Genomic DNA, 72,089 nt, shown 5'->3' on the forward strand with positions numbered 1-72,089 from the left:
AGGAGAGATGCAGGCATGTATTATATATCCATGGCCTTCTTGGATCTTCATCTCTGGAGAAACATCAATATATGAAAAGCTAGCTTCACCATTTTTAAGAGAGAAATAGGAAAAATAAAAGTAACAATTGAGGTTCTTTTTGTCTTCCCATTTCTCTTTGACTTGTCAAGATATAGAGTTATCTTTTTGTAGTGTAAGAAATACGTCTCTGCAAATTAATGATTTCCAAGGGAAGGGGAGTAGGCTCTTTAGCTTTGTGTGATGATTTTTATTGTTTTTCCTTGATAAATTTGTTTTTGAATACTTATTCGTCTAAACTCAGCAGCAAAAAATTCTGTAAGATGAAATTTAATGACATTACAATCCTTCGTATTACAAGCTTCATTAGAATGGTTTTGTGGAAAATTCACCATTACCACGTAATTCTTGGAGTTGCTCAATTGGTGAGAAAATGGTCAGGGTTTTGGCCTTAAGTTGCATTTGGTATGCATTCTTGTAGTAGCTTCTAGGTTTATTGACATTATCACGAGGATGATAGTATTGTAATGGGTTTATTGACTATTTTCTTAGCTCATAATAGGGGTGTCAGTTTAGCCCTACTGGCCCTAACGGAGTCTAAATAGGGCCTAGGATCAAGATTCTGTGAGGGTGAATCAAAGTCAAAATATTCTAGTCTCGTCCTTGATAATACGAAATCAACTTGCAATGAGAACGGAATCATAGCTAAAATGTTCCCTTGTATTAGGGTTAAAGGCTTAAAGCTTATCTAAATTTTTATCTTTTTCTAGATTCAGATAAATAAATTTTTTATTAGATTTATTAGGGATAGGACCCGCCTAATCTAGTCCAATCAGGGACAAGTAGGACATAATGGACTTGGCTTGGTCCGTTAAGACTTAGGATGAAGGAGCAAAATTGCAGGTTGTGGATTAAGGTCAGCATAAAAATGGGTATTTAAGAGCATTAAGGGTCTGTTTGGTTACATGAATCCACAGATTTCAAATCTCTGGATTCATGAATCTGAGAATTATACCCGTTTGGTTGTAAAAATCTCTAGATTCATGAAATCTAGAGATTCACATTTTTACACTAAAAACGTGAATTTGTAAATTTATGGGTAATGGGTGAAATCCAGAGATTTCAAAAAAGCTATACATTTGCACATTCACAAAAATCACATCGATCAAATAGTTTTTTAGGATGAATCCACATATTTCATTCCACAACCAAACATCTAATTTTATAAATTATAACTCCATAGATTTGAAATCTCTAGATTTTTGAAATCTCCAGACTCATGTAACCAATCAGGCCCTAAGGCTAGAATTGGGATTCGAAAACTCACCCATTCAATCCCTATTGCAACCCTAATTTATGAAGATTGGAGTTATCATGAATTCCCTCAATTTGTTACATGTTTTCAGATTAGGTGATTGTGAGAGATAACACATTTCTTAAGTGTCTGTTTGGTTACATGAGTCTGAAGATTTCAAATCTATGGAGTCATAATTCATAAAATTAACTGTTTGGTTAACTTAACATGTGGAATGAAATATGTGGATTCATCTGTAATTTTTGTGAATACAAAAATATTTAGCGTTTTTATAGTAGGGATGAAATCTCTGGATTTCACCTCATACCCATAAATCTAAAGATTCACGTTTTTAGTGTAAAAATATGAATCTCTAGATTTCGTGAATCCAGGGACTTTCACAACCAAACGGGTATAAATTTCCATTCATAAATCTGGAGATTTCAAATCTTTGAATTCATGTAAACAAATAGGCCCTAAGTTAACAAAGGCAATAACAATCTTAAGTTCTTTATTCTTTTCATTTTTAATAGATTTTTTTTTATTTGTTTTGAAATAGCTGAACTTTTATTAAGAAATGAAAATAGAGGAAATATCCGTACAGATTTGTAGAAGCATTAGTAGAAAAGGAAAATTCTTCTTCTCCAGATTTTGAAATTGAACTTATACTACAAGACATTTTTTGGCAAAGGGGACATTATCAGTGGTTCTTCCAACAATGTGGTCTTCTACTAATCTTGGGCTCAATCATATACACAGCATTGATGCCAATACTTGTAAAACCTCTTTGACACAATAAATTTATTTTCTAACAAAAAAAAAAAAAAAAATTCCCTGCCAAAAACGAGAGATTTTAAATTTCAATACTCTTCTTCCTATGCGATCTAGAAACAAACATAAAAGAAACATTAATAAAGCTTGACAGAAAAACATTAATATCCCCAACAACCAAGTTTGCTGTCCAGTCTACACTTTAAAGAAGAATGTTTCAAAACATTAACAATACCTAAGCAATCTTAGTAGAACTAATAATGACAAATTCTTGGTATTCCCTTGGGGGATGTTAGAAAATTTTTATGGGTTTTTACCCCAATGCCTTGTTTGTTTGCAAAGGTGGAGTGGGAAAAAAAAAGAATTGAAGAAAATAAATAACATGTGGGTCCAAAATATAATGGGTGAGAGTAGGGGTGTAAACACATTAGATTCGGATTGGATAGTGGTAATACGATATTCGCATTCTATTATATTCAGACGGATTTGGATAATAATTTGTTGGTTTTCGGATGGATTCAGATGATAATCGGATAGTTATTTTCTTAAGTAGATTCTTCTAATTTGTCGGTTTTCGGATGGATTCAGTTGGATTCAGATGATAATCGGATAGTTATTTTCTTAAGTAGATTCTTCTAAATAGGCATGAATACAGATTGAATACAAGTTTTCGACTACCTGTTTACATCTTTACCATTTTATTTGTGAGGGCTAAGTTTGAAATTTAAGGCAGGCCACAGATACCAAAAACTCACACCATTAAATGGTTTATATTTTTGGTACTAAAATCGCTAATTAATTTTAAAAAAGATGAAAAGACCGCTACTCAAAAGTATTTGTAGCAATGAATACAATGATTTGATGATTCACACAATCAATATGAAATACGCCTAAGGTTGATGAAGAAAACTTCGTGATAGGAAGAAAATTGAAATAAATATGTCAAACCAATCACTAAAATGAAGTATAAAAAACTTACTCCAAAAAACCTTCCAGTGAAAATCCTAAATTCTCTTAACTATAAATCTTACAAATTGGATCATATGACAGCCCTTGAAAAGGAATGGTGCATATCATTCTTTTCTTCTTTTTTTTTTTTTTTTTGGGATAATCTAAAGATAAAGAAAATATTTCATTCCTCATAGAAAAATGGAATTGAATACACGAGCAAAAAGATCCTAGTGGATAATAATTCACATTGTCCACCTATCCACAAAGACAAGGCTTCCTGTAATTTGAGCGCTAAGCCATTAGCCTTCTGAGGAACAAAAAGTAAAATTACAAAGAAACACAGAAGTAAAATATCAAGGTTTCTTGTAAGTGAGTGCCACAACAACAGACACAAGAGAGAACATCTAGAAGAAGCTCATGGAGTCCTAGGCAATTTATATGAACAAATGTAAATGGTCCCAAACCAACCTGGCCCATCCCCCTCTTACTAAGTTTTACCAACCAAAATTGTTCAAAATCTCGTTAAACAGTAAAATCAGCGTCGTTCATCGTTCATTAGTCGTAACTAATGCCTCTGGTGTTAGAACTGTTTATGACAACTCTGAATCTTTTTTAATTTCTTGAAGGAATTTTTTTTAATTATACTTTATTGTAACTCAGATGATATATGGGTTTTTTGTTAAATAGTGTCTTTATTATTTCAGCGTTTGTAATCAATAAATTTTACGATACATGCAGACATATAATCATTCTTGTAATGACTACATAGTTCAAAGGTAACGTCACAATGTTTATCTCATATTCTTTCCATCCTTATTAAAGCCTGGTTCGTGCAAGTTTGAAGCTGGTCTATACGTTTAACTGAAAACACTCTCAAAACTTTTTTTTATGATCATATAATGCTGGATAATTGTTGTCAAGATGTTTGTTTGAAACTGCTTATTAGTTGTATGTTATGACGCGAAAGAATCATAAAACCGCCATCAGCTCAACATCAAAATGGGAAAAAAGTGATCGCGCGTGACTTAAAACCGCCACCTTTTTTGTTTTTGGTCTTTTTAGTATGAAAAACCGCCTTACCAGTGTTTTTTTTATGATTAATACAATGATTCTGACGTGATCTCACACACCAATATGGTGAGCTACATGAAGAAAAACTTCTCATAGGAAGAAAATTGAAATAAATATGTCAAACCTAATCACTAAATGAAGTTACAAAACTTTCGTGTTTTTTATGAACCGCCACCAAAAGGCTCTAATTCTGAATTCAAGAACGATACAATTAGTGTGCGTTGATTCATCTACCGCCACTAAATAGGCTTAACTCATATCTAGGCATACTCTTATTATTAGTGGTTGCTTTTTAAACCGCAATTATTTGCGAGAATAGCAGCACGCGAGGTACCAAAAACCGCCACCATTAAATGGTTGCGGTGCTTTTTGGTGGCGGATTTGTGGCAATTTAAAAACTGCCACCAATTAAATGGCGGCTTTTTGCCATTTCTCTTTTAGTGAGCTGAAACCGCCACTAAAAGTGATTTTTTTTTTTTTAGTGAATTAATACAATTATCTGACGTGGATTCACACACCAATATGGTGAGCCACGCCTTAGGGCTGATGAAGAAAACTTTCAGTACATAGGAAGAAATTGAAATAAATATGTCAAACCCAATCACAAAATGAAGTTACAAAATCTTTCACCCAAAAACCTTAGGACAAACCTAAATCTCTAACCATAAATCTCACTCAATTGATCTCATATGTGGCCCTCCAAAATGAATGGTGCATTCATCTTGTTTTTTTTTGGTTTTTCAAGCTAAAGATAAAGAAAATATGTCATTCCTCAGCAAAAAATGTTGGAAATTCAACACACTAGATCAAAAGATCTAGGAAATGGATAATGACTCCAATTGCTCTAGCCATCCACTTTACAAGGCCTCCTGCCAGAGAGTGGCGCCATTGCCCTCTAGAACAAAAAGAATTTACAAAGTTAGAAACATAGGAAGAAATATCATGTTTTCTGTATGGGAGCGCTTAGGGCAGCCAACGGTGCACAAGAGAGAACGATCCAGAAGAAGCTCATGGAGTCCCGTAATTTGTATGAACAACAATGGTCTTAAAACCTTGAATCTGGCCCATAATTTAACCACCACCTCCCACAGCCCAAGTTTCCACCAACAAAATTCAAGCTCAAATCATCGTTCGGAACAGGTAAATGGAACGCTCCCATCTTCCCTGCTGCAAATCCATGCCCAAGTCAGAATCCATTAGACAGCAACATCGCACTAAATCTTCTTGACCTTTGGCGACCTGAGCTTCCTCCCCAAAATCGTGTTGCCCTACTTTCCCACTCAGATTTACTAGTGAAGATCGATATCACCCTCCTCTCTGGCCTTCCCAAAACTCCTTGAAGCTGTTTAGCATCCCAAGCTACCTCGAGGGTTCTTTTATAGTATTATTTCTGAATATATTGTCGTTCCCTAGCCAACAAAATATGCCAACACATGAAGTAGTCATAGTCATCACTCAACGCTCAGCCTTCCTAGTCCCGAGATGTCTTGGAATTGCTCTCAAGTTCTTATCATCATTTTTTTTTGTGACATGTTCTTATCATCTTTAGCAGATATAGAATTTGAAGTCACCTCAGCATAACACTATTTATGATAATAGACTATCTTCCTTCTCCCAAGATAAATCTATTGACCCAAAAAAGGATAGCAAATCTGACTCATTCACCTCTCAATAAAAGCTTTTCCACATGCCCCCACTTTGAAAATGTTTCCATCACCAATTAAACATCACTAGCTAGACCACAAAAAGAGTTAGCAGGCAATAAGGTACATGGCCCATTGGTCCCAAGGCTTGTAAAAGTATTAAAGAATGACGACAAGACCAAAAATTTGTAGGACCTCTTTGCAAAAACAGAGGATAGACAAGTTTGAATATCTTCTAGGGCTATTTGGTCAAGTAACCAAGAAGATAATGAGAAATTACTTCTCCTAAGGAAGTTGAAAGAGAATCCCAATCTGAAAGAGAAAAGATAATAGATGAGTAGGGATAAGGTGAAGCTGGAAGGGAGTTTACAGTTGGAAATTTATGTTAGAATTTAGAGGTCGGCCTTCTAATATGTGAGAGGCATGAAGGGAGTACAAACCTCTACCTTGACACGCAAAGGATCCCAATTCATGATTATACCATTTTTCTTTGGAAGTCTGAATCACATTGATAGTCTCTCAATCCCACCTCTCATGGAAGTGACATGAATGAAGCCAATCAATGACATTTAGACTGCATGATCTAATAGTCATTTATCCGGAAATTTAGTTTACAAATATCTCGTTGCAAATTAGATATCTTCAATCAAAGAAGATTTTTAGATATCATAAATTTCCGATTGTAATGAACCATAAATAATTTTGTGGGAGAGTTCTAGGAACTTTGGACAAGAAAGTTATACCATGCATTCTTAGAAATTGAGTGAAACCTACATGATATATTTCTTGAATATAAGGAATGTATCTGATTTGCAATGAAAAAAATATCCATAGATAAATATACTATATAGAGTCCACAAATAAACCCACTTGTTCTGGGAATTACAAGAATATCAGGTCAAGGATACCACCACGGAAAAACATTAGGTTGACTGTTGTCCGAAAGAATATGATTGAGGGCCTTGACAATTTCGTTATTTTGCTTTAGTTGTAAAATAATAATAGTAATTTACGTTCAAAGTTCTAGAGAGTTAGAACCTCAAGAGATAATTTTATTTAATGGTTGGGTCAGGGTATATTTGGAACACGTGTTGAATTAATGCGTCAAACGTTTATCTTTTGATTTTCCGTTGAAATTTCTGTTACACCGACAATTTATTCTATTGACTCCCACCATTTCTTTCTTGAATGGATGTAGTTTTTTTTTTTCTATGATAAATAAATCTTGTTCCACTAAATAAAAATTAGTTTAATATTATTTTGTATGGCTGTAAATGGCTTATTAAACACGTGTTGGATTTTTTGAAAAAAAAAAAAATAATCAGGTGTTGGATTTATGTTGGCCGAAAAGGTTCCTTTGATTTCAAATTATTTTTATACAATATATATTGATCACAAGGAAATCATTACGAGATATGTACTTCTCTTTGACTCTTATTGTATGCCCTCCATCACTTTTGTAATAAAATATAAAGAACAAAATTCTTTCCTCTGAAATTTATCCAAATCCATTTGTGGAAAGATAATAATATAAAAAAAAAAAATAAAAGAAAAGAAAGAAAGAAGTAAGTTGTAGAATTTGTTTAATAATTAATATATTGATGGATAAGTATCACTTACTTTCCTTCCGAGTTGACCAATTAATACTTGAACCCCCTTAATTGGATGATATTACTTACGAAGTCCGGATCAGCTCTCCCGACAAGTGCTCCTCCACGGACTGACCACAAAAACAAGCCCGCTGTGAAAAACATTTTTGAAAATATTAAAAATTTCATCCGTAGGCCCCATTGTTTTGTGGTGTGGAGAACCTGCCCCGAGAGCACACCGTGCTACCCGCGGGGTGAGGTTCCGGATTCATTACTTACCTCCTCTTTTACCTTATCAAATGTATCAAACATTTCTTTATTGTTAATTTTTATTTTCAAGGTAAATTCAACTTTATTGTTAAATTTATTTTTTAAAACTCGAACTATCTTTTTTCAAAACATTTTTTCGAAAAGGAAAAAAAACAACCTTATATTACCATCAATTAAAATTATTATTAAAATCTAAAATACACCTCAATTGTCCGAGAAACATCCTCAAGGTAAATGCCAAATAATTGGGTGAAAATCAAAAAAAAATAAAAAATAAAAGAATATTTTGAACATTTTAAATTTGAAATCAAACTTTAAATCTTAGCTTGTTATTTGACATATAGGTGGTTGTTACAGTACAGAGGATTTTCCCCCTCAATTGCCACGTACTTAAAGCCCAAATTATTTTCAATTAATTTTATTTTTAAAATCCCAAAATATCTATTTTTTTCTTTTGATTTTGTGAAACAATTAAAAAAACACGTTAATTAATATTAAAATACAATTCAAGTTGAGAGTTGAGACATGGTTTGTCAGCGCAGCTCTTGTTTGGAGAAATCCTCCCAATTGTATCCACTTAGTGGGTGGATTCACATCCTCTGTAATTCCTTCCCCTGCATTCCCTCGTAATTGCCTCTTAAGATTATGCCACATGGCATTATGTAATCCAATCGGTCGCCAATTCTAAACCGATCGTTGTATTCCTCTCTCCTCTCTCTTCCCCAAATTCCGGAATTTTCTGCTATTTTTCCTTCCCCGTCTCTCAGCGACTCAGTGTCTCCTCCGTGCGAAACTCTGAAAAAGACCCCTTTCACCGTCTCTCAAACCATCGGCTGTCGACCTCTCCTCTTCTTCACAACATTGAGAAAAGCCCCGAACTACTAAACTGGGCATAAAGAATATTATAGGGATGCATAATCCATCATCGGTGACTTCAACAGAAGGGCTTGGGAGTTCTATTGTAACTTGGTGTTAATTTACTAGGCACCATTGTGGGATCAATAATCTTATGAGATTCTGAAAGTATTCATGGAGTTGAATGAGATTCAACAGTTGTTATCTCCATTATCATGCAAAAATCATGGGTTCAAATTCTGCCGGCATTTCATTTTTATTTCTTTTTCCTTTCATGTTCCAGAAATTGAATCATTATCCTTAACTAATAATATCCTGCAAGGTTACAAAGGATTATCATCTGTGCGTCCAAAGTGCATCAAAAATACCAGAACATTTGGATAAATTTGTTTGCAGGAAGGCAACTGCTGCCCAGAAATGGGAGTGTAAGGGTCAGAAAGGAAGAAATGTAGTCAAATCTGCAAGAATTCTATAAGCTTTAATGAATAGAAACAACAACAAAATTGAAAATAACAACAATTAACTCTCATTTACAACTATGGAAAACTATACTTGAAGGCGATCACATTTTCCACCTCAAATTCATCCAACAGTATTTCAGTCGTGAATATCCATTAGTAAGATTAAACCAGCGCAATTAAGTACACTAGCACAAAACTATATACCAGAGATCTCTCTTCACAAAATTCAGAGAGTGGAGAGAGCCGTGAGCAGAGGATTAGAAAATCGCTGTAGTTCGGGGCTTTTCTCAATTTCGTGAAGAAGAGGAGAGATTGACAGCCGATGGTGAGAGAGAGAGTGACGGAGAAATTGTGGGCTTTTTCAGAGTTTTCACGGAGGAACACTGAGCTAAGAGATGGGGAAGGAAAAATCGCAGAGAAAACTTATTCAGCTTCTCGGGGGGGGGGGGGAATTTGGGGAAGAGAGAGGAGAGAGGAATACAAGGATGGGTTTAGAATTGGGGACCGCTGGATTGCATAATGCCGCGTGGCATAATCTTAAGAGGGAATTACAGGGAATTGTAGGGGAAGGAATTACAGAGGATGTGAATCCTTTAGTTGTTTCGGAGGTTTGGAACCCCGGGAACTCATATCATGGATCGTCTTCCCTTCAGATGGACATACCAATTCCTTCATAGGTCATAAGGGTGTGAAGCTGGAAATTTAGTTGTTCTCTCCTTTGACTAATCTTGGGTGATAAATGCTTTCCTACCCTACTCATTTCTTTGGCTTATTCCTTTGGTATGACATAGTGTTTGGCTTGAGTTTAGAAAAATAAGAAAGGATATTATACAGAGACTGAAAGAGAGAGAAGGTGGTTGAGTGTTTGGGCTGTGTAAAGGTATCTATAAGTCCGTTTCTTCACAAACGTAGGTGGACGGTTGAAGAAGAGAGATAAAAGTCACGGGTTCTTATAATGGTACTAAAAGCAAAGATCGGGAGGAGAAGTCACATACCCACAAAATTGTTGCAAGTTTACATGAAAATCATTCTTTATTTTGTAGAGAAGCTAACCACTTTCTAAATCTCTTCTAATTTTGATATGATTTTTGGAGCTTGTTGAGGTAAAAATATTCTCCTTAATGCTCCGGTTCACTTTCAACTGTTCCCCTGAAACCAAAATAAAGGTGAGAGTGGACTGCCTCTCAGAACGGTAAGCCACCTCCAATGATTAAGTTAGTCATTTTAGGAGAGTTGAGGATTTCCCCTTGAGAAGTAAATGCTCAAGAAGGATTCAGGAGAATGAAGAAGAGAATGTTTTTCGTGAATTAATGAAGGAGTGTAAATGGCCGAGAGCCCTTTTTTATCTCGCAGTAGCCGCCCTTCATTTATACAGCAAACCCTTACCTTCGGAGGTCACATGATCTGTTCTGGCCCTTCGATTGGGATGATTTTGATGGGCATTTGAGATGGCTTCGGGATGTGACTGACACTACTGGTTGGTAAGCGTTGTCCTAGGATAGTTGGTGGTTCTGCAGGTGAATCAAGAAGTCAGCGTGAGTATGATCTTGATGTGACGTTTTTACTCAGTTGATGGAACAAAAGGGAAGCTCACAGTACTCGAGACGGCCTTGGAGCGATTGACAAGCTTCCAGCTTGTCCCTAGATTAATATTTGATCGATTGAAGTACAAACTGTCAAACTTATCACAAAATTCAGATAATTCAGGTTCATGGAAGGTTCAAAAGAAACATTTGAAGGACAAGAAAGGAATGAATAGCTGATCATGATGGGCAAGAAACTTGATGACAGTGCAAGCATGTATCCTCCTGTTCAGTTTGAACTACGTTTTTTTTACGTGAAATGCAGTGACACATACTCACCTGTCCAGATGTAAAGTGGAAAAAAACCTCTCTAATAGTGTAATTTTTTTTACGAGGTTAGAATGCTTATTCTGTCAATCGTTCTCTTCATTCCTTCAAATTTTTTTATTTTAAAAAAAATGCATCTAATTATGTTTGTAGATTGCTATAAAAGAAGATGAGAATAATTTATTTTCTTAAATCATCTAATCAATTTATTTAGTCCTTATAAAACAGGAAAAAAATAAAAAAGTAGACCACTATATTGGATTCTTATAAAAGATAAAAAGAGGTTAATAATGGAAGAAAAAAAGAAAATTTTGAGTGTGAGTTCTCTAAGGCCGGCCTTGTGGTGGTTTTGTCTCGTTCCCCCCCCCTCCGTTCTTCTCTTTTTCCGGTCCGTTCCGTGCCCGTTCCCTTAATAAAGCATAAATTAATGTGGAGTCTCTTTAATGCAATAAATTACATATAGGTCCCAAAGTAATTAAGACAATCTCCTACCGATAAACATAATTCAAATTTCAAACTTGGAGTTGATACATATAATATGACTAAAATACTCGCATACCCTATTTTTACCAATCATACAGTCCCCTTTACATTGCTAGATGCACCATTGGAATCAATGCCTGAAATCATCCCCACAAAAGAAAAGAGAAAAGCCACCGCTGCAGTCCTACCCTCCATAATCAAATTCTAGATTATCAGGTTCTCGAACTCCAAACCTCTATACATCGATCCAAAGAGATGTGAAGCAGGTTGTCGGACTCCAAACCTTAACCGACTCACCCAGCTCCAAACCCAAGCTCTTCAAAATAACATCCTTGAAGGTCCATTACCCATCCTTGCAAACCTCACAAATCTCATATATTCCTTCTACTTTCTTCACAGGGCTGATACATTTGCAAAATATGAGTATCAGTCAAAATGTCAACTTGGAACCATGAACAATATTCCTTGCAAGTCTCACTGGTTCGTCGATTTTCATCTCTTTCAATGCTGTGGGTACTATAGCAGTTATTTTGACTGCAAAAGGCTTTTCTCCAACAACCTCACAGGTTTCCTACGGATTTGCTGGAAGTCGAATTCAAAAACTTTGGCAAGTAATATTAAAGAACGAGGACAAGATGGCCAAAATTTGTTAGTGTGGTGTAGTTGTCTGAGATTTTCAGGCTAACAAAGTAGAAGAAAGTAGATATTCATCATAGAACGTTTATTCTTTTAGAGCTTGAATCACGTTGTTAGTTTTTACCCCCCAAAAAATCATGTAGTTATTCTCTCAGTCTCAATTCTCATAGAAGTGACTCGCATGAAACCGATCAATTGTCATTTAATCCAAATGTTTTTAATAGTCATTCTTTTCACATGATAGTTTACAAATGTTAACCACACAGACATCTATATATCCTTCTATTAGAGAAGAAGATTTCAAGATGCTTATTAAATTTTATCCAAATGAGTAATAAACAATTTTGTGAGAAAGTTCTATTGATTATGGACAACAATGTTATACCATTCTTAGGGATTGGAGGAAACCAACATGATATATCTCCTGAGTATAAGGTATGTTTCTAATTTGTGATTAAAAAATTCTTAAGATAAATAGTATTTTATGTAGTGCACCAATAAAATGGGTTGTAGGCATTTTACAAACAAATTACCTAAGTATATGAAGCAAAAAACAGTCGGGTTGATAGTTGGCCAGTGAGAATATGACTGAAGGTCTGGCGTCCAGTTAAAACTCATTTTGATTAAATAATAAAATGTAAATATCATTACCTCCCTTGGAAACCTTCCCTGTTGTATTCCTCCCTCTTCCTATTCTCCCTCTTTTTTCTTTTTTTCTCCCCCTCCTTGTTTTTTATTTTCTTTACCGTTCACCCTAACTTTTTTTCCCTCTTTTTATCTCCCCCTGTTTCTTTCTTTTTTTGCCCAACTCTTTTTTTTTTTTTAATTTGTGTTCCGTCTCTATCAAGTAAATTTATGCATTAGGTAGTTGGCTTTTAATAATTAAGATTTTGGGTTTTTTTGTTATTTTGGTTTTTTAACATTATTTTATTGATGGTATTTAGTATTTTAACTGTTAGGATGATTCGATTTCGGGTTTAAATAAAATATTTTTGGGGGTAGTTTGGGGTTTTTGATTTTACGTAAGTTAATTTCTCAAAAGTCAATGGGGGAGGTGTTTGTTGTTTGCTGGTAGGGGAGGTAGGATTTTCCCTGGGTGTGTGTATTTGTCCATCTGGGGGAGGTGTGATTTTCCATATAATGATATATTGACAGCCGTTACATAAAGGTCCACAACTCTTACAATGTTGTTATAACCTAAATTCCAATGCCCTTATAATTTTGTCATTTTTCAATAGTTATAAGGTTATAATAGTAACTTGCATTCAAAGATTTCCCCATGATAGGAGCTACCGTACATGGGGAAATCCCGGGGGGTAGTTTTGGCGTCCGAAAAAATATAGTTCTTGCGAAAAAATGACCATCAACGTTGTTTTTTTTTTTTTTTTTTTTTGGTAATCAAGTTTCTTATTCAGTTGAACAAGCCAAGTGAGCAAGAGAGCATAACTCTTGCAACCAAGGAGAGGAAATAAGCCATACAAATCCAGGTCCAAAATAGACTGGCTTTCCTGGCTAGAAAATCTGCTACAATATTAGACTTCCTAGTAACATGATCAATACTACAAGAAATGAAAAGGGTCAGGTGCCTTATGTCCTCCACTATTTATGCAGAATGTACCGGAGCTAGATTCGTGAAGGGGTGGTTGACATCCTTTGTTTCTTATATTGGAAAGGGAATTTGAAAACTACAAATGTTGTGATTTCAAACAGGTTTCATCTCCTAAGTGAGTTCGATCAGGGAAAGAGAAGCTGCAGGAAACGATTGGCGGATCACAATCGTCGGAGGAGGAAATCACAGTCTATACAACCGCCACCACAGCAACAATCTCATCACGAGAGAATTCTGAGTTTTCCCTTTGAAACAATAACAAGTAAGCTTTTCTTGGTCTCCCCTGGATCTATTTATGGAACAACCTAGTTTGAGATCTGGGTTTTGTTTGTATTTTGTAGGGTCATCTTCAGAATCGTCAGTTGTGCATTTAATGGCGGTGACCGTTGCAGCCTCGCCGGCATCTATGTTTTCAAATGTGGGGAACTTTCGATCATTCGAGCGTAGTTAGAGCATGAGCTGGAACGAAGAGGAAGAAGCTTGTGGACAGAAGAGAGGATTGAAATTTAAGAACTAAGGAGAGATGCAGGCATGTATTATATATCCATGGCCTTCTTGGATCTTCATCTCTGGAGAAACATCAATATATGAAAAGCTAGCTTCACCATTTTTAAGAGAGAAATAGGAAAAATAAAAGTAACAATTGAGGTTCTTTTTGTCTTCCCATTTCTCTTTGACTTGTCAAGATATAGAGTTATCTTTTTGTAGTGTAAGAAATACGTCTCTGCAAATTAATGATTTCCAAGGGAAGGGGAGTAGGCTCTTTAGCTTTGTGTGATGATTTTTATTGTTTTTCCTTGATAAATTTGTTTTTGAATACTTATTCGTCTAAACTCAGCAGCAAAAAATTCTGTAAGATGAAATTTAATGACATTACAATCCTTCGTATTACAAGCTTCATTAGAATGGTTTTGTGGAAAATTCACCATTACCACGTAATTCTTGGAGTTGCTCAATTGGTGAGAAAATGGTCAGGGTTTTGGCCTTAAGCTGCATTTGGTATGCATTCTTGTAGTAGCTTCTAGGTTTATTGACATTATCACGAGGATGATAGTATTGTAATGGGTTTATTGACTATTTTCTTAGCTCATAATAGGGGTGTCGGTTTAGCCCCTCTGGCCCTAACGGAGTCTAAATAGGGCCTAGGATCAAGATTCTGGTGAGGGTGAATCAAAGTCAAAATATTCTAGTCTCGTCCTTGATAATACGAAATCAACTTGCAATGAGAACGGAATCATAGCTAAAATGTTCCCTTGTATTAGGGTTAAAGGCTTAAAGCTTATCTAAATTTTTATCTTTTTCTAGATTCAGATAAATAAATTTTTTATTAGATTTATTAGGGATAGGACCCGCCTAATCTAGTCCAATCAGGGACAAGTAGGACATAATGGACTTGGCTTGGTCCGTTAAGACTTAGGATGAAGGAGCAAAATTGCAGGTTGTGGATTAAGGTCAGCATAAAAATGGGTATTTAAGAGCATTAAGGGTCTGTTTGGTTACATGAATCCACAGATTTCAAATCTCTGGATTCATGAATCTGAGAATTATACCCGTTTGGTTGTAAAAATCTCTAGATTCATGAAATCTAGAGATTCACATTTTTACACTAAAAACGTGAATTTGTAAATTTATGGGTAATGGGTGAAATCCAGAGATTTCAAAAAAGCTATACATTTGCACATTCACAAAAATCACGTCGATCAAATAGTTTTTTAGGATGAATCCACATATTTCATTCCACAACCAAACATCTAATTTTATAAATTATAACTCCATAGATTTGAAATCTCTAGATTTTTGAAATCTCCGGACTCATGTAACCAATCGGCCCTAAGGCTAGAATTGGGATTCGAAAACTCACCCATTCAATCCCTATTGCAACCCTAATTTATGAAGATTGGAGTTATCATGAATTCCCTCAATTTGTTACATGTTTTCAGATTAGGTGATTGTGAGAGATAACACATTTCTTAAGTGTCTGTTTGGTTACATGAGTCTGAAGATTTCAAATCTATGGAGTCATAATTCATAAAATTAACTGTTTGGTTAACTTAACATGTGGAATGAAATATGTGGATTCATCTGTAATTTTTGTGAATACAAAAATATTTAGCGTTTTTATAGTAGGGATGAAATCTCTGGATTTCACCTCATACCCATAAATCTAAAGATTCACGTTTTTAGTGTAAAAATATGAATCTCTAGATTTCGTGAATCCAGGGACTTTCACAACCAAACGGGTATAAATTTCCATTCATAAATCTGGAGATTTCAAATCTTTGAATTCATGTAAACAAATAGGCCCTAAGTTAACAAAGGGAATAACAATCTTAAGTTCTTTATTCTTTTCATTTTTAATAGATTTTTTTTTATTTGTTTTGAAATAGCTGAACTTTTATTAAGAAATGAAAATAGAGGAAATATCCGTACAGATTTGTAGAAGCATTAGTAGAAAAGGAAAATTCTTCTTCTCCAGATTTTGAAATTGAACTTATACTACAAGACATTTTTTGGCAAAGGGGACATTATCAGTGGTTCTTCCAACAATGTGGTCTTCTACTAATCTTGGGCTCAATCATATACACAGCATTGATGCCAATACTTGTAAAACCTCTTTGACACAATAAATTTATTTTCTAACAAAAAAAAAAAAAAAAAAAATTCCCTGCCAAAAACGAGATATTTTAAATTTCAATACTCTTCTTCCTATGCGATCTAGAAACAAACATAAAAGAAACATTAATAAAGCTTGACAGAAAAACATTAATATCCCCAACAACCAAGTTTGCTGTCCAGTCTACACTTTAAAGAAGAATGTTTCAAAACATTAACAATACCTAAGCAATCTTAGTAGAACTAATAATGACAAATTCTTGGTATTCCCTTGGGGGATGTTAGAAAATTTTTATGGGTTTTTACCCCAATGCCTTGTTTGTTTGCAAAGGTGGAGTGGAAAAAAAAAAGAATTGAAGAAAATAAATAACATGTGGGTCCAAAATATAATGGGTGAGAGTAGGGGTGTAAACACATCAGATTCGGATTGGATAGTGGTAATACGATATTCGCATTCTATTATATTCAGACGGATTTGGATAATAATTTGTTGGTTTTCGGATGGATTCAGATGATAATCGGATAGTTATTTTCTTAAGTAGATTCTTCTAATTTGTCGGTTTTCGGATGGATTCAGTTGGATTCAGATGATAATCGGATAGTTATTTTCTTAAGTAGATTCTTCTAAATAGGCATGAATACAGATTGAATACAAGTTTTCGACTACCTGTTTACATCTTTACCATTTTATTTGTGAGGGCTAAGTTTGAAATTTAAGAATTTAACAACTTTGGTAGCTATTTTAGTAGAAATTCTAGAAAAATAGTTGCATATCATAGTTAAAAAAATTATAAAATAAGAAAAATAAATCTAAATAAGTAACTTAATCGGATAATTTTATCAGACGGATAATAATCGGTAAGAAATGAGTATACCATATCCACATCCTATTAGTAATCGGACAGATTCGGATACCCCTAAATAGAAGCGGATGCGAATTCGGAAGCTGATTTCGATTATTCATTTACACTTCTAGGTGAGAGAGAAGAAATTAAAATGAAATTTTGTAAAAAAATGTTAAAATGTAAGTCCTATTTTAAAATTTTTTATCGTTCTACTTTTATTTATGATGCGGATCAATTATGCTTATGGATCCGACTGAGCCTCCTCTCGTATCCGGGATGATGAGTTCTGCAAGAAAGGTTAGATGCGGGCCGGCTTGTGTGCCGGGCAGCCGCCTCCGATGGCAAAGTCAGATAATGAATAGAGTAAGGACTCATGCAAAAGCTATACAAGATTATACTCAGAGTGTATTGGCTTGCTTACCAAGGGAGTGCGTCCCTTATGTTATACCGTGTTACTTACCTTATGTGTTTTTGGTAAGTCCGCCCGACAGGAGCCATCGTATCACCGAGGATTATGCCTTTCCGTTATTTGTTTCAGCAGGATACCGGTGGAGTTGACTTTCTCAACAGGGAGAGACTGCCTTATTTGTTGAGCGTGATGTACGCTTTGGCCAACACAATCGGTCATGTCCCAATTGACTGCGGAGCCCCATTCGGGCGTAGCCCATTGATATAGATACTAGTGAGATGACCCGTCTGAATTTGTTCCTCTGACCGGGTAACACTCGGTCATTCGGGTTATGCCTGATTGAATCGGGTTAAACCCATTAGATATAAGCTTCCCGTATCAATTTCAACAAACAAACAGCGTGTAAGTAAAAGAAAAAGAAATTCTTTGAGGTGTTTTATTCAGCAAATGGGCAATCAATTAGGAGGTGAAGAAGCCTTGAGATGGAGAAAGGTCATGGGGTCCATTAACACATTGATTGATATCTCTGCGAATGAAAAGAGGAGCCATGTGCTTCTTTGGATTTGGTGGAGCCACCTGAAAGCCAAGAACTCAGCTTAACCTTTTGGAACCACCACCTTCATGTTGGATCTTGGGTTGACACGTTTCACTTGTGCTTCAAAACCTAACACCTTTGACTAATACCCGTAATTAGTGAAGAGTGTTCCTAAATAATCATCTCATCTATGATTAACATGTGCTAATTTAGATTAATAACTCTATTAGCATTAGAGACAGAGTTGCTCTAATGATTAATGGGTAATTGTAATATGAGGCCAACAAAAGTTGATGGGGTTACATAAGAAATTATCCCTCTCAAATTCTATTTGTGTGAAAGCCTTCCACGCTAGATTAGCCCATTTGTCGGTAGATATGTTTACATAATTATATGAACTTGTACATGAAAAAATGAGTTTTTGACAGGAAACTAGGTTTCATTTCGACATGAAATGTATGAATATCTTGAATGACACAAGGAAAATTCGTGAAAATCTTGTTTTTCATTCCTAGAATGACTAGAAGATTAACATCGACCAAACCTTCCATGTTGGATTGGTACATGAAATAAGAACTTGCCATGAATTTTGCTGAAGAACATGTAAAATCAAAATCTGGTAGATTGGATGCTTTTGAGGAGACTTGGAGGATGAAAATTTGAGAAGATATAAATTCACAGCAATATATAAGAAGATATCCCAAAATTGCAGTAAATATCTCATACCTAATCCCTAGAATGACATTATAAAAACTCTCACCCAAAATAATTGGTGCACATCAATCTTTAAGGTATTAGAATTCAACTCAATCATACATAACAATATTTATGATATGGGACCATCTTCCTTCTCCCACGAGATAATAAATCTAGACTCACTCAAATTTCCACCTGCCCCCACTTTGAAAATGTTTTCCATCAATAATTAAACATCACTAGCTAGACCAAAAAAGAAAGTTAGCAGGCAATAAGGATACATGGCCCATTGGTCCTAAGGCTTGCAGAAGTATTAAAGAATGAAGACAAGACAAAAAAGTGTGTAGAACCCCTTGAAAAAACAAGGGAGTAGACAAGTTTGAATCTGCTGCCTAGCGCTTGGTCAAGTCACCAAGAAGATAATAGCAATTTTGCTTCTCTTCTCCCAAGAATTTGAGAAATAGATTCCCACCTGAGAGCAAGGTGAAGGTGGAAGGGAAGTGACAGAAGGAAATTTTGTTGTGGAAAAAACTAAATGGGTTTGCACCCAAAAAGAACAAAGGAAAAACCAAATCGGTGAAGGGGTGTTTGTTTTGCAGTGATCAATGAGGTTATAGATATAGATAGGAGTAATTTTGGTATTTAAATTTAACAATAAAATGATCATTTGATGGGCAAACTGTAGCTTCCTTTAAGTAATTTTTGTTTGTTTACAAAAAAAAAAAAAAGTATTTTTTATTTGGATCCTATACAGTAACAGGTATAGATCTATACTGTTTCACACTTTTTCACCTTGTCAGAAATTAGAGGTAAGTCTTCTCTCTTAATATGTAGTAAAGAGGTGTGAGGAGAACACAAACCTCTATCCTAACAGGTGGAGGATCCCAATTTGTGATTATACCCATTCTTCTTTCAAAGTTGAATCACGTTGTTAGTCTTTCGATCAATTCCACCTCTCATGGAAGTGACACGAATGATTCTAATCAATGTCATTTAGTCTACATGATCTAATAGTCATTTTACCCATATGAAATTAGTTAGGGTGTGGTGTGAAAGTTGTGGAACAGAAATAAGTAAGAAATGAGTTAACACTGCCTGATAAGTTAAAACCCAAAGAGAAAGACTTATGACTGAACACCAAAGAAATAATTTATCTCCTTGTTGAAATTTAGATATCTTCAATCAAAGAAAAAGATTTTCAGATATCATAAAATTCTGATCGTAATGAATGATAAAAAATTCTGTGGGAGAATTCTATGGAATTTACCATTCTTAGGGATTGGAGGAAACTAACATTTTTCTTTTTGAAAAAATGGAGAAAACTAAGGTGATATTGTTATTGAATAAAGGGGTTGTTTCTGATTTGCAATAAATAAATATCCTCAAGATAAGAAATAAACCTGGTTTTTGGGTATGTTAAAATCATTGAGGACTGGGAGTAAATTAAATCCCATAGTTTGAAGGTTACAAGAATTAAATGAATCGGTTAAACCCCAAAAAGAAAGGCTTATGACTGAACACCAACGGTGCAATTTTTCTCCTTGTTGAAATTTAGATATCTTAAATCAAAGAAGAAGATTTTCAGATATCATAAAATTCTGATTGTAATAAAAGATAAACAATTTCGTGGGAGAATTTTATGGAATTTAGACAAGAATGCCATACCATTTTTAGGGATTGGAGGAAACTAACATGATATAGTTAATGAAAAATGGGTTTGTCTTTGATTTGCAATAAATAAATATCCTCAAGATTAACTTATTATTTTTAGTTAAAAAAAGAAAAAAGTATGTTAATCTTATTAGATAAAGGGATTCCTCAAATAAACCTAGTTTTTAGGTATGTTACAATCATTGAGGACTGGGAGTAAGATAAATCTCATAGTTGTAAAGATTGAATCCACAACTATTTTATTGAGAAGTCGAGTTCTTAACCATTTTACTACCCTCTATTGACATTTTTCATTTATTTTCAATAATTCATAAATCAATGTTTTGTTCCAATAAAATAGAAATTAATTTATCTTTTTTTGTTTGGGTGAAGATGATTACTACTACTTATCTAGCATGTGTGAGCTTCAAAAATTGTTTGTGGATTTTGAAATAAGGAAAAGGGTTCTAGAGATTTCAAACTATTTCCAATACAAAATACTCCCCATGGGATTGAGAAAAATGAGGTTGAGGTATGACAAGGTGAAGAGTTATAGATTTTATTGTTCTGGATGAAAACAAGAAGTAACTCGTTGCCGAGAATATTGTCGTGTTGAATGAAAAATAACGGGTGTGATAATGAACCATGGAATTGAGCTATGTTCCTAAAGGCTGCATTTGTTTGTTAGAATAAAAGTCGGGTGGGAAACTTCTTAAAAAAAGTGTAGATTTCTTATTTTTCTCTTAAATCTTAAAATTGTAGATTGTTTGGTTGCTTGGGGGTGAGAAAGTGAGAAACAAGCTTTTTTGAATCAAAAAAATTTGTCTAGTAAGGTGGCAACACAACCCAACTTTTCAACCCCAAGGCTTTTTAGAACCCTACAAATTTTGGAGAACTTTGTGAAAAAAGTTTAGAAAAATAAAAAGTGGGACCCACCACTATTACTTTTTCCACAAAATCCTCTTTTTTTTTTTTTCTTCCTTCTCCCTCACCTCACTACACATGGAGCCCACATTTTTTTTTTCATCTCTTTTTTTCCACCCCACCTTTACAAACAAACGCAACATAACGGGAATTGAACCATGGAATTGAAGGGTTCTCCATAGATTGAGGGTTCCCAAGAAAATCATTACAAAATGTTGTAATTTCCTTTGTACCTCTCTTATCCATGAAGTATGAAAGTCCATCACTTTCGTAAACAGACATAAATGGTAAGATTCCCTTGGGTGAACTTTATCAAAAATCTATTGTTACAAGGATATAATAAAAAAATAACAAGAAAAATCGCAGAATTTGTTCAACAACCTACTAATTAGTTACATGGTATAATAAGAAGTAACAAAATTAGTTACGGTTTTGACTATAATTAGTTTTTCCGTGTAGATAAAACATGTAGAGTGGAGTGTGTTAACTTATCTGATTCACTTTAAAAATCTTCCTGGAATATCATAGGGTACTTGTAAAATCTCTCTAGGAGACTTACAATCTTTTGGTATCTCGAAAGTTATTAATGAGTTTAAAAGCATGGAAAATTGTCTAAGAATAATTAATATGGCAATATAACCTGACTTAGGTTACAGTTGACTAGATTATGGCACATGTTGAGATATATTTTAAAAATTCATTTACACGTTCATACATAAAAAGTGACTATCTTATCACCTACCACTCAAATCACATTAAAGGGAGGTCACATTTTTTGTTTTTTGTTACCAAACCGGTCAAAAGAACCAGAAAACAAAACCAAATCAAATTAAAACACAACTCTTGAGAAAATTCTCTCTGAGTATATCTGTCATTTCTTGTGGGGATCATTGAAAAAGACCAGACCCTCTCTTTCAATTAGCTGCTTCTTAGACAACCAATCAGCATCCATGTTATTTTGATGCCTCACATGACTAAAAGGGAGGCCACATTTTTAACTTGTTGCAAATAAATCATTCGTTTTTTTGTTTTTGTTTTTTTTTTTCTCTTCCATATTTGAAAGCTCCATTTCAATAAATTAAGTTTACTATGTCGTTATAGTCAATTTAATTAGTTTTATGAAATTGATCTCATAAAATCTTTTTTTTTCTTAAAAAAATTTGGAACAAATATATAGTTTTTTTTTTTTTTTTTTTTTTTGAAATGCAATTGAGCTACTAACTTTTTACCCAAGCATGCATGGCATTATACAAAAAGTTATCCTCGATGAATAAGACTTTTTCTCAAATAACAGAGTTTTCCACCCAAGATTAAAGAAAGCCTTCCAATGTTTAGAATGTAAATGCATTTGGATTCTACGGTATTGTACTAGCCATATGAACGTAGTTGATACATCTCTTTTCTCTTTTAAAGGGCGAAAGGCATGTATTGAATGTATCAAAATTTATTGGCAATACAATACAATATTCGATACAAAATGATACATCTCTTAAAAATCACTTTGACTACTGCAATACGCAATACCAATACTTTAAACCTTGGTAGAAATGGAAAGTATTCCCAGAAAGGTTTACTCAAGGTATAATTAGATTATGTTCATTGCTGCTTAATAGAATAACAGGGAGAGAGAGAGAAAGAGGAGGAATTCTATGTGTCAAAAATGAGCACGAAATTGAGTTTATATAGAGCCCCAAAGGCTGTGGGTGAAAGGGTAAGGCTGTGAGGGTACCTTTCAGCTCAACTCTTTTCAGAAGGTACCTCCAGCTGACCTCCCTACAGGAGAGTGCCACTCAAATGGCATCTCCACGTATTCACCCAGTAGTGGGCTTTCCAGAATAGGGCCCATGACAAACTGGGCCTTCAGGATCAAAGCCCAAGTTCCAAGTCATAATATATATATATAATCATGGCAGGGTCACTATAGGGTTCAGGCAAATTAATAATACCTGGGCTCTTACTATATATAAACCATATAATTAGATCCTCTGAACCCGATGTGGGACTAAATAAAACCATGGATAAAAGACACAATTAAAATAAATAAAATATTTATATAAAGTTTTAAACATATATACAACATTTAGAGTTAGTGCTCAGACTTAAGATAAAGTACACTTACATTCAACTGTTCTTGTAGTTAATTTAGACTCGATTACGTGAATTTTTTAGATCAGTTATTCTTCATGCATCTATTATTCCTCATTTAGTTGTAAACCGTGCAAAAGACAATCAAAATCCACTCCATGGTTTCTTTTTGTTATTTATTTATTTTTATTTTATTTTATTGTACTAGCAGATTGAAGAGAGTTCTAAAACACCAGAGAGGGTTATTCATGTATTAAAGGTTGGGCCAGCAAGGTCAAGCTAGAAGGAAGTAATGGTAGGTAGTTTTGTTTCAAAAAAAGCTAAGAAGAGTGAGTGGTATTACTTTGGCAGCCATCTTTGGAGGTTATCATGGGGATAATTTTATCTTTGTTGTTCCAAAATTTGATTATGGGCCAACTGGTTCACTACTAGATCAGTTTTGATTCTTGAGAAACAAAGAAAATGAGTATGGACCGCCTTAGAGGACGGGAAGTTACTTCCAATGATTAAGTCAGAATCTGATGAATACAAATCCTGGTAGGGAGGAATAAATGCTCCAAAAAGACGAAGAGAGAATGTCTCCTTGGGTAGTTGCAGGAAAATAATAAATGTATAGAGTTAATGTTCTTGGACTTCAATTCACATTGAGTGTTTGTTTATATATCCCATCGAATCAGGCTGTCAGAATCACGTTGACATGTATATGACAGACATCCCTTACTTTGGCAGACAAAATGTAAGGGTACAATACTCAAGGAAGTCTTAAGCAAATGAAAAGCTTCCTTGTAGGCAATAAACATTTAATGATGCATTCAATACAAAAATTAATGCGTTGATTGACGTCTGGAAAAAGATACGCAGAATCCTCTTACAACGTTACTTTGGCCAAGATGTGACTAGTCAAATGATTAATGAAAGACCGTCCAGGAAGTCCATCATGATAGTTGGCCGTCATTATGAGGCACTCTTCTTAGCAAGCGTTCTGCTGAGAAGTGCCTTGCCGAGAAGTGCCTTATGGACTCCATGAACCAGGACTAAACCAAATGTATTGATTTGCTTGGTTTATTTGGGTCTAAGGGTTCGAACCAAATGTTTATAACAGTCTTTAATAAAAATTCAACACTAAAATGACCATTTGATGGCCAGCCAGGTATTTGACATATTTTCAAAACTAAAAGAGTAGGTACGCATCATTTAGCCATTTTCTTTTGAAGGTTGAATTGCATTGATGGTCTCTCAATCTCATTTCTCATGGAAGTGACACACATGAAACCAGTGGTCATTTAATCTACATGGTTTAATTATTCATTCTATTCACATGAAAATTAGTTTACAAATATTCATTGTATTGAAATTCGGATATCTTCTATGAATAAAGAAGAGTTTCGATATCATAAAATTCTATCTACAATGAATGCCAAACTATTTTACAAGAGAGTCAAATGGAGTATAAACAAGAATGGTTTATAATTCTCAGGGATTGGAGGAAACCAACATGATACATTTGGGAAAACTAAGAATAGAAAGAGATAGAAATTTCCCAATTTGTTTGACTAAATTTGATAGCTTCTACTTTTCCAACATTTATGGCTTCAAAATGCCTCCTAGATTTCTATGGCCAAAGGGTCCTCCTAGATTTCTATGGCAAGTGATATGAGACTAAATGCAGGCTTCCCATTACCAAGGCCACGGATTCCAAAGTGAAACCTATTTTGCCCAATAGACACTTCAAAAAGCCACAATCCACACGATCATAAGTTTTCTACAAATCCAACTTCAAAATCATATATTTTGTCTTGGTCTTCTTACGTTTCCGAATAGAATGGAACAATTCATGTGGGACAAAGACATTATCTAAAATAGTGCGACTTCTAATTTGCATGTAAGAGAGAGACTCCTCAAAACAATTGCTAGGGTTACATAGGAAATTATCTTCCCAAATTCTATTTGTGTAAAAGTCTTCGAATGCTAGATTTGCCCATATGTTGGTGTATGTGTTTACATAATTATACAATAATATTATACTCAAATTTTGGATTGACACATGAAAGAAAGGAGTTTTGACATGAAATGTATGAACATCTTGAAAGATGGAAGAAAAATTCATGAAAAGCTCATTTCTTTCATTCTTAGAAATTACTAGAAGATTAACATCAACCAAACCTTCCATCTTGGACGGGTAGATGACAAAAAATGGTTTTTGACGATTTTTTTTAATAACATGTTGTTTTTAGAATATTAACTAGAATTGAAAGGGTTTAGAGAAAACAATCCAAATCTAAAAACAATAGCAGATCAGAGACAGTCAAAACAAGTAATTAAAGACTCAATTAGGACAACTTTTGTTATTTGCTGAGGCATGAAAGTCACTGTCCTTAAGGAAAATTTCAGCCCCTCGATTCCTAATCAATGCTACCAGGTCTCAACCGAACAACCTCCAAGATTTAACAACAATAGCCCCTTGCATCCAAGCACAAGATCAGAGGAACTCCAAAAACAATAGAGACACCCTCTTGATCAGACAGGAGGAAAGAAATGGAAAAGATAGAAGCATTTTGAAGTCAATAAGAGTGGAAAGCATTCAATGATTTTCCCTAGCAACAAACCCCTCTATTTATAGGGTAGTGCCTAGCTACAACGGTCATAATCTTTACATGGCAATAGAAATTGATCGTTTAATCTTTAACGGCAAGAATCTTTGATGGCAATAAACTTTTAATTGCAATCAACCTTAATGGTAATAAGTCAAAGGGGTAATCTAGACCAAAAAAAAAGTCAAAGGGGGTAATCTTCGATAAAATGGTAATGATCTAATGGAAACAACCATGGAGTAATTTTTATGGTAATAAACATAACGTAGCATACCTTAATTGCACAAATCTCACATTAATAAAAGGAGTAATAGAATTGGTGAGATTATGTTAGTCAAGAAAGGAAAGGATAATTAAAGGTTGATTAAGAAGTAATTTTGCATATAAAGTTAGTGAGATAAAAGTCAATGATATCTTTCCTAATAAGCTTGACAACACATCTTCCATCACTAATGGAAACCATTTTGAATTTTTAATTCAAGAGCGCAAAGAAATCTTTCAAATTTAGGAGATATCCCTTAAAGAGGCAATCCATGATCGAATCTCTTTTGATATACCTCCAACAATCCCCTACATATATCAAAAGAATGGAATAAGAAATCAACTTTGAAGCAATAGAAAGATTAAGAAATAGATGGAAATCGATGTCTAATAAGGAGTAAAGAAATTCTTATGCATAAGTACTCGATGTCTAATAAAGAGTAAAGAAACTCTGATGAAAGCACTAGGGTCTTTTGGACTATAAGCCAATACTTGGAGTAGATAAGACTTGAATCATGAGACTTGGTGAAACATAAAGTTTCTATGAACCTCCTCCTTTTAATGTAAAACAAAGTGCTTATCACTCACATCACAACTTCACTTATTTGCTATTCAACATGATTTGGCACATTTTGGCAATGCGCTGATACTTGGAACTCATGAGTGCTCTAGAGATACATACCTAGTTCTCATGGGAGAGGCCCCACCCCCACACTCATGTAGGTGCCTCCATCAAGTGTACTCTACAGATCATGTACACCACCCGGTATGGGCTATGGATAAGCATTAAGAGTCAGAGGTAGACTCAACCTTAATGCTATAGAATTCCGCAACCTCATTGTTGTAGCAATGCACTACCCTGCACCATAGGGATGGACTCAAACGTATATATAAAGGCACGTAGTGTCTCCAAAGTCCAAATTGTCTAGTGACTTGTTATTACCCATATGAACCTACTTCATGGGATCACCAATCACAAAGGCTGGATTACCATCACTTCAATCTAAGTGGTAGGCAGAAGTCTCGTCCCCCTTGATGTACTTTCTACTCGCACTTTTCTAAACGGTTTGGTCAGCGGATCCGCAAGATTAAGCTTTGACCTCACAAAATCCAGGGATATAACCTCACCAGATAACAACTGTCTCACAATATTATGTCTTAGGTGTATATGCCTACTTTTGCCATTGGAGATCTGGTTCTTGGCCCTGCCAATAGCAGCTTGGCAATCACAATGCATAGATACTGATGCAACTGGTCTAGCCCACAAGGGAATACTTCCCAAAAGGTTCCTAAGCCACTCTGCCTCAAAATCTACCTTCTCTAAGGCAATAAACTCGGACTCCATGGTGGAGCGTGCTGCACATGTCTGTTTGGAGGCTTTCCACGAAATCGCTCCACCTCCTAGTGTAAAAACATATTCACTAATAGATTTAGTCTCAACTAAATTTGATATCCAATTGGCATCTGTATACCCCTCTAGGACTGCAGGTATGCATGAATAATGCAAGCCTAAGTTCATAGTTCATTATTAGATATCTAAGAACTCCGGTCAAAGCAGTCTAATGATCCTTATTTGAGTTTTGAGTGTATCGACTAAGTCTATTCACAGCATAAGTTATATTAGGTCTAGTACAGTTCATCAAATACATCAAACTCCCAATTACTTGCGCATATTTTGATTGTGCTACACTAGGACCACTATCTTTCGCTAAAAGTAAACTTGAGTCATATGGTGTGTTTAAAGAGCTTGACTCAAAGTGCTTAAATTTCTTAAGAATTTTCTCCACAAAATGTTCTTGAGAAATCACACAACCCTTTTGAATTCTTTTTAATTTTATGCCTTGTATTACATTACTGATTTCCAAATTCTTCATATCAAAGTTAGAAGACAACTTCTTTTTAGTATCTAAAATCACATCAAAACTAGTCCCAAAATTCAATAGGTCATCAAGATATAGACAAACTATTACACTAGACTTATTGTTTTCAAACTTAGTATAATGCATCTAGCTACATTGTTCACTGAGTATCCTCCAAAGATCATCACTCTATCAAAAATTTCATGCCATTGTTTAGGTGCTTGTTTGGGACCATAAAGAAAGTTAACTAATTTGCAGATTTTGTTCTAGTTACCCTAGCAATACAAATCCTTTAGGTTGTTTGGATTTTTATTTGCGGCAGCTGCTGCTGGTAGCTTCCGACAATCAAGATTCGACCACATCATCCATTTGATATTTAACGGTTCAGATTAAAAATAAAAAATATTACATACAAATATGATTTTTTTTTCTTTTGAATTTTAAAGGTTTTAGAATTTATTAATTTACAAACTCAGCCCCTGTACGTAGTCGAATCGGAATCTCTGCCAGCAGCTGATACCCATCCATTTTTACCGGCGATAACTTCTCCAGTTTTGCATCTCTCTCCTCCTTCGTCATTTTCCGTCTCCTTTCCACTCCGTTCACTTCTATTCACCTCTTCCTTCAATTTTTTAACTCTCAATCGCAACAATATGGAGAAGAAAAAAAAAACAGAACACTTGCTGGTTCCTTCAAGAAAATGACCCAGTGGATCATTTAAATCCTAAATAACTGACTTAGAAAAGGAACAAAGATAAAGAGAAAAAAACAAAGGGAGATATCTCTGTGCAGGATTTTGATGCAGAAATGGGTTTCCAAAGGAGAAATAGGATAACTATGGGGATGGTGCGCAGATGGGTGAAGTTCAAAGGATGTGGTAATTCTTTGTCGATTGCTATGTTGAACTTTGCCATTCAGGCATCCCCGTATTTCTCCGTTTACAATGAATCCATGTAACCATCGAATGATGTAGGAATTCTTTGTGAAATTCTTGATTCCTTCATAGACCACCATCAAAATGACTTATCGCCCGTGCTACAGATTCGCAAAGAACATTGGAAGAACTAGTTTTTGTTCATGTTTTATTAATGTAAATGTTATTTTCTTCTTCCTGTTTTAGGCTGATAATTTTTACAGTTACTTTCTGTATGAAACGGAAAATGAACTCAACCTTAAAAAAAAAAAAACCAATTTCATGTTTACCAAAACCAGATCATCAAGAATAGGTATCGTTTTCAACCCCCACCCCAAAAACAATCATAGAAATGATGTTCAGATTCCTGAACCATGTAATCACCTTGCTGATTTCCATAGTCCTCATCTCCTCTCTGCAATGGACTTGAACCTCTTCCCATGAGGATGAGCTCTCTTGGGTCGGAAGCCAACGGCTGATAATCCACCCTCCTCTTGCTCAGATTCTCCGGTGGCAAAACTGGCGACATCGTCGATCCACCTCTGATATCGATGTCGCAGTTTGAGCGAGTAAACCCTAGTGTTCTTTTTTTCCTTCTCCCGATCGTTCCGATTGAGAGTTAAAAAATTGAAGGAAGAGGTGAACGGAGTGGAAGGGAGAAGAAAATGACGAAGGAGGAGAGGGATGCAAACCGGAGAAGTTCTCGCCAATAAACATGGCTGGGTATCAGCTACCAGCAGAGATTCCGATTCGACCACCTACAGGGGCTGAGTTTGTAAATTAATAAATTCTAAACCTTTAAAATGCAAAAGAATAAATCATATTTGTATATAATATTTTTTTATTTTTAATCTGAACCGTTAAATATCAAATGGATGATGTGGTCGAATCTCGACCATCGGGCAGCTGCCGCAAATAAAAATACAGGTTGTTCCATGTAAATTTCCGCCTCTAGGTCTCCATTAAGAAACTATGTTTTTTGCATCCATTTGATGTATAGTCAAGTAAAAAATTGTAGCACATGCAATCAAGGTCCTTATTGATGCTATCCTGCCTATAGGGGAATATGTCTCAAAATAATTTAAGTCTTCTTTTTATTTATACTCCTTAGCTACTAACCCCGCCTTAAACTTATCTATTGAGCCATTATGTTTTAATTTCCTTTTAAATATCCATTTACATCCTATTGGCTTTGTTCTAGGAGGTAGATCAATTAATTTCCAAGTATGATTAGTCAGCATAGATTCTATTTCACTATTAATGGCTTCCTTCCAACAAGGAGCATCTAGAGAGGTTACTGTTTCATTATATGTTACATGATCATTACCTATAAAATACACAAACAAATCATCTCCAAATTCTTTTTCTTTCCTAGCACGTGTACTTCTTTTTTGTTCAATTTTAATTTCTTGGACTATCTCCTTATCTGACTCATTTGGTGTTTTGCGAACATTTATATCAATCTTAAATTTAAGGGGGGAAATGCTCTCAAAGAATTCTGCATTTTTGGTCTCTATGATAGTATTCGCATCCAACAAATCACTCTTTAACACAAGTAAGTCAATAGGAATCGATGTCGCTCGCATAGCCAATAAACAAACAATTAGCAATTTTTGAACCCATCTTTCTCTTTTTAGGTTTAGGTAGAGGAGTCTTCGCAAGGCAACCCCACACTTTGAGGTATTTCAAGATAGGTATATGTTTTTCCCACAATTCATTTGGCATTTTATTTGTTTTCTTGAATATTATCCTATTTGAATGTGGCAAACAGTTAGAATGGCTTCCCCCCACAAATTAAGGGGTGCACCAAAATTCAAGAGCATCGCATTGATCATTTCCTTTAAAGTTCTATTTTTTTCATTCAGCTACTCCAGTTGACTCCGGTGAATATGGAGGGGTTATTTAATGTATTATTCGTTGATCCTTACAGTATTTACTAAGTTTGGGAGGATCATATTCAACTCCCCTATCAGATCTAAGTCTTTTAGTCTCCCATCTCATCCTTAGTTCTAAGTAAGTACATGTGTGTGAACATAGAGTAGCCATCTATAAAGGTTACATAATATCTTTTTCCTTCTCGAGAAGTGTTTTGTGACATATCAGCTAAATTTGAGTGGATTAGGCTATGCAATTCTGTTTCTCTATAATGAATCGTTTTACAAGGTTTATTAGTGGCTTTGGCTTTTACACAAATTTTACATTTTTCTGGATTTGTGATTTTTACATCCTTTAAAATTCTTAAAAAACTTGATGTATGAATAGTTTACACGTCCTAATCTAGCATGCCATAAATCATCACAATCAATCAAGTAAGCGAGAAAAAAGAGACAGTTTTATTTAAATCAAACTCAAGTACATTCAAGCAAATTAGACCATGTTCAGCATAACCCCTTCCCACAAAGTTTCCATTTTTTTTGGTAAGAACAATCTTATTTGACTCTAAGGTAATCTTAATACCAACATTCAAAAGAATTGGGGGAGCAAAGTGTCCTGAAACACCACAAACAAAATAGACTCCTTAAATCTTCTTAGGTTGAATATGGTTCATTTTAAAGGCTATGATTCGATTATGAGAATGATCATTGTATTGGTTGAAATTCCATTTTTGCCGCTGGTTTGATTTAGGATTCCCATACTCAATCAAGTAAGCAGAAGAAGAGGCAATTTTATTTAAATCAAACTCAAGTACATTCAAGCAAATCAGACCAATTTTCAGCATAACTCCTTCCCACAAAGTTTCCATGTTTTGTAAGAACAACCTTGTTTGACTCTAAGGTAATCTAAATACCGACATTTAGAAGAATTCGGGAGCAAAGTGTCCTGAAATACCACAAACAAAACATACTCCTTTAGTCTTCTTAGGTTGACTATGGTTCCCTTTAGAGCCTATGATTCGATTATGAGAATGATCACTGTATTGGTTGAAATTCCGTTTCTGTTGCTGGTTTGAATTAGGATTCCTACAATCAATCAAGTAAGCAGAAGAAGAGGCAATTTTATTTAAATCAAACTCAATTACATTCAAGCAATCAGACCATTTTCAGCATAATCCCTTCCCACAAGTTTCCTTTTTGGTAAGAACAACCTTGTTTGACTCTAAGGTAATATTGATACCGAAATTCAGAAGAATTGGGGGAGCAAAGTGTCCTGAAATACCACAACAAAATAGTCTCCTTTAGTCTTCTTAGATTGACTATGATTCGACTATGATAGTGATCAATGTACTAGTATGATAGTACTTATTCCCTTAGTACTTTTGCTTTGGAAGCTAAGTGCAAATTTCTATTTTCTCCTCAATTCTAATATAAACTATTAGTTCTTCAAAAGTGAAATATTTCCTTTTATGTGTCATATTGTTCTTATAGTTCAACCATAAATCAAGGAGTTTCTCAATTAAGGATCCAACAATAAAAGCAGTAATTAAAATAATATTTTTAGCAATTAATTCATTGACAACCAAATGAAATTCATGAATTTGTGCAAATACATCTTCTTCTTTTTTTTTTTGATACATAAACGGGGTTAAAAAAAACCCAAATCAATTTAAAGAGAGCTGGTCAAACGATCCACCTGAAGGAACTCCTCTATACCTTGAGGGGGTTCCGGAAAGAAATGCGTAGGAGATTCTAATGTTGTTGTTCTCTTCGTCATCCAATCGGCAACCATATTTGCTTCTCTATTAGTATGAGTAATGATGATATTTCCATGCAAATCTACCAACTCTCGAATCGCCACAATAATCCTTGTCATCCTTCCTTGATGTTGAGCACTCAATTTCAAATAATCGATTGCTTGTGAAGAGTCAGATTCCATGTAAACAGGTAGCATATTTCTTTCTCGCTGCATAGCATATGCCTACACAAATAGCATGGAGCTCAGTTTCAAGAATACTTGTCTTGGGGATTCTTTGCACAAAACCTCCCAAGTAAACCCATTCTCGAACTCGCGAAAACCCCTCCAATTTGATTGAAATCTTTTTTACCAACTGCAAAGATCTACATTGCATTTTAGCCACCCTTCCGCTGGTCTTTTCCACTTTGCCTTTCTTCTAGCACTTCGTGATAATGATTGTGGATTATTTTCCTAGGTCCAAGCTGCCTCCACATGTTAGTAGTATTATTTTATCATTTCCACCCCTCCTCCTGGTCGAGTGAAGTCTTCTTCATGAGTATCACGATTTCTCCAACCCCACTGTAGATATAGTGTGATGGCGAAATTGACAGACCATCCTTTCTGTTGTTGTGATAGATTTCCACAAATGTTTAGGTAAAGCCAATCACGACGATCACAATTGAAGAACTGTCCTTGTTGATTCATTGGGATTAATCGTTTCCATACTCCACTCGCATATTGGCAATCTCTAAACACATGTAGACTAGTTTCGGTTTCATGAAGACAGAAGTTACAGAATGAGTGGTTCATGAGTCCCATTTTCCACTTCCTATCATTAGTTAGCAGCTGTTCGGACTTAGAACCCACATGAAACAAGAGATTCTTTGCGGCACCTTTAACTTCCAAATGGCCTCCCAATACCTAGTTATCAAAAGAAGTGTCCACACCAAGACTATTGGAATCTTCTAACACTTCATTTGCAGATTTTATTGTAAAACATCAATTCTGTGATGGATTCCATAGCCATACATCCTTTCCTCCGCCTATACTTGGCGGTGGGCATGCTTCAATTTTAATGCAACAAATGAAAGGTAATATATTTTCAAATTTTTCCTTTCTCCAACCTCCATTTTCATCCACATATGATGATATTTTTCCCTTACTCATTCCACTGGGGTATATCATATATAGCTTTTGACTTAAGGTTCTCGCCCCACCTCCAGCCAATTATCTTCTCAAAAAAAGCTGAAGTTCCATCGCCAACATCAACTTTGTTGTTGCTCAAAGCACTTTGGGAGTTACAATACAAATTGCTTTCCAGATGGGAGAGTCACTCGGACTAGCTTTGAATTTCTCTTTTCTTCTCTTACTTCCATATTTTGCCCGCAAAACCGATTTCCAGATAGTATTATAATTTAAGAACCCCCAAGCAAGCTTCATCCGGAAAGCTTCATTCACCTTAACGAGATTTCTAAAGCCCAATCCACCTATCTCTTTTGGTTTGCAAATAGTGTCCCACCCAATGGGATGAGATTGCCTTTTGTTTTGAGTATCACCCCATAAAAAACCTCTACCTGATTTTTCAACATCTTGAAGTATTCCTTTTGGTAAGGGTCCCGATCGCATAGAGTAAACCGGAATAGCCATAACAACCGATTTAGCAAGGGTTATTCTGCCAGCCAAAGAAAGTGAATTAACCTTCCAATTCGACAGTCTACTCTTCACTTTAGCTAAAATATGGTGGTAATTTTCCTTCTTAACCCGTTCATTCCAAATTTGGGTTCCTAGATATTTACCAATTTCTTTTGTTTCAGTGAACTTGTTGACATGGGTGATGTCTCTAGCTTGATTGCGACTGACATTTCTAGAAAAGAAAATTCCGGTTTTCAAGTATCGACCTTGATACCAGAAGCCATACAAAAATTGTTGAGACAATCATTGATTGTTGCTACCTGTTCAATTGTGGCTTCAGCAAAAAGAAGTACATCATCTGCAAACATTAGATGAGAAATGCATGGCCCGGTCCTCCCAATTTTGATAGGTTTCCATCGCCCATCACTTACAACATCCTGTATACAATGTGATAACCTTTCTATGCACATCACAAAAATATAGGGTGACAAAGGATCTCCTTGCCGAATGCCCCTAGTGGGTTGGAAAAAAGTTGTATCTTCCCCATTCCAAAGAACACCCAGCTGTGTTGTGGTTATACACTTCATAATGACATCAATCAAACTACTCGGAAGATTGGCAAGTGTTAGGGTTTCTTGTATGAAGCTCCACCTAATCCGATCATAAGCTTTCTCAAGATCAATCTTGATGGCCATAGTGAGTTGTTTGTTGGATTTCTTGCGCATAGTATGAAATATTTCTTGTGCAGTAATGATATTTTCCTGTATATGTCTCCCTGGAACGAAGCTGACCTGATTTGGAGATATGAGGCATGGCATATACTCTTTTAGTCTAGTAGTAATAACCTTAGTAATTATTTTCATGCTCACATTACACAGAGAAATTGGCTTGAATTTGAGAAATTAACTCAGGTTTGTCCACTTTAGGGATGAGGGCTAGATATGTTTCATTCAATTTGGCATCTATTTTTCCTTCAAAAGCATCTTTCACCATCCTAGTGATTGCTTGCCCTACCACTTCCCAAGATTTTTGGTAGAAGGCAGCTTGGAATCCATCAGGACCAGGTGCCTTCCATGGACTAATCTGTCTAACCGTCTTGTAGACCTCATCTTCATCAACCATTTTCCCAAGTGACAATAACCAATCATGATTTAATGTAGGAAAGCAATGAAGGGAGTGAAGTACCTGGCTATTTGATTGCTCCTCAGAAAATAGATTTTTATAAAATCCAATGACATGTGCTTGTAGCTCACCTGGATCGCGAATCCATTCACCTTCATCAGATTTTAGTTCTTCAATCTTATTCCGCCGTCTTCTGATGATGGTTGAAGTGTGAAAATATTTTGTGTTTCTGTCCCCATGTAACATCCACGTTTTTCTAGCTTTTTGTGCCCACATAATCTCCTCTTTATCAATAAGATTTTCCAATTCAGCTCGCAGTTCTTTTTCAAGTTTCTTGAGGAAAGGGTTAAGTAATCCATCTGCTAGTCGTTTCTGAATACCCCTTAGCCGAGCATGCAGTCTTTTCTTTGCCACATTAATACTCCCAAAATTATTATAGTTCCAAGTAACCAAATGATTCTGGTAAAAAGTGAAGGGCTTCTGGAATCTCTTTATTGCTTTCCCATCCATCTGCAATTACTTTAGGTAAATCTCTATGAGTCATCCACATAGCTTCAAACCGAAACACTTTCTTTTTCCTTTTTTGAACTATAGGCTGCAAATCAATGACTAGTGGGTGGTGATCGGATTTAATTCTAGGCACAATCCGAACAACAGCATCAGGACTCCAATCAGCATTGCACATACCTCTATCGAGTCTTCTATACGTTCTCTTGTAACCCTCCCATTTAGGTCCACGCCACGTGAATTTTGGTCCCACTGCTCCCATATCAATAATATTACACCTGTTAATATATTTGCTGAAGTTCTCACATCTTTTAATCTGAACTGCTGCTCCTCCCTTTACCTCTGATTCATCTAGGACATCATTCAAATCTCCAGCTAAAAGCCATGGTAGTTTAAACCGATCAGCTGCAGCTTGCCAATTCTTCCCAACAAAATCGTCTATTGCCTTCCCGTGGACTAGCATATACAGCAACAAAAATCCAAGGAATATTATGTTTATCCATAATTTTGAACAAAAGGAATTGGGGGTGTTCACGAAGTAACTTCACCTTCAATTCACTGTTTAAAAAAATGCACCAAATTCCCCTTGCTAGACCTATTGCATCAGTCCGATAACTAGCAACACCTTTCATTTTCTGTATAACTTTTGCTGCTCTTTCACCACTTATTCGGTGCTCCATAATTACTATGCAATCTGGATTATAAGTACTTCTATAATGCTTAAGAGCAGAGGTGAAGGCTTTACTCCCGCTCTCCTCTGCAATTCTAGCAGAAAACTATCATTAAAAATCAATTATTTTGGGAGATCTCCCCATCTATCATCATCTCTTCCCTAGTAGCGGAATTATCTCCACTGCTCTTTTCACATAAATCATCCATCTTTTGATCCTTCAAGCATGGTTCTTGGCAATGATCCGGTGGCTTCCCATGGTCCCTTAATATATTTGTTTTCCTTCCTTCCTGACTCCGCTCTAAGGCAAAATTGGTTAGTGTTGAATTTTGAATATTCGGATTTCGATTTTCCTGATTTGAAGGAGCTACCACTGGATTATTGCTTATCACTTGATCATTGTTGTCCTCATTTCCAATCCTGAATTTTGCATTTGCTAAAACTTCTGGTATCCTATAGGGGTGTTGTGTTTGAGGCTCTGTAATTTCTTTTTCTGGCACATGTCTCTCAATTTGATTACCATCCAATACCACATTATAATCATTATTGTTTTGGCTTCTAATCTTCACATGTCTGTCATGATTCAAAGAATTTAGTTGCTGAGATGAGGCCACATCAACTTCCTTAACTACATTAGGATTTTCTCCCAATATATCTTGGTTATTCTCCGTACTAAGGGCCATGAATCTTGATCCAGATACCACTCTTCTAGCTGAGTTTCCACCTGCCACAAAATTCTCTACCCTTCTATCACTCCCACCGGCTTCCCCTCCTCCCATCATTTTCCTCTTGTAACGTGGTTTTTGGGCTCTCATCCATGGTCCATAAGTATCAAGAGGAGGGAGATTGTTTCTACCTGTAGCCTTGATCAGCTCTGCTTGGGCTTCCTCTCCTTCATTAGTAGTAGGTTCTATTATATCCTCGTTTCTTGTAGATGGACATTGATCTTGATTATGACCGAACTTCCCGCACTTGAAGCACAACAGATGTAGCAATTCATAGAGGATTTGATGCACTCTTCCTTTCCTCCTGAATTTAGATAATAACAGTTTTTGCAAATCTATCTCCACACAGACCCTTGCAAACCTTCCTCGTGTGGCAGCCTCCGTAGTGGAATCAATTTTAATAACCTTCCCTATCCTTCCTGCAAGATTAGATAAGAAGTGTGTATCAAAGTATTCAATTGAAACTCCTAGGAACCGTACCCACACCACTAATTTTCGAACCTCTGCTTTTGCTGGGCTAAAATCAGGTTCCCACTTTCTAATGGAGAGATAATGGTCACCAACAATCCAAGGATCCATAGTTAGCACTTTCCTTTAGTCTTCCTGTGCTCCAAATTTTGCAATGAAAAATTCATTCCCTATATCAATTAGGTCTAGAGAGCCTACGGGTTTCCATAATGCAGGCAAACGCTTAGATAAGAACAGGAATCCCGTTGATCGCCCTACTAATTTAATTATGAGCGATTGTTGCCATGGAGCTCGTAGCCTCTCCTTTTCCTTTTTTCATAACACAATTGTCGGGCATAATTTCTCTTCCTCGTTAAGAATTTCTTCATCAATCTCCTCACTATCCGTCTTCCAATCCGAAAGCCCCTCATAGGAAAACCCATCGTTGTCATATCCTTTGTCTTCCATCTTCTGGTCATCTTCTATTCGAGTGGTGGATCTTGAGCCTCTAACCATATCGACATAAGAACAAGAGGAAGGAGAAATCCATGCGTCTCTATCCGTGTCAACCTGCGAACAAGGAGGAGAAGAAGAATTTTTTGGATCATCCCCTTGGCATGGTTGTCCACGCTTTACTTTCTTGCTACTTCTTTTCAATTGATCGAGTTCCTCCGTCGAAGCACCAGTCATCGCTAAGCTCTCGGTTTTTTTTTTTCTTCCCTTCTATCTGCGCTCCTATTAGGGTTTTTTCTCTCTCTCTCTCTATACTCTTTGGTCTCTTTTTTTTTTTTGTGCAAATACATCTTTATCATCATTCATTTGATATTTAAGAAAAATGTCTATTGCAAATTTTTTAACACCAGCAATTTCTATAACATATTTCAAGATCAAGGCATCCCAAATCTCAATGGTAGTTTTTTTAAGGCAACAAAAATCAAATAATTCATTTGACAAGACATTTAACAGAATTGTTCTATATTTTATTAGTAGAACACCAAGTAGATATTTTTTTCCAATTTTTCCTTTTTAACATTTTCATCATTTGATTCTACTGGTTCATTGGGTTTTAGTTCAGTCAACACATGACTAACCTTGGTTTTGTCCAAAACAAGCAAGAATTTGGTTTGCTATCTCTTCAAATTTTCTCCAGTAAAAGGTTCAATTCTAGTCAAATCGGTATGACCTTAGTGACAGTGAGCATTGCAAAATCAACAGTACTAGAAGCCTTATTCCTTAAATTCGTTGTTTTTAGAATATTAACTAGAATTGAAAGGGCTCCAGAGAATATAATCCAAATCTCAAAACAGTAGCAAATTAGAAATACAATCAAAACAAATAATTAAAGACTCAATTGGAACAACTTATCTTATTTGTTGAAGTGTGAAAGTCACTATCCTTAACATATATTTCAGCCCCTCGATTCTAGAATATGCTACCAGGTCTCAACCGAATAAGCTCTAGGATTCAACAGCAATAGCCTATTAGATCCAAGCACAAGACCAGAGGAACTCCATGAACAGTAGAGACACCCTCTTGATCAGACAGTAGGAAAGAAATGAAAAAGATAGAAGCGTATTGAAGTCAATAAGAGTGGAGAGCATTTAAATTTTCCTTAGCAAAAAACCCCTATATTTATAGGGTAGTGTCCACAACAATCATAATCTTTACATGGCAATAGAAATCAATCGTTTAATCTTTAGCGGCAAGAATATTTAATTGAATAATTACAATTGGCAATAATCTTTGATGGCAATAAACTTTTAATTACAATCAACTTTAATTGTAATAAGTCAAAGGGGTAATCATTAATAAACTGATAATGATCTCAAATGGAAACTAACTTTCATGAAAACAGCCATGGGATAATTTTTTATAGTAATAAACATAATGGTAACGTACCTTAATTGCAAAAATCTCACATTAATAAAATGAGTAATAGAGTTGGCAAGATTATGTTAGTCAAGAGAGGCAATAATAATTAAAAGTTGATTGAGAAGTAATTTTGCATATAAGATTAGCAAGATAAAAGTCAATGATATCTTTCCTAATAAACTTGACAACACATTTTCATCACTAACGGAAATCATTTGAATTTTAAATTTAAGAGAGCAAATAAACTTTTAAGACATATCCTTTAAAGAGGCAATCCAAAATAAAATATCTTTTGATACACCTCCCCCATAACGTGTGAAAGCAAATTCTGATGTATTGGTATCTTTTGAGGAGAAATAGAGAAGGACAACTTGAGTAGATAAAAATCCACATAGATATATTGAAAGATACCTTATACAAAAATCAGATGTCCAAACGCTTGATTTGGATGTCATTCTAATGATGTAGACATAATTGAGTGTGGTTCACATGTTTCATTATTTTGAAATCCTCATTTTAGTTCCATCTGCCTCATTTGATGACACTCAAGTCAGATAATCATGACTAGCGTTAGGATGGACATCTTCGAACAGACTTCTATTTAATGCCACATTTTTTGGGATTTTTATTTGCGGCAGCAAGTGCGGCTTGCGGTCATGATAGTGCCATGTCACCAGTGCTTGATCGAACGGTTGAGAATCAAGTTATTATTTTTGTTTTTGCATTTTTTAGGTTCAACTTTTATTAATTTATAAAGAAAGACCTCCATACCTTTGTGATGGTGAGAACAAAGCAAACCGTAGGAAGTCCACCGGCGGCTAGGAAGTTTGCGCCGGCAACCGGAGGAGTGAAGAAGCCTCACAGGTTCAGGCCAGGAACCTTGGTGCTCAGGGAGATCAGAAAGTACCAGAAGAGTACAGGCTCTTGATCCGAAAGCTTCCATTCCAAAGGCTTGTTCGTGAGATTGTTCAAGACTTCAAGACGGATATGAGGGTCCTACTCCACTATCTCCCATTTTGCTCTCATGAAAAAATCGTAAACCCTAAATTTTTTTGTGTTATCATATAATTATCCTCCTATATTCGTCTTTCATGTGCAGTTATGAGTTCAAAAGCAAGGGTTTGCTTCGTCAGGCCATGACCCACCCCTCTTTTTCCCGCGAGAACAATAAAACCTTAAGTAATATATATTCAAAACATTAAATCTTCTCCTGATCGGAAAGATTAACGGATGGCTCGATCGGTTGTCTTCTAAACCCCATTTTTTTCTCATATTTATCTCCTCGAAAAGCCGCGTAGATCATATTCAATACAATTTTGTAGTGTCTTACCTCATTAGCTCTTGTGGGTTCTCACTCGCAGCGGCGATCTCTACATCCAAGAAAATAAGCTTTGAATTGGCAGCATGACGGATGGTAAGTTGCAATGGAGACGGTTATCGAAGGATTTCAAAAGTCATCAGAAAACCTGATGTCGAGACGTTTTCTAGGGCAGTTCCGGTGAATGAGACGTCAGGTAGAGGCAGGGATGGAAGTTGTAAATTCCAAAATTTCCAAACCTTTAAATGTAAACATAATTTTTTGCATTTATATAAAAATCTCTTGCTCTTTAATTTAGAACCGTCCGATTAACTTTTGATTATGTGGGCTAATCTTAGCCATTGGCGGCAGCAGTTATAAAAACCCACATTTTTGTATTAAAATGTAAAATCACACTACTGTAATAAAACATCCACCCTTTATTAGGGTTTAGTTTTAGAGCTTCACATATTCAACAATGATAAGTTTGAGTTGCAAATACCTTTATTTCAATCAATAGTTTATTTATTTATTTTTTTTTGAATAATTATTGTTGTCCCTTCTACTATTACTCTATTACTAATTAAACCCTACTTTTTATGAAATTATTGGACCTCCTCACTTCAGTGATGTTAAATGACTGTCAAGATTAGATGTGTAATGTCTATTTTGTCCTTCATCAAAGTTAAGAAATCAAAAGATAATACTACTTTTGTTTATAAGAACCATAACAAATACCAGTTTTACCCTTACTTTCAAACTTCACTCATTGATAGGAAGAGAAAAGGTTAAAAAACCCTTGTTATCATTATATGGACTGAGTTTGAGAAGTAGAGAGAGGCCTTATTGTCACTGTATTACCTTCAAAACCAAAAGCAAGACCAAGAAGCAAACAAAACAGAAGAAATGCAAAGCCCACAGAGTGAGGGTGGGCTCGATTTACCAAAAATAAGAGAGGAAGGGTGGGGGCCGTGGGGGAGGGGGAGAGGTTTGAACCAAGAGACACTTGGATATGAGGAAGAGATCGATGGTGAAGCAAAGCGTCTTCAACAGAGTAGCACTGATGGAGGGCAATTGGAGGTTATGTTAAACTTTATAAGGGGAATGGTCCCAACAAGACTTTGGCGGGTGAATCCAAAATTCTCATACTCGGTGCGCAATGGAGAGAGTGTCAGAGACAGGAAGAGATATAGAGGCACAAACAGAGAGAAAAGAGCTGAACTGCTCAACACTGTCTTCGATCGGGACATTGATCGGATGCAACGCACAACTCCGTGCAGTAACGATTCAGATCAAAAGTTGTGGTCGAGATGAAATCTTGATCATTTGTTTCACAGTAAAACTTTATAAGAGGAAATTCATTTAAGCCAAAGAGGTGAAACGAACGGTCGAGATTTCATCTAAATTACAAGTTTCAATCTGAACCGTAGACTGCACAGTTCACTAAAGTAATTCACCTTTGAGAGTGAATTGTCCGAAAGTAGTAGAGACAACCTTTTTTATAAAAGAAAAAGAAGTGATTTAAGATTAATTTTTTCCATTACATGACTAAGGGTAGTATTGTAATTTTGATAAAAGGGTAAATAACTAAAGGAATAATTATAGGGTTATTATGGGATTTCTTAAAAAATAGAAGATGTCATGTCATCAATTAACTAACTGAACTTAACGGCATGGAGCATTAGTAATTGTAGACAAATTAAAGGTTGAATTAGTAATTTCAAAAACTAAAGGGTATAACGTAGTAGAACTATCATACAGGGGCAACATTAATTATCCAAATAATGATAAAAAAAATAATCAATAGATTTTCAATCATAATATGCTTGTATCATTTAGGAACCGATAAACATCCTGGTCATGCACACAAGACCTTTCAACCTTAAGTTTGGCAGATCATGTACCTGGCATGAAAGTGGGGATAATTCTGCACCACGCAAAGGACGCTGGACTAGGCTGCAAATCTAAGTGGTAAGACCCCATCCTATTTATGTTATGAGGCCATCTCCCCTCTACCCTGGGATAGAAAATCGAGACTCAACTTTATATAAAGGCTTTTCCATGTGATTTGCACACCAACGCAATGTGCTACAAACATCTTGGTCATATAAGACCTTTCAACTTTGAATTTGGATCAGCTACATACCCCTAAAAGAAGGTGGGGATGATTCTGCACTACGCAATGGATGTGGATCTTGACCTTGTAGATCCTAAATCTAAGAGGTAAGACCGCATACTATTTGTAGAAACAAACACCAAGATACCCAAAAATAAAAATATTCCAATGAATACAAAGATTTAACGTGATTCATACACCAATATGATGTGCTACGTCTAGGGTTGAAGAAGAAAAACTTTAGTATATAGGAAGAAAATTGCAATAAATATTTCAAACCCAATCACTAAAATGAAATTATAAAAACTTTCACCCAAAAACCCTAGGACGAAAATCCTAAATGTTTAACCATAAATCTCACGAATTGGATCATTTGATAGCCCTCCAAAATAGACTAGTGCATATCATCTTTCTATCTTTTTTTTTTTTTTTTGTTAGCTGAAGAAAATATTGCATTCCTCATAGCAGCGAACGTTGGAAACTTGAGTACGCTGATCAAAGATCCAAGAAGTGGATAATGGCCACACCATCAGGCCATCCAAGGACAAGGCCTCCCGGGCTAGAGAGTGGGCTAAGTCATTGTCCTGTCTAGGAACAAAAATAAATTTTCTTCTCTTCTCCCAGGAAAGTTGAAAAAGATTCACATCCATCTGAAAGAGAAAAAATAATAGATGCAGGGTAGGGGCAAGGTGAAGCTGGAAGGGAAGTTACGGTAGGAAGTTTTGCTGTGATAAAAACTAAATGGGTGTGTACCCCCAAAAAAAGGGTGATGGGGTATTTCTTTTGCAGCTAGTCACTTCTATGAGGTTATAGATATAGGTAGGTATAATTGGTTTTTAAATTGAGTTTCAACACTAAAATGACTTTTTGATGGCCAGAACTAACAATAATGGTATGCATATAACTTGTTTAAACTAAGAGGGTAGGTATTCATCGTATAGTCCAGATCCTCTACACTAACTGTACAGATCTATAGATCCTCTCATCTTTCCCCACAAATTCGAAAGCGGGGCATCTCTTACTCATCTTGTTAGAATTTAGAGGTCGGCCCCCTTTTGTGGTAAAAAGGCGTGAAGGGAGTACAAACCTCTACCTGTCAGGTAGAGGATCCCAATTCATGACTATACCCATTTTTCTTTTGAAGATTGAATCACATGGGTAGTCTCTCAACTCCACCTCTCATGGAAGTGACATGGATGAAGCCTATCAATGTCATTTAATCTACATGATCTAATAGTCATTTTATTCATGTGAAAATTTAGTTCACAAATATCTCCTTGTTGAAATTTAGATATGTTCAATTAAAGAAGAAGATTTTCAGATATCGTAAAATTCTGATTGTAATGAACCATAAACAATTTTGTGGGAGAGTTATAAGAAGCTTGGACAAGAAAGTTATATAATTCTGAGGAATTGGAGGAAATCAACATGATATATTTCTTAAATATAAGGTATGTCTCTGATTTGCAATAAAAAAAAAATCTTATAGATAAATATATACATATGGAGTTCACAAATAAACCTACTAGTCAGCTTAAGGATATGAAGAGGGGAAAAAATTAGATTGATTGTTGTCGGACGAGAATATGATTGAACGTAGGGTTGTAATAGGACTTTTGCAATCCCAAGCGTAGCCCTAAATATTTTAATCTAAGCTTATTTATGCCCTGACCCTAATTTAAGGCCAATGATTATTGTTCCTAACCCTAAGCCCTACAAGGTCAAACCAAGCCCATTTTTGCCCTGATTGGTCGTGCCCCTGGTCCTAATTGGCCCTATCTTTAGCCCTAATTAGTCCTATCCCTGGCCCTAGCCCTGATTGGCTTGCCTCTGGCATTGTCGCTAGCCTTGGCTCTGATTGACTTTATACTTGGCCCTGGCCTTGATTGGCCATATCCTTGTCTGTGTTCCTAATTCATTGAGATCAAGCATCATGGACAAAATTAGGATCAAGATTAGGCCAGAATCATGGCTAAAATTAGGGTCAAGATGAAGACAAAAAATAAGGACGGGTCAGCCCGGCAGGCCAAATAGTAATCCTAGGCTCACCCTTGAATATTTTGGCCCTAACCCTCCTTTAGGGCCAAAGTCTTGAGTGGAAGCCCTATTTGGGCTCAGGGCAGATCAAAGCCAAACTTGCACCCTTAATTGAAGGCCTTGATAATTTTGTCATTTTTCTTTAGTTATAAAGGTTATAATAGTAATTTCCATTCAAAGCTCTTAGAGAAAAAGTTTACAAGTTAAATGGTTGGGTCAAGGGTATATTTGGAACAAATGTTGAATTAACATGTCAAACTTTTATATTTTGATTTTTCGTTAAAATTCTCTCTGTTACTCCAGCAATTTATTCTGTTCAGCCCCACTCATCTCCTTCTTGAATGGATAATGTCTTTTTTCTTATATGATAAATCGAAGTTTTGTTCCACTAAAATAGAAACTAATTTAATATTATTTTATTTGGGTGAAGATGACTGTTTTCAGTTCCCCACAAATAATGGTGTTAGAATCTACATCGGCCAAAACACGTTTTTAGTGATTTCAAATTATTTTCATTACAAGTTACTATACATGGTACGGTGAAAAGGAGGTTGACTATATACTATGAGTTGTAGAAGGATATGTTTTATGCCATGTTAGCCCGTTGGACGCGTCTGTTTCAGTTATCTATGTACAGTAGAGTATTTTTTTTTATTAGTAACTAACTTTTCTTTTTTCTCTCTTGGATTTCTTTGGAACCTTTTAATCGGCGGTGTGAAATAGAGAATAACGGGTGTCATCCAACCATGGAATAACAATCTTCTCCAAGGGAATAGATTTTGAAAGAACCTATCTGTATAAAGAGGATATATTGATTCCAAGTAAATCATTACAAGATGTGTAATTCCCTTTATACTCCTCTTATCTAACAAGTAGGTGAAATCCATCACTTTTGTAAATAAAATATAAACAATTGTTATAAATAATATTTATTATGGATGTCCATTACCCCAAAGAGATTGTACTTCCAATTGAAGATCTCAATTACCTCAGGATGTAATATTGGTGAAGATCACAACCATCTCATTACACATTGGCAGTCAATATTTCCATTCTATGCACCTTCTATCTTGGGCGGCAATCTATCTTTCCATATCAAGAATATCTTATTGTTTGCAAGAATCATATATTATATTTCCATATCAGAGTATATGCTCCTTCTACTATAAATATGTAATGCACTCAACTGAATGAATCACTTCTGATTGATCTTGTTCTAGTTTTCTTCTTTGTCTCTGATATATTCTCTTTAGTTTATAGCAACAATAAAATTCTTTTGTCTGAAATTTATCCCAATCTATTTGTGAAAGGATATAATATAAAACAACAAAAGAAAATTTATAGAATTTGTCCATAATATATTGATGGATAACTGTTACTTTCATTTTTAGTTGACTAAATAACACTTGGACCCTTATTAGTGGGATAAGATCACTTAACTCTTCTCTTATCTTAGTAAATGTATTCTGTTAATTATTTTTCAATTAAATTCAACTTTACTGTTAAGTATTATGTTTTTTTAAATCCGAAACTATCCTTTTTCAAAACATGTTTTAGTGATCCTCAATTACCTTAGTAATTAAAACCTAAAATTACCACCAATTAAAATTATTGTTAAAATCTAAAATACCCTCAATTGCCCGAAAAACATAATTTGCTCTACACAGCCGTGCACACATATGCTAAATAATTGGGTTAAAAAGCAAAAAAAAAAAATTAGAAGACTATTTTGGACTTTTTTAAATTTGAAATCAAGCTTTAAATCTCAACATGTTATTTGGCATATAAGGGCACATATGTCTTTTTATTCTTTGATTTATAAAATTAAAAAAAAAAAATGTGCACTGTTGTGCACACAGAAGATTTCCCCCCTCCCTCAATTGCCTTGTACTTAAAACCTAAATTATTTTTAATTAATTTTATTTTTAAAGTCCCAAAATACTCTTATTTTATTTTGTGAAACAACTAAGAAAACATGTACTAATTAATATTAAAATGCAATTCATATTGAGACATGGTTTGCCGATGCTGCTTTGTTAGTAGAAATCCTCCCTACTGTATGGATTCACATCCTTTGTAATTCCTTTCCTTACAATTCCCTGTAATTCCCTCATAGGATTGTGCCATGTGGCATTTAAGTAATCCAATGGTTATCCAATTTAAATTAAATTTGAATTTTATTTAAACCTACCCGTAAATTTGAATTTTATTTAAACTCTAGTTTGTTGAGAAACCTTTGGATTACTTAAATGCCACATGGCACAATCCTATGAGGGAATTATAGGGAATTGCAGGGAAAGGAATTACAGAGGATGTGGATCCTACCATATCCACTTAGTGGTTCGAAGGTTTGGAACCCTGTGAACTCCTGTCATGGATCGTCTTCCCTTCAGGTGGACATATCGATTCCTTTATAAGTCATAAGGGTGTGAAGCTGGAAATTTCAATTGTTCTCTCCTTGAACCAATCTTTGGGTGATAAATGCTTCCGTACCCATTCTTTGGCTTATTCCTTTGGTATGACATAGTGTTTGGCTTGAGTATAGAAAAAGAAGAAAGGATATTATACAGAGAGAGAGAGAGAGAGAGAGAGAGAGAGAGAGAGAGAGAGAGAGAGAGAGAGAGAGAGAATGTGGTTGAGTATTTGGGCTGTGTAAAGGTATCTATAAGTTGTTTCTTCTCATTCTAGGTGGATGATTGACGAAGACAGAGAGAAAAGTCATGGGTTCTTGTAATGGCAGAGATCGGGAGGAGAAGTCACAGACTCACAAAAATTGTTTCAAGTTTACATGAAAATCATTCTTCTTTCGAGAGAAGCTAACCACTTTTGAGTCTTTTCGAATTTTGATATGAGCCAAAAACAGTCATTGTTTCCTCTCCCCTCTCTTCCAAAAACCCAGACAGACCAAATCTGGAAGAGAATTAAAGCATATGATGTCGAAAGCGTTCAAACTAGCAGGTTTGGGCAACCCAGAAATGGTGGCTCTTGGCGTGTTTGGTTCAGATACAGATTGTTCCGATTGTTCTGATGATGACTTGTCATTATATCTGAAGATCTAGAGGTGATCATTCTCAATGTAGAATTTAATGTGTTTCAATTCTTTCTTGAACAGTCCGTTCTCCATAATTTCTGGAATCGTGGTTCTTGTCGCTGGATTCTATTGAGAAAACTATACCTTAATGCAGTGGAATAAGCAAGAGTATATAATCAAAGAAAAGAGGGGGGGGTTTTTTTTTTTTTTTTTTTTTAAAAAATTTTTTTAAAGAAACCACAAATTTTGCACTAATCAATATTAAGAGTGGCTTACAACCCTATTACTTGTTGTAAATATGTTTAAAACTTTATATAAATATTTTATTTATTTTAATTGTGTCTTTTATCCATGGTTTTATTTAGTCCCACATCGGGTGGAGAGGATCTGATTATATGGTTTTTATATAGTAAGAGCCCAGGTATTATTAATTTACTTGATACCCTATAGTGACCCTGCCATGATTATATAGATAGATATATATATTAATATTAATATATCTATATGACTTGGGTCGTGGGCTTGATCCGGAAGGCCCAGTTTATCATGGGCCCTATTCTGGAAAGCCCACTACTGGGTGAATACGTGGAGATGCCATTTGAGTGGCACTCTCCCGTAGGGAGGTCACTTGGAGGTACCTTCTTTGAAGAGAGTTGAGCTGAAAGGTACCCTCACAGCCTTACCCTTTCACTCACAGCCTTTGGGGCTCTATATAAACTCCATTTCGTGCTCATTCTTGACACACAGAATTCCTCCTCTCTCTCTCTCTCTCCCTGTTATTCATTGTCAGTGAAAATAACCTAATTATACCTTGAGTAAACCTTTCTGGGGTGCAACCTTAAAGGTTTGAGCTGACTGATCTTGGGGTGAAGACACTTTTAGAACCCGTATTGCACAATTCGGGGTGTCTAAATACCTTAAAGAAAGTACTTCATGTACGTTTCAGCTCTAAAGGAGTATTGTGGTATAAACAAATATAAAAATTTTGTTTCCTCCCCCCCCCCACCACAACCACCAAACTACCCCACACAACACCCCCACACAAAAAAACAAAAAAAAAACCAAAAAAAAAAACAACAACAACCCCCCCAACCAAAAACATACACCCCCCCCCCCCCCCCCCCCCCCCCCCCCCCCACGCCCCCCCCCCCCCCCCCCCCCCCCCCCACGACCACCCCCCAAAGCAGCAGTAGAGCACTTTCTTTAGAGCAGAACCAGAGCTCTTCCTTACGAACATAACAAAGACAAGAAAATATTTAATAGTAAAAATTGAAAATTTAATGAAAAAAGTAAAGAGAAATGAGGTGTTTTATGTATTTGCCTAGGTAACAAAGGAGTTAAGTGATACTATTCAACTAAGAGGGAGTCTAAACTTTATTTGATCAATTAAGAAAGGAAGAGACAAGTGATACTTGACAAATTCTATAAGATCAATGTTTGATGGATTAAAATACAAACCAGTCAAACTTATCGCAAATTTCATATAATCCAGGTTTATGGAAGGTTCAGAAGAAATAAAGGAAGGACAAGAAGGGAATGAATAGCTGATCATGATGGCCAAGAAACCTGATGACAGTGCAAGACATGTATCCTCCTCTTCGTTTGAACTACGTCTTTTTTTTACGTGAATCTCAAATCTACTTCTCTTACATAGAAAATGAAGCAACAGAAATGCAGTGACACATACTATCTTGTCCAGATGCAAAGTGAAAAGAAAAACCCTTTAATAGTGTAATTTTTTTACGAGGTTAGAATGCAATTTTGTCAATCGTTCTCTTCATTCCTTCAAAATTTTTAATTTAAAAAAAAAATGCATCTAATTATGTTTGTAGATTGCTATAAAAGAAGATGAGAGTAATTTTTTTTTAAAATCATCTAATCAATTTATTGGGTCCTTATAAAACAAGAAAAAATAAAAAAGTAGACCACCATATTGGATTCTTATAAAAGATAAAAAGAGGTTAATAATGGTAGAAAAAAGAAAAGAAAAGAAAAGAAAATTTAAGTATGATTATATTAAACATAAATTAATGTTGAGTCTCTTTAATGCAATAAATTACATATAGGTCTAAGTACTAAGACGATCTCCACCTGTTAACATAATTCAAATTTTAAACTTGGGAGTTTGAGAAATATAATATGACTAAAATACTCTCATACCCTATTGTTACCAATCATATAGTCCCCTTCACCCTGCTAGATGCACTATTGGAATCAATGCCTGAAATCATCCGCACAAAAGAAAAGAGAAAAGCCGCTGCTGCCACCGCTGCCGCCGCAGCCACCTACCCTCCATAATCAAATTCTAGATTTGAAATTGAAATCAGGCTCTCGAACTCCAAACCTCTATACATTGATCCAAAGAGATGTGAAGCAGGTTATCGGACTCCAAACCTTAACCAACTCACCAAACTTCAAACCCAAGCTCCTCAAAATAATATCCTTGAACGTCCATTACCCACCCTTGCAAACCTCACAAATCTTATAGGGTTTTACTTAGAGCTTGAATCACGTTATTAGTTTTTACCCCCCAAAAAAATCACGTAGTTATTCTCTCAGTCTCAATTCTCATAGAAGTGATTCGCATGAAACCGATCAATTGTCATTTAATCCAAATGTTTTTAATAGTCATTCTTTTCACATGATAGTTTACAAATGTTATCCACACAGACATCTATATATCCTTCTATTAGAGAAGAAGATTTCTAGATGCTCATTAAATTTTATCCAAATGAGTATTAAACAATTTTGTGAGAAAGTTTTATTGATTATGGATAACAATGTTATACCATTCTTAGGGATTGGAGGAAACCAACATTATATATCTCCTGATTATAAGGTATGTTTCTAATTTGTGATTAAAAAATTCTTAAGATAAATAGTATGTTATGTAGTGCACAAATAAATTGGGTTGTAGGTATTTTACAAACAAATTACCTGAAGTATATGAAGCGAAAAACAGTCGGGTTGATAGTTAGGCTAGAGAGAATATGACTGAAGGTCTGGAGTCAGTTAAAACTCATTTGATTAAATAATAAAATGATATATTGACAGCCGTTACATAAAGGTCCACAACTCTTACAATGTTGTAATAACCTAAATTCCAATGCCCTTATAATTTTGTCATTTTTCTTTAGTTATAAGGTTATAATAGTAACTTGCATTCAAAGATTTCCCCATGATAGGAGCTACCGTACATGGGGAAATCCCAAGGGGTATTTTGCGTCCGGAAATATAGTTCTTCGAAAAAATGACCATCAACTTTGGCGACATCTTTTGTTTCTTATATTGAAATGGGAATTTGAAAACTACAAATGTTGTGATTTCAAACAGGTTTCATCTCCTAAGTGAGTTCGATCAGGGAAAGAGAAGTTGCAGGAAACGATTGGCGGACCACAATCGTCGGAGGAGGAAATCACAGCCTATACAACCACCACCACAGCAACAATCTCATCACGAGAGAATTCTGAGTTTTCCCTCTGAAACAATAACAAGTAAGCTTTTCTTGGTCTCCCCTGGATCTATTTATGGAACAACCCAGTTTGAGATCTGGGTTTTGTTTGTATTTGGTAGGGTCATCTTCAGAATCGTCAGTTGTGCATTCAACGGCGGTGACCGTTGCAGCCTCGCCGGCATCTGTGTTCTCAAATGTGGGGAACTTTCGATCACTCGAACGTAGTTAGAGCATGAGCTGGAACGAAGAGGAAGAAGCTTGTGGAGAGAAGAGAGGATTGGAATTTAACTAAGAAGTTTATATATCTATGGCCTTCTTGGATCTTCATCTCTGGAGAAACATCAATATATGAAAGCTAGCTTCTCCATTTTTAGGAGAGAAGTAGGAAAAATAAAGGTAACAATTGAGGTTCTTTTTGTCTTCTCATTTCTCTTTGACTTGTGAAGATATGGAGTTATCTTTTTGTAGTGTAAGATTAATGATTTCCAAGGAAGGGGAGTAGGCTCTTTAGCTTCGTGTGATGATTTTTACTGCTTTTCCTTGATAAAATTGTTTTTGATTACTCAGTATTCGCCTAAACTCAACAGCAAAAAATTCTGTAAGATGAAATTTAATGACATTACAATCCTTGGTATTACAAGCTTCATTAGAATGATTTTGTGCAAAATTCACCATTACCACGTAATTCTTGGAGTTGCTCAATTGGTGAGAAAATGGTCAGGGTTTTGGCCTTAAGCTGCGTTTGGTATGCATTCTTGTAAGTAGCTTCTAGGTTTATTGACATTATCATGAGGATGACAGTATTGTAGTAGGTTTATTGACCATTTCCATAGCTCATAAGAGGGGTGCAAGTTTAGCCCTGCTGGCCCTAACTGTCCCGGGGTCCAAATAGGGCCTATGATCAAGATTCTGGTGAGAGTGAATCAAAGTCAAAATATTCTAGTCTTGTCCTTGATTTTTTAGCCCTGATGTTGGCTGATTTTTTAGCCCTGATGTTGGCTGTAGTTTCAAACAAACACGAAATCAACTTGTAATGAGAACGAAATCATTGCTAGAATGTTACCTTGTATTAGGGTTAAAGGCTTAAAGCTATCTAAATTTGTATCTTTTTTTAGATTCAGATAAATAATTTTTTATTCGATTTATTAGGGATAGGACCAACTTCGCCTAATCTAGTCCAATCAGGGACAAGTAGGACATAATGGACTTGGCTTGGTCCGTTAAGACTTAGGATGAAGGAGCAAAATTGCAAGTTGTGAATTAAGGTCAGCATAAAAATGGGTATTTAAGAGCATGGCTAGAATTGAGAGTCGAAAACTCACCCATTCAATCCCTATTGCAACTCTAATTTATGAAGATTGGAGTTATCATGAATTCCCTCAATTTGTTACATGTTTTTAGATTAGGTGATTGTGAGAGACAATTAATTAAACCCTTTAAGGGCCTGTTTGGTTACATGAGTCTGGAGATTTCAAATATTTAGAGATTTCAAATCTATAGATTTCAAATCTATGGAGTTATAATTTATAAAATTAGATGTTTGGTTGTGAAATGAAATCTGTGGATTTATCCTAAAAAATTATTTGATCAACGTGATTTTTGTGAATGTGCAAATGTATAGCTTTTTTGAAATCTCTAGATTTCACCCCTTACCCATAAATCTACAGATTCACGTTTTTAGTGTAAAAAGGTGAATCTCTAGATTTCATGAATCTAGAGATTTTTACAACCAAACGGGTATAATTCTCAAATTCATGAATCCAGAGATTTCAAATCTCTGGATTCATGTAACCAAACAGGCCCTAAGGGTCTGTTTGGTTACATGAGTCTGGAGATTTCAAATATCTAGAAATTTCAAATCTATGGAGTTATAATTCATAAAATTACTGTTTGGTTAACTGAACATGTGGAATGAAATATGTGGATTCATCCGTAATTTTTGTGAATACAAAAATATTTAGCGTTTTTATAGTAGGGATGAAATCTCTGGATTTCACCTCATACCCATAAATGATAAATCTAAAGATTCACGTTTTTAGTGTAAAAATATGAATCTCTAGATTTCGTGAATCCAAGGACTTTCACAACCAAACGGGTATAAATTTCCATTCTTAAATCCAGAGATTTCAAATCTCTGGATTCATGTAATCAAACGGGCCCTAAGTTAACAAAGGGAATAACAATCTTAAGTTCTTTATTCTTTTCATTTGTAATAGAATTTTTTTTATTTGTTTTGAAATAGCTGTACTTTTATTAAGAAATGAAAATAGAGGAAATATCCGTACAGATTTGTAGAAGCATTAGTAGATAAGGAAAATTCTTCTTCTCCAGATTTTTAAATTGAACTTATACTACAAGACATTTTTTGGCAAAGGGGACATTATCAGTGGTTCTTCCAACAATGCGGTCTTCTACTAATCTTGGGCTCAATCATACACACAGAATTGATGCCAATACTTGTAAAACCTCTTTGACACAATAAATTTATTTTCTAACAAAAAAAAAATTCCCTGCCAAAAACTAGATATTTTAAATTTCAATACTCTTCTTCCTACGCGATCTAGAAACAAACATAAAATAAACTTTAATGAAGCTTGACAGAAAAACTTTAATATTCCCAACAACCACGTTTGCTCTCCAGTCTACACTTTAAAAAAGAATGTTTCAAAACATTAACAATACCTAAGCAATCTTAGTAGAACTAATAATGACAAATTCTTGGTATTCCCTCCGGGGATGTTAGAAAATTTTTATGGGTTTTTACCCCCAATGCCTTGTTTGTTTGCAAAAGTGGAGTGCAAAAGAAAATGATTGAAAAAAAAAAAAATAACATGTGGGTCCAAAATATAATGGGGTGAGAGTAGGGTGTAAACGTATCCGATTCAGATTGGATAGTAGTGATAATACCATATACGCATTCTATTATATTCAGACGGATTTGGATAATAACCTATCGATTTTTGGATGGATTCAGTCGGATTCGGATGATAATTGGATAGTTATTTTCTTAAGTAAATTATTCTAAATAGGCATGAATACAGATTGAATACAAGTTTTTGACTACCTGTTTACATTTTAACCATTTTATTTGTGAGAGATAAGTTTGAAATTTAAGAATTTAACAACTTTGGTAGCTATTTTAGTAGAAATTATAGAAAAAATAGTTGCATATCATAGTTAAAAAAATTACAACATAAGAAAAATAAATCTAAATAAGTAAGTTAATCAGATAATTTTATTAGATGGATAATAATCGGTAAGAAAGGAGTATACCATATCCACATCCTATTAGTAATCGGACAGATTCGGATACCCCTAAATGGATGCGGATGCGAATTCGGAAGTGGATTTTGATTATTCATTTACACTTCTAGGTGAGAGAGAAGAAATTAAAATGAAATTTTGTAAAAAAATGTTAAATGTAAGTCCTATTTTAAAATTTTTTGTTGTTCTACTTTTATTTCAACAAACAAACAGTGTGTATGTAAAAGAAAAGGAACCAACGAGGGTTGGTCCAAGTGGTAAATAGCTTGGTCCGCTTAAGCAAGGTTCCGATATTGAAATCTTGTGGATGCAAAAAATCTCCGCTGGAAGACTCATCCACCACAACCAGGTGTGCGACCCGGGTCGAATACCGGATTAGTCAAGGCAAAGCCTTGGAAACCCGGATTGGCAAAAAAAAAAAAAAAAAAAAAAAGAAAATTTGGAAGTGAAGAAGCCTTGAGATGGAGAAAGGTCATGAGGTCCATTAACACATTGATTGATATCTCTGCGAATGGAAAGAGGAGCCATGTGCGTCTTTGGGTTTGGTGGAGCCACCTGAAAGCCAAGAACCTCAGCTTCACCTTTTCGAACCACCACCTTCATGTTGGATTTAATTAGGATGACACGTTTCACTCGTGCTTCAAAACCTAATACCTTTGACTAATACCTCTAATTAGTCAAGAGTAGTGTTCCTAAATATTATTCATCTATGATTGATATGTGCTATAATCATACTTAAATTAGCATTAGAGACAGAGTTGATTTAATGGTTCTCAGGAACCCGAGGATTGCGTCAAGGTTGCCCACTGAGCCCTTACCTGTTTCTACTCATAATGGAAGTCCTTTCGAGGCTTTTGAATGAATACAGAAGCCTCAATTTGTTCAAAGGAATCAAGATCGCAAGAGGTGCCCCAGAGATTTCTCATCTCTTTTTTGCGGATGATACTTTTCTCTTTTGTCGTGCGGAGAAAGAAGATGCCTTGGCCCTCAAAGCGGTGTTAGAACTTTTCTCCGATATTACCGGCCAACAAATTAATTTTGAAAAAAGCGGGGCTTTCTTTAGCAAAAAAGTGAGTCCTAGCAACAAAAAAATGATACTGTCATCTCTGGGCATCAATGAAATGCAAAAGGATTCGGTCTATCTAGGCTCTCGGTTGGTACATGGTCGATCCAAAATGAAAAACCTGAGGTTTGTAACCAACAAAATGAAGAAAAAATTAGCACTGTGGAAAGCGGCGAGCCTTTCCTTTGCAGGGAGGGGGTACTACTACAGTCTGTCCTTCAAGCGCAATCATTGTACCACATGCAATGTTTTAAGTTTCCAAGGACGTTGTGCAAAGAAATTGACTCCCTCTGCCAGAAATTTTGGTTAGGGAATCCAGCAAAGGAGAAGCAACTAACGCTAATATCATGGGATCGATGCTGTCAACGGAAAGAGCAGGGTGGCTTGGGTTTTCAGAAAATGGAAGATATCAATAAGGCATTGCTCCTAAAACAAGGATGGAGAATTCTCAAAAATCCTGACGCATTATGGGTGCAGATATTGAAGGCGAGATATTTCCCAAATACCACACCCTTCAATCCTAAGGTTTTGGAGAAAAAGGGCTCTTGGACTTGGAACAGCATCCGTGAAATATTACCTACCCTCGAAAAAATGGTCTGGAGGCAAGTTGGAAATGGAAGGACTACATCTTTTTGGTTTGATCCATGGATAAAAGAACCAATGGATCGATCATATCTAACACCAAATACCGATATGTGGGCAAGAAATGCGTCAGTTGAACAAGTGGCAGCCAACCATCAAAACAGGGAGTTAATCTTTCCTCAACCTTCACAAGTTTATAGCATTTCCAATCTAGTTTTGAATAATGAACAGGATGAGTGGAGGGCTCTTATTTCTAGTAATGGGGAGTTCTCTGTCAAATTGGCAAGGAAATTCCTATTACAAAGAAGAGAATCGCCAGCAGCCCGCTCTCTTAAAAAATGGTGGACCTTTTTTTGGAAACTCCCCCTTCACCCCAAATTTAAATTGTTTTTTTGGCGCCTGTTAAATACAGGGCTTCCAGTGAAAGAAATTCTCTCTAAATGGATACCAATGAACCCGATATGTGAGATGTGTGAAAAAAATGTGGAGACTTTAGGGCATATTTTCATGTCCTGTGACTGGACAAAAAGAATATGGGCTGCTGGACCCTTAGGTTTAAGGACTGAAAGACTCACACAGGGGTCTATTATGGATTTCTGCAGCTCTTTTATTCTAAACCCTAGGTTTGGAAAAGACACACAGCAATGGATGGCATCGGTTTTCATAATAACATGTTATTTTGTATGGAAAGAAAGGAATAATAAAATCTTTAATAAAGACAGTCCTAATCCAAGTAGAGTGTTACACAACACAGCTAGATGGACCCAAGACTTAAATTTATTTCTTTCTGATTACCAAGATGCCTCGAATAGTGAGACCAGTGTCATAAGTGATAAACCAAACACTTGTATTTGTAGAATCTTAACTAATATGAGTCAGTTGTCTTTCTTGATATGTGCAGGGGTACATAACACAGATCTAAATAGCGTGGGATGGAGCATTGGCCTTTTTGCGAAAGGAAGACTAAGTTATGCTAGTACTGGAAGAATAAGGGAAGGAAAGGTAGACGAGGCCATACTAGTTGGGATCAAGGATGGGTTGGATCAAGCACAGAAAAGGAATATCTTACTGGATGAAATTTGGTGTGATGACAAGAATGTGCTACATCTTCTCTCATCACGGAATCACAACTTTTGGCCAATAGAATATGTCCCCATTTTGGTTAACATAATATGTAATATTAAAGACTCTCACCTTAGTGGGTGTAACCAGCCAATGCTCCAACAATGGTTTAACCATATAGCATATGAATCTTCTGCACTAGACTATCACAACAGAGTGGTTGTAATAGATACAACCACAATATGTACTTGTGCCTTTAACTAATATAATACTTTGCCTTTCTTTGATCAAAAAAAAAAAAAAACAAAAGTTGCTGGGGTTACATAAGAAATTATCCCTCTGAAATTCTATTTGTGTGAAAGCCTTTGCCGCTAGATTAGCCCATATGTTGGTGGATATGTTTACATAATTATATGATGATGTTATATTTGATTTAGACTTGTAAATGAAAAAAAAAAAAAAAAAAAAAAATTTGACATGACATGAAATGTTGAATATCTTGAATGATGAAAGGAAAATTCCGTGAAAATTTTGTTTATCATTCCTAGAATTACTAGAAGATTAATATCGACCAAACCTTCCATGTTGGACTGGTACATGAAATACGAGCTTGCCATGAATTTTGCTGAAGAACATGTAGAATCAAAATCTGGTAGATTGGGTGCTTTTGAGGAGACTTGGATAATGAAAATTTGAGAATATATAAATCCACAGCAATATATAAGAAGATCTCCCAAAATTGCAGTAAATATCTCATACCTAATTACTAGAATGATATTATAAAAACTCTCACCCAAAATAATTGGTGCACATCAATCTTTAAGGTATCAGAATTCAACTCAATCATACATAACATTATTTATGATATGGGACCATCTTCCTTGTCCCACGAGATAATAAATCTAGACTCACTCAAATTTCCACGTGCCCCCCACTTTGAAAATGTTTTCCATCAATAATTAAATATCACTAGCTAGACAAAAAAAAAAAGTTAGCAAGCAATAAGGATACATGGCCCATTGGTCCTAAGGCTTGCAGAAGTATTAAAGAATGAAGACAAGACCAAAAAAGTGTGTAGGGTACCTTGCAAAAACAAGGGAATAGACAAGTTTGAATCTGCTGCTTAGGGCTTGGTCAAGTCACCAAGAACATAATGGCAATTTGCTTCTCTTCTCCCAAGAAGGTTGAAAAATAGATTCCCACATAGAGGAAAGGTGAAGCTGGAAGGGAAGTGACAGGAGAAAATTTTGTTGTGGAAAAAACTAAATGGATTTGCACCCAAAAACAACGAAGGAAAAACCAAATCGGTGAAGGGGTGTTTGTTTTGCAGTGACCAATGAGGTTATAGATATAGATAGGAGTAATTTTGGTATTTAAATTTAAGAATAAAATGATCATTTGATGGGCAAACTGTAGCTTCCTTTTAAGTCATTTTTGTTTGGATCCTATACACTAATAGGTAGAGATCTATACTGTCTCACACTTTTTCACCCAAAATAGGAGGTAGGTCCGTTGGAGAGTCCTACCTCTAATTCATCTTGTCAGAAATTAGAAGTGAGTCTCTCTCTCTCTCTCTCTCTCTCTCTCTCTCTCTCTCTCTCAATATGTAGTAAAGAGGTGTGAGAAAAGCACAAACCTCTATCATGACAAGTGGAGGATCCCAATTCGTGATTATACACATTCTTCTTTCAAAGTTGAATCACGTTGTTAGTCTTTCGATCAATTCCACCTCTCATGGAAGTGACACGAATGATTCTAGTCAATGTCATTTAGTCTACATGATCTAATAGTCATTTTATCCATATGAAATTAGTTAGGGTGTGGTGTGAAAGTTGTGGAACAGAAATAAGTAAGAAATGAGTTAACACTGCCTGATAAGTTAAAACCCAAAGAAAAGACTTATGACTGAACACCAACGAAACAATTTATCTCCTTGTTGAAATTTAGATATCTTCAGTCAAAGAAAAAGATTTTTAGATATCATAAAAATCTGATTGTAATGAATGATAAAAAATTCTGTGGGAGAGTTCCATGGAATTTACCAATCTTAGGGATTGGAGGAAACTAACATTTTTCTTTTTGGAAAAATGGAGAAAACTAACGTGATTTTTTTATTGAATAAACGGGTTGTCTCTGATTTGCAATAAATAAATATCCTCAAGATAAGAAATAAACCTGGTTTTTGGGTATGTTAAAATCATTGAGGGCGGGAGTAAATTAAATCCCATAGTTTGAAGGTTACAATAGTTAAATGGATGGGTTAAAACCCAAAGAGAAAAGGCTTATGACTGAACACCAACTGTGCACTTTCTCTCCTTGTTGAAATTTAGATATCTTCAATCAAAGAAGAAAATTTTCAGATATCATAAAATTCTGATTGTAATAAATGATAAACAATTTCGTGGGAGAGTTCTATGGAGTTTAGACAAGAATGCCATACCATTCTTAGGGATTGGAGTAAGTTAAATCTCACAGTTGTAAGGATTGAATCTACAACCATTCCATTGAAAAGTCATATTCTTAACCATTTTACAACCCTCCATTGACATTTTTCATTTATTTTTAATAATTCATAAATCAATGTTTTGTTCCAATAAAATAGAAATTAATTAATCTTTTTTTGTTTGGGTGAAGATGATTACTACTACTTATCTAGCATCTGTGAGCTTCAAAAATTGTTTGTGCATTTTGAAATAAGGAAAAGGGTTCTAGAGATTTCAAACTATTCACAATACAAAATACTCCCCATGGGATTGAAAAAAATGAGGTTGAGGTATGATAAGGTGAGGACTTATAGATTTTATTGCCGAGTATATTGTCGTGTGAAATGAAAAATAACGGGTGTGATAACAAACCATGGAATTGAGCTATGTTCTCCAAGGCTGCATTTGTTTGCTGGAATAAAGGTGGGGTGGGAAAATTCTTCAAAAAAGTGTAGATTTCTTATTCTTCTCTCAAATCTTAAAATTCTAAATTGTTTGGTTGCTTGGGGGTAGGAAAGTGAGAGACAAGCTTTTTGAATCAAGAAAACTTGTCTGATGAGGTGGCAACCCAACTTTCCCACCCTAAAGCTTTTTAGAACCCTACAAATTTGGTGGAATTTTGTGAAAAAATTTGAAAAAGTAAAAAATGAGACCCACCACTATCACTTTTTCTACAAAATTCTTTCTTATCTTTTTTTTTCCTCCCTCACCCCACTACACATGAGACCTACATTTTTTTTTTTTTTCATCCCTTTATTTCCATCCCACCTTTACAAACAAACGCAATCTAAAGCAATTGAACCATGGAATTGAAGGGTTCTCCATAGATTGAGGGTTCCCAAGAAAATCATTACAAAATGTGTAGTTCCCTTTGTACCTCTCTTATCTATGAAGTAAAGTCCATCACTTTCGTAATAACAAATAAATGGTAAGATATAATTAAGAAATACAAGAAAAATCACAGAATTTGTTCAATAACTTATTTGTTACATGGTATAATAAGAAGTAACAAAATTAGTTACGGTTTTGATTACGTGCCAATTAGTTTTTCCGTGTAGATAAAACATGTAAATTATCTGATTCACTTTAAAAATCTTCCTGGAATATCATAGGGTACTTGTAAAATCTCTCTAAGAAACTTACAATCTTTTGGTATCCTCAAAAGTTTATATTTTATTATATATGATGTAGAGGAGAGAGAGTCAAAATGAAAGAGACTTGTGAGAAAACATATCATAGTAAGTAGGTAGTTAGATCGAAGAGGGATCGGAAGTTAAAATCAAAGAACTTTTCCCCCCACCCCTTTAGGGTTTTCAAGGTTAAATTATTCTTTTGAGGTCAGTATTTGATTTTTACAATTTCATTTCATAAAGTAGAAAGATCTACACAAGGTTACTCACAAAACATTATATATATATAAAAAGTGAAGAGGTTTGAGTTTGAATCTCGTTTATATATATATATATATATATATATATATATATATATTCATTTACATGTTCATACATAAAAAGTGACTATCTTATCACTTACCACTCAAATCATATTTGTATAAAAGGGAGGCCACATTTTTTCCTTGTTGCAAATAAATCATTGGTTTTTGGATAAATATCACTTACTTCCCCTCTTAGCTAGACAAATAGCACTTACACTCCCTCTTAGTTGGATAATATCACTTACCTCCCCTCTTACCTGACAAATGTATCAAACACCTCCCCTCTGTTAACTTTCTCGGTTAAATTTAACTTTTACCGTTAAATAGTTTTCTAAAACTCCAAACTACCCTTAGTTAAAAATATTTTTTATTTTAAACCCTAAATTACCGTAATCATTCTAACAGTTAAAATACTAAACTATTCTCAATTAAAATAATTATTAAAAACCAAAACACCATAGTTAAAACCCAATTTATCTTTAATTTTAAAAGCCCAAGTACCCTTTTTTTTTTTTTTTTTTTTTTATCAAACAATTAAAAAAAATGTATTACTATCAAGTAAAATTAAAAATGCAATTAAAAAAAAAAAAAAACGGTATGTTGATAAAATTAAACACGTATGACTATTTTGGGTTTTTTTTAATTGTTTGATAAATTAAAAAAAAAAGTATGTTGGATTTTAATAATTAAAGATACTTGGGTTTTAATTATGGTGTTTTGGTTTTTAATAATTATTTTAATTGAGGGTAATTTAGTATTTTAACTGCTAAGGTGATTACGGTAATTTAGGGTTTAAAATAAAAAAATACTTTTAATCGAGGGTAGTTTGGGGTTTAAAATAAAAAATACTTTTAATCTAGAGTTAGTGCTCAAACTTAGGATAAAGTAGGCTATGTCTCCTAAGCGTAAATTCAAATAAAATAAAATAAAATAAAATAAAAATAAGACAAAAAAGACAAAAACAAAAAGAAACCATGAAGTGGATTTTGATTGTCTTTTGCATGGTTTACAACTAAATGAGGAATAACAGATACATGAAGAATAACTGATCTAAAAAATTCATGTAATCGAGTCTAAACTTAACAACAAGAACAACTGAATGTAAGTGTAACAAGCAGATTGAAGAGAGTTCTAAAACACCAGAGAGGGTTATTCATGTATTAAAGGTCGGGCCAGCAAGGTCAAGCTAGAAGGAAGTAATGGAAGGAAGTTTTGTTTAGGAAAAAGCTAAGAAGAGTGAGTGGTATTACTTTGGCAGCCATCTTTGTGAGGTTATCGATGGAGATAATTTTATCTTTGTTGTTCCAAAACTTGAATATGGGCCAACTGGTTCGCTACTAGATCAATTTTGGTTCTTGAGAAACAAATAAAGTGAGTATGGATCGCCTTAGAGGACAGGAAGTCACTTCTAATGATTAAGTTAGAATCTGGTGAACACAAATTCTGGTAGGGAAGAAAAAATGCTTCAAAAAGATGAAGAGAGAATGTCTCCTTGGGTAGTTGCAAGAGAATAATAAAAAGAGTTAATGTTTTTTGACCTACTTCAATTCATGTTGAGTGTTTGTGTATATACCAGGTTAATTGCCTTTGAGGTGGTGAAGATGCATCGTAGCCCTTGGATTTCTTGATCCCAACTGGAGGGTTGCGATGGCTCTTAGGGGGTGGGTTGATCAGCAAGCCAAGAGCCCAATCTTCTTGAAGAAGCTTCAAGACAGCTATGTGCAATCCCATCGAATCAGACGGTCAGAATCACGTTGACATGAATATGACAAACATCCCTTACTTTGGCAGACAAAATGTAAGGGTGCAATATTCGAGGAAGCCTTAAGCGAATGAGAAGCTTCCTTGTAGGCAATGAACATTTAATGAATCTTAGTGCATTCAATACGAAAATTATTACGTTGATTGACGTCTGGAAAAAGATACGCAGAATTCTCTTACAACGTTACTTTGGCCAAGATGTGACTAGTCGAATGATTAATGGAAGACTGTCACAGAAGTCCATTATGATAATTGGCCGTCACTATGAGGTACTCTTCTTAGCAAGCGTTCTGCTGAGAAGTGCCTTGCTGGGAAGTGCCTTATGGACTCCATGAACCAGGACTGAACCAAATGTATTGGTTTGTGTTGTGAAAAAGTACAATGCAAGTGTACGCTGTCGTAACAAGTAATATAATGATAAAAGATCGATCCCTCGAAGACTATAGATTAAGTACCAAATTAATTATACCAATTTTATTTGAACAAATAATAAGGAAGATAATTATTCTAGACTATATTGCAACCTGAAAGTTAAATTGAGATTATTAATTGCTAAAGACCTAGGGGTCAGATTTCACCATAACTAAGCATTCCCACCCTTTTATCCCTCTTTATAATTTGAGAAATATTTTCCTGATTGATAGTCGAGAATCCCTTCCCTATCTACTAGACTCTCTCGAGTACTAATAGAAATTCCCTCAATTGCTAACTCACTATATTTCTATGTGGGTTACAACAACTGAGAAATCATTAAACTCTATAGATTCCCATGTAACAACTACACAAACCATGTAAGTATATCTCTATCTTACATGTAATTCATGGTTTTTACTCCAATGAACTAGACACATAAATCCCCTCTCAGTTCATTATGATTAACAAATCAGTTGATTAGTGGCTAATTAATCAAAAGCATGAAGAATAGAAGTAAAAACTCAATCAAAGGAAACAATATTCAAAATTATATTGATGAATTCAAGAGTGGGAATTCAAAGATAGGCTACATCTGATCCCTAGAAAAACTAAATTAGTTCATACTAGAAACTAAAAACATTACAGAGGAGTTCAAGAACATTGAAAGAAGATCAAGAAAAAACTTATTCCCAAGATTCAGATCTCCCAAGCCAACCAACGTCTCCTGGTTCGATCTCTCCGCTCCTCCAAAGCTCCAAAAACGTCCTCCCTTCTTCGCTTGGCTTTGCTATCCTTTTATAGATTAATTAAACTCAGAGTTCGAATCAAACTTAGAGTTCTTATCTGACTTAACAAAGGAGTGTTTTGATGTATAAATCGGACTAACTTAGAGATCTCCAATGCATAATCCCACCGTTGGATTTGAAGACCAAGAAGTCGTGAAGCTCTCCTCAAAAAATCAGCTCAATCGGACACCATATGACCATCCGATGAAGATCTTGATCAAAACTGGACAAAGACACTCAAAAACGGGATTCTTCTATCTTTCTTATTTGATTTGGATTCTTCTTCCTCTTTTCCCTTCTTTGATCAAATCCTAAATAGGAAATAAAACATAGAAGCATGCAATGACTCATTCTTGGAGGAGGACTTTTGCAATGATACCCAGATTTGATTGATAATTTCCTACACGTAAAAGTAATAAATCTTGATTAGAATTTGTTAGGAAATATATAAAATCACCAAAATTATAGAAATTAAAGGAAAGGGTGCAACATATTCATTTTCATATCATATTAGGGTAAATTGATATAAAACAATTGTAAATACATGAAAATATAGTTAATTAATCATATAAAATAATATGCATGAAATCAACTTATCAGTTTGCTTGGTTTATTTGGGTCTAAGGGTCTGAACCAAATGTTTATAACAGTCTTCAATAAAAATTTGTTAGTTTTTTTTATTAAAATCTATATTATCTATATATTAAGTTTCAAAATTAGTTTTTGTAATACTAATTTTGAAACTTGTGGGGGATTGTTAGGTTTTTTATTAAAATCTATATTATCTATATATTAAGTTTCAAAATTAGTTTTTGCAATTTCATTTTTGTATGTTTGAAGAATTTGTAATACAATTACTCCAACAAATTTAAGGTAATTGATGCACCCTACCAAGGGTTCTTCATACCACCACCTCCAAGATAAAGCAACCTCCTACTAGAAGAAGAGGTAGTTCTTCTAATCTCTTCAAGGAGCCAAAAGCTAGAGCACAACACTTAGACAACTCAAGAAAAAAATGAACTTTGTAAAACAAAAAATGTGAGTGAGGAGTGTCTCTATTTGCACACCACATGCAAGGAAATGTTGAGTTTATATAGGCCCAAACCTCACCTTACACCCCTTAGGATTCTTAAGGCAATAAATTGAATTTAATCCATTCAATAACCTCAACCCCACTCATGGTAATGGCCATGAATGGTCATGAAGTTGAAATGAGAATTGATGGTCAAGAGTTAGAATTGAAGTAAATTCCACCCTTCAAGTAACCACACCACACCACCATGATCAAGACCATTAAGACCCATGACCAATGTCATGAAGAGCCTCATAACCAAGGTCATGAAGGGTCTCCTTTACTCATGGTGCCTCATTACCACCATTACCTCATGGGTTCCACACACTAACAAAATAATTAAATAAAAGAAATGCAAAAACTAATTTTGAAACTTAATATATAAATAGTATAGATTTTAATAAAAAACCTAACAAAATTCAACACTAAAATGGCCATTTGATGGCCAGCCAGGTATTTGACATATTTTCAAAACTAAAAGAGTAGGTACGCATCATTTAGCCATTTTCTTTTGAAGGTTGAATTGCATTGATGGTCTCTCAATCTCATTTCTCACGGAAGTGACACACATGAAACCAATGGCCATTTAATCTACATGGTTTAATTATTCATTCTATTCACGTGAAAATTAGTTTACAAATATTCACTGTATTGAAATTCGGATATCTTCTATGAATAAAGAAGTTCGATATCATAAAATTCTATCTACAATGAATGCTAAACTATTTTACAGGAGAGTTAAATGGAGTATAAACAAGAATGGTTTATCCATTATCAGAAATTGGAGGAAACCAACATGATACATTTGGGAAAACTAAGAATAGAAGATAGATAGGAATTTCCCAATTTGTTTGACTAAAGATGATAATTTTTAGTTTCCCAACTTTTATGGCTTCAAAAGACCTCCTAGATTTCTATGGCAAAGTGATATGATACTAAATGCAAGCGTCCCATTACCAAGGCCACAAATTTCAAATTGAAACCTATTTTGCCCAATAGACATTCCAAAAAGCCCCAATCCACAAGATCATAAGCTTTCTGCAAATCCAAATCCAACTTCAAAACCATATAGTCTGTCTTGGTCTTCTTATGACAAAGACATTATCTAAAATAGTGCGAGTTCTAATTTGCATGTAAGAGAGAGACTCCCCAAAAAAATTGCTAGGGTTACATAGGAAATTATCACCCCAAATTCTATTTGTGTAAAAGCCTTCGAATGCTAGATTAGCCCATATGTTGGTGTATGTGTTTACATAATTATACAATAATGTAATACTCAAATTTTGGATTGACACATAAAAGAAACAAGTTTTGACATGAAAGGTATGAACATCTTGAAAGATGGAAGGAAAATTCGTGAAAAGCTCATTTCTTTCATTCCTAGAAATTACTAGAAGATTAACATCAACCAAACCTTCCATCTTGCACTGGTAGATGACAAAAAATGGCTTTTGACGATTTTTTTTTAAATAACATGCTGTTTTTAGAATATTAACTAGAATTGAAATGGTTTAGAGAAAACAATCCAAATCTAAAAACAATAGCAGATCAGAGACAATCAAAATAAGTAATTAATGACTCAATTGGAACAACTTTTGTTATTTGCTGAGGCATGAAAGTCACTGTCCTTAAGGAAAATTTCAGCCCCTCGATTCTTAATTAATGCTATCAAGTATCAACCGAACAACCTCCAAGATTTAACAACAATAGCCCCTTGCATCCAAGCACAAGATCAAAGGAACTCGAGGAACAATAGAGATATCCTCTTGATCAGACAGGAGGGAAGAAATGGAAAAGATAGAAGCATTTTGAAGTCAATAAGAGTGGAAAGCATTCAATGATTTTCCCTAGCAACAAACCCCTCTATTTATAGGGTAGTGCCTGGCTACAACGGTCATAATCTTTACATGGATCATTTAATCTTTAACGGCAAGAATCTTTGATGGCAATAAACTTTAATGGTAATAAGTCAAATGGGTAATCTAGACCCAAAAAAAAAAAAAAAAAAAAAGTCAAAGGGGTAATCTTCGATAAAATGGTAATGATCTCTAATGGAAACAACCATTGAGTAATTTTTATGGTAATAAACATAATGTAGCATACCTTAATTGCACAAATCTCACATTAATAAAAGGAGTAATAGAGTTGGTGAGATTATGTTAGTCAAGAAAGGAAAGGATAATTAAAGGTTGATTAAGAAGTAATTTTGCATATAAAGTTGGTGAGATAAAAGTCAATGATATCGTTCCTAATAAGCTTGACAACACATCTTCCATCACTAATGGAAACCATTTTGAATTTTTAATTCAAGAGCGCAAAGAAATCTTTCAAATTTAGGAGATATCCCTTAAAAGAGGCAATCCATGATCGAATCTTTTTTAATATACCTCCAACAATCCCCTACATATATCAAAAGAATGGAATACGAAATCAACTTTGAAGAAATAGAAAGATTAAGAAATAGATGGAAATCGATGTCTAATAAAGAGTAAAGAAATTCTGATGCATAAGTACTCGATGTCTAATAAAGAGTAAAGAAACTCTGATGCATAAGTACCGGTGTCTTTTGGACTATAAACCAATACATAGAGTAGATAAGACTTGAATCATGAGACTTGGTGAAACATAAAGTTTCTATGAACCTCCTCCTTTTAATGTAAAACAAAGTGCTTATCACTCACATCACAACTTCACCTATTTGTTGTACAACATGATTTAGCACATTTTGGCTATGCGTTGATACTTGGAACTCATGAGTGCTCTAGAGATACATACCTAGTTCTCATGGGAGAGGCCCCATCCCCACACTCACGTAGGTGCCTCCATCAGGTGTACTCTACAGCCATGTACACCACCCAATATGGGCTATGGATAAGCATTAAGAGTCAGTGGTAGATTCAACCTTAATGTTGTAGAATTGCACAACCTCATTGTTGTAGTAATGCACTACCCTTGTAACAACCCCCGTATTTCTAATCCGGGATCCGTATTGTAGGTCCGAGAACCCGAAACTCTAGCCGGGTCAATTTGTAGAGTGTTCGGATAGAAGTCCATGATCCATACCTTGAACCCATGGATTTGGATTCTCTTGATTAAAAGTCTGCCTTGCTTGGTAATTGGACTTTTTGAAGGCAAATGATGTCTGGAGATGTCCGGAATGAAGGTAAGACCTCCCCCATGTGTTTATTAGGGTTAGGTTGTACTTGGACATCAACCCCCTGAGCAAAGCACCCTTGTATAGCAATATACTAGGGGGCAGTTGCTAGTGGCGGTTGATTAGACCAAGTGACCACCTAGTCCTTGTTGCAGGGTTTTGCCCTATTTTGCCCCATACTTCTATAAATAGCAACCCTCATTTATTTTAAGAATATTTTATTCGGGATTGTTGTTTTTGGAGGTTAGACGGCTGTGGAGACATGCTGGAAGGTGATTTGAAGTGCTGTTAGTGTTCTAGAAGCTTCTACTGTCCTTTATAGCTTATCTGGTTGAGGTAAGTAATTCCCTGTTCACTAAAACTCCACCATCTACTATGATTAAAGTAGATTAGTGTTCCTTTTTGGTTGTTCATGATCTTTCTATTGCAGTATCTACCTTTTTAATGATCTTGGTGAGATCAGATCCAAAAATGAAATCATGCTTTCGTAAAAAGGGTTGATCTAATCAAGAGGAAGATTCTGAGTAACCAAATTGATGTCAATTGTTAGGTTTAGTATCACCCTTGGTTGTAGGAGTGTTAGATTTGAAATTTGGACTGTGATCATTCAAAATTTGGATTGAAATCAAATGATCAGAAGCTTGAGTTTCTGATTGAAACTCACTATTTTTTAGGCGGTCACTAGTGGAGGTCGCGCAGAATAAGCGACCGGCCCAAACGACCAGCTGGTTTCCAATGACCAAATGACTTTTGGATTTTAACTGATTTGATTCATTCGACTTATACCTTATTGTAACCCTGTATATAGGTGTTCTCTGTTTCAAATAAAAGTCTTATTGTTTCTGGTTTGCAATCCAGAAGAATTCTACTTATTTACAGGTAAGGACATACAATCCTATCTTTCTGTAATGATTTGAATATGCTAGTCCAGTGTCTGTTATTACTGTTCTTTCATTTCATACACTATTGTAACCTTGTTTAGCATGCTGAACTTATTATATGCTTGCTATTTGTTTGTCTTCAGATATACTTTGTCAATTATGAATGTGATATGATGATGGATGATAGTTTGTGGTTCTGATGGAAGGGGTAATCCATTGGGATATCTTGGCTTGATATATCAGAGGGTTGTAATATGGGACACATGCTCGCTGATGTCTCCAATACAGTCATAACTATTGTCTTTGTATTCATGTATTTGTACTGTCTTTCAGGAATAAATGTAATAATAGCAAATATAGGGGAATATATTTTTTAAAAAAAATTAACATAATTGGTGACAGTAAACAAAAAACCGCCACTAATTGGGAATGAAATTACAAGGGGATTTACAAAATATAATACTGAATTTGAACACAATTAGTGGTGGTTTTTTATGAACCGCTATCAAAAAGGCCTAATTCGTAACTAAGAACGATACAATTAGTGGCCGTAGATGACCGCCACTAAATAGGCTTAATTCATACCGTTACATACTCATATTATTAGTGACGGTTTTATTAAACTTCCATTATTTGCATGTTGCACGCGAGATACCAAAACTGCCACCATTAAATGGCTGCGGTGTTTTTGGTGGCAATTTAAAAAACTGCTACCAATTAAATGGTGGCGGTTTTTGGCCCTTTCAGTGGCGGAAAAAAACCGCCACTAAAAGTGATTTTTTTTGTAGTGAATGAATACAATGATTTGACATGATTCACACACCAATATGGTGTGCTACGTCTAAGGCTGATGAAGAAAAACTTCAGTATATAGGAAGAAAATTGAAATAAATATGTCAAACCCAATCACTAAAATGAAGTTACAAAAACTTTCACCCAAAAACCTTAGGATGAAAATCCTAAATCTCTAACCATAAATCTCACAAATTGGATCATATGATGGCCCTCGAAAATAGAATGGTGCATATCATCTTTTTTTTTTTTTTGGGATAAGCTAAAGATAAAGAAAATATTTCATTCCTCATAGAAAAAAATGTTGGAATTGAATACACAGATCAAAGATCCAGGAAGTGGATAATGACCACACTGTCCAGCCATCCACAGACAAGGCCTCCCAGGCTAGAGAGTGGGCTAAGCCATTGCTCTCTCTAGGAACAAAAAGAAAATTACAAAGTTGGAACATAGAAGAAATATCAAGGGTTTCTTGTAAGGGAGCGCTAGCAGCTAACAGACACAAGAGAGAACGATCCAGAAGAAGCTCATGGAGTCCCAGGCAATTTGTATGAACAACAATGGTCCTAAAACCTTGAATCTGGGCCCATAAAACCACCTCCCTCACAGCTAAAGTTTTACCAACCAAAATTGAGCTCAAAATCATCGGTTGGGAACAGGTAAATGGCGGCTGCCCATCCACCATTGTTGCAAATCCAATGCCCCTAAAGTCAGAATCCATTGGGCGAGCAACATCGCACCAAATCTTTACTTTGACCCTTGGCAACCTCGACTTATACCTTATTGTAACCCTGTATATAGGTGTTCTCTGTTTCAAATAAAAGTCTTATTGTTTCTGGTTTGCAATCCAGAAGAATTCTACTTATTTACAGGTAAGGACATACAATCCTATCTTTATGTAATGACTTGAACATGCTAGTCTTGTCACATCCTCCCAGCCGGTACCCTAACTGGCATACCCGAGAGTGTGATCCACAGCTCGAAGATCAGGTATCGAGTAATCAACCTCCCACATAAACAATAACATAATCATGAACAATAATAAATTGATGTGCGAAAGATAAACCATAGATCCAAATAAGGAAAGAATGAATCATATATAAATCAGAGTACTAAATATAATCAGAGTGTCTAAATCAAATAAGTAAAGTGAGGCGAAATCCCACTCTACAACTAGCGGAAATGTAGTTCTAAAAGAGAAAAAACAGGATAGAATCTAATCCCAATAGCAGGTACAAAAGGTAACTAAATTGTTCTCAATCTTATAGACAATATCCCTATAAGTATAAATCTCATAAATGGCACAAGGGCGCTTCCACTCTATGGTCGGACTAAGCATCGTACGGAGCATAACCACTCGCGGAATCTTCAGTGTAATTGTCATAACCGCAATCACTTTCCTGAAGATATGCCTCTTCTCCTTGCGCTTCTTCATACGAGCAGTCATGATACTCAGAACCCTGTAGAATAGTCTAACAAACATTGTACAAAAGGAATGAGTTTCAAAGAAACTCGATAAGGCGTTAAATCCATAATAACATAAATGGCAGGATTACAAAACAAACATAAATGCAATATGGTATGAGACAAACAATGAATGTATGAATCTAACTCTATGTATGCCGGTCTCTAATGGCAAACATGCTTTAAGTCATAGCACCGTACTTCTTTAGGAAAGTCTCATTCACTCATCATCAGTTGGTAATGGGTCCTTCATCCCTCAGGACATTCCATGGTTGGGGTATAGGTCACCACTCTCTCACATCACCATTGGTCTAAGTACCGGCGCATGTCAGGGTAAAGCCTAGCCAAATGCAAGTCTTCTACTTAGTTATATCAAGTCAGATCCAGATACGTCCATTCCTCTCCCCTGGCGATCCTTTCCGGTGTCCTTCACACTAGAGTCCTCATAGTCCCTGACTACAGACTCATCAACC

The sequence above is a fragment of the Hakea prostrata genome, chromosome 1 (genome assembly GCF_041222555.1).
Source record: "Hakea prostrata isolate BN-2017 chromosome 1, UWA_Hpros_2, whole genome shotgun sequence".
Classification (NCBI taxonomy): Eukaryota; Viridiplantae; Streptophyta; class Magnoliopsida; order Proteales; family Proteaceae; genus Hakea; species Hakea prostrata.